This window comes from Emydura macquarii, unplaced genomic scaffold (assembly GCF_026122565.2).
Source record: "Emydura macquarii macquarii isolate MOO-44397 ecotype Brisbane River unplaced genomic scaffold, CSIRO-AGI_Emac_v2 contig_1483, whole genome shotgun sequence".
NCBI lineage: Eukaryota > Metazoa > Chordata > Testudines > Chelidae > Emydura > Emydura macquarii.
The window spans coordinates 4,752,394-4,804,772 of NW_027131620.1; the positions used below are offsets into that span (position 1 = coordinate 4,752,394).

Here is a 52,379-nt window from a genome sequence, read left to right on the forward strand (position 1 = left end):
TCATCCTCTGAGTACGCTACATTTCTAAGTATCTGTCCTCTTTCTGGCACTTCTGTTATGCTCATACTTGGGGTGAAAGCTTTTTCATTGCAAGCACGGTTCATATTTCACTATGCCCCAATTCCATAGGAGGAGAAGTCACACAATGTGCCGTTCAAAGTTTCGCTGCTAACAATAAAATATAAATAAATGTGTTGTTCTGGTTAAAATGTAGATTCTTTACTGGACCGTTAAGTAAGCAGGTCAGGGGATCCCTAGGAAGTTGGCATTTTGTCGTAAGATGAGTCTCTTTAAATAATTTTCTCCCAAAATCATCCAATTCTTGGATACCACCACTGTATGTGCATGTATGTTCTCTTTTCTTTGCAACCCCTCCCATGGAACAACTCCCTAGTAGTCAAACCCCTCCCTATAGCCAAAATATGGATCTTAACAAGAATCAAATGCCATCTCTAGAGTAATTTATACAAATTTTCTATATGAGCTACATACATTGAATATGTATATCCTCTTTCCCATATAAAAACCCACTCATCTAAGCTAGTTTCTTTCTCTATATCCTTTTACCATCTTTTCCTCTGGGCTGTTTTCTTATCAACAGCTTTTTCAATCGAAATTGTATATATCTTAGAAATTCAACCTGCTGTTCCAACTTGCTCCTGGATCAACTCATGAAATGTGGTTAAAGATCTAGAGGTCTTGCAGATAGAGGCCTAAAGACATTAAAAAAACTGGCCCAAGAGCATTCCTGTGATAAGAAGAATTGAATATTTATACTGTCTCCACCCTACTGTTCAGCACCAATAAACGTAGAGGAACAGTTTGATAATGGAAGGAGGGGGAAGAGTTTCCAGAAGAGCTGCTTCATGACATGAATGAAACCACATTGGGTCATAAACCTGCATGAGACCTGCACTGCACCTTGACTATTGTCTCTGCTGGAGGAATCACACACTGTGCTTTATTCAGGTGTATCCTCTTTCTGAAACAGAGATGCCATTACCCTTGCGCTCTTTGCTTTATTGGTGACTGGCCTGCATGCCTCCCAGGAGCAATGAATGGGGTGGGGAGTAGCTCATGGGGCGCAATAGCACCCAATCTATGCATTTGGTATAACAGCAGTACCTCTGCATTGAACAGAGATGGCATGTGCTGAAGTGCACATGAGTTAAAGCAACCTACGTAAATGACAATGTAACTGCTGGGGAAGAAGAGCTGACATTGGATATAGGGTCCAGTTGGCTGGGTTGCTGGAGTGTTTCAAGATCTTGTTTTCACGTCAGAAGTTTATTTTTAAATTCTTGGCTCCAGTTTGATGGTATCAACAGCGTGCAATAATTTCAGCCATTCAGAATATTCCATAATTCTCTCCTCCTTTTCCCCCCCTTCTCTGTTTGCCCCTCATTTCAACCCCCCCCCCCTTTCCCCCTCCAATACTGAAACACATGTACAAACAGAAATGGTTTGGCAGACTTGGACTGGCCTCTTGAAGCACTTTATGAAACCTCCAGCTGTTTGGTATGGATTGCAAAGCCCCCCATCCATTTAACCACACAGCACTATTGCCATTTGCTGGATAATTGATGATTATTAATTTAGTTTAATATATTTATTATTTACTACTTGTTCAGTGCTATACAAGACCCAAAATAAAGGCAGAGAGACACAAAGAGGTAATAGTCTAAAAGACAGACACATAGAAGGATGTCCACTGGGAAATCAAGAGGGGGTAACAGAGATCATCCTCATCATTATGACAATTAATTATAAATTAACTTCCTGTGGCATCATCGAAGGCACTCTTGTTCTATTCCAGGGCCTGTCAGTGTTCTAGTGGAGAGGAATCTGCAGGATGTTTTGGAATTCGTCTGGCTCCATGAGCTTCTAAAGGTGGTCCATTATGGTTGCTGCTTCTTGCCTGGAGACCAGGCTGGCACTGAGCTGAGCCGGGAGGGGTTGCTGAGTCCAGGATAGGTTCTGGGTTGGTGTTGGGTGTGCGTATTCCTCATAACCACATCCTTTCCAGTAATTAGGCCCAGGGCTAGATGTGCTCTGTATGCGACCAATAGCCATGCTGAATATTGGGTTGAGGTGCATCATGCAATTTCCGTATATGTTCTATCCCTCACCAGCAATATTTTACGGTTATCACCCTCAAAACCAGACCCTTATTATAATTTATCTAGAGGGGCTATACTGCAACAAGAAGACAAAGGCCCTTTAGCATCATGGGTGACTATGCCACTTTGGGGCTGTCTAGACCAGGGGTGTCAAACTCGCTAATGGTGACGGGCCAAATTCTCATAAACTGCACTTCACAGGGGCCATGCAATACCCTCCGCCAAAAAATTCAGGCCATCTTCCCCTTTAACTGTGTTTTTACAAAATCACTTTTCATAGAATCATAGAACTGTAGGGCTCGCAGGGACCTTGGGAGGTCGTCTGCTCCATCCCCCTATACTAAGGCAGAAACAAGTACACCTGGGCCATCTCTTACACGTGTTTGTCTTACATGTTTATAAAAACCTCCAATGACAGCAATTCTACAACCTCCCTTGGAAGAATATTCCAGAGCTTAACTGTCCTTATAGTTAGGAAAAACTTTCTAATATCTAACCTATGTCTCCCTTGCTTCAGAATAGGCTGATTGCTTTTTGTTCTACTTTCAGTAGACATGGAGAACAATTGATCACCGTTCTCTTTATAACAGCCCTTAGCATATTTGAAGACTGTACTCAGTTCCCCTCTCAGTATTCTTGTCTCAGGGCTAAACATCCTACTCAATTCTTTTAATGTTTTCTCACAGGACAGGTTTTCTAAATCTTTTATTATTTTTGTTGGTCTCCTCTGGATTCTCTCCAGTTTGTCCCCATCTTTCTTAAAGTGTAGTGCCCAAAACTGGACACAATACTCCCACTGAGACCTCACCAGTGCCGAGTAGAGCAGGACAATTAACTCCCATGTCTGACATTCGACATTTCTGTTAATACACCCCAGAATGATATTAGCCTTTTTTGCAACTGCGCCACATTGTTAGCTCATAATCAATTTGTGATCCACTATACCTCACATATCCTATTCAGCGGCGCTTACTGCCTAGCCAGTTATTCCCCATTTTGTAGCTGTGCATTTGATTTTTCCTTCCTAAGTGTAGTATTTTGCACTTGTCTTCACTGAATTTCATCTTCATGGCTCTTGATCCCAAAGCTTTTACTCAAAAGCTGTGCAAAACCAGTCTCACTCTGGTGTGAAAATAGCCACAGTAAAGGAGCCCGTGATAATCTAGGCAAATGAACCTGTTCAGTCTGAATCATCATCTTTTGGATTCAAAAAGAATTCTAGATTCTGCTGCACATTATCAGACAGCTACCACTTTAAATCTTTCAGCAGCTGCGCACAACACGGTTAACCGAGCCCAGATTAGCCAGGTCTGAGAACAGTGACTCCTTTTGGTATTCTGTGCTATTTATAGCCTGAGGGACTGTCAGAATGGGTTTCATTGTTAAAATAAGATGCGTGCTACCCACCAGTTTCTGCCCTGTCTTACACCCACATGGTTCCAGCATAAATGGGGGAGCATGGATGTAATGGAGAGCAGAATTTGGTGATACAAACAACATATTAAAATTCAGACAACATTTGCAGTGGAATATGAGCAAATCCCCTCGTGACTCTCCTGCTGAACACGGCTGTGAGGGGACTGAATGATTATGTGTCACATTATTTTAAATACAGTTTCTAATATGCATGGTACTTTACCCTTCTTCCCTGACTGTTGTAGTCCTGAAGGTGAGGAGGGGCAAACATGGAATTTAGCCTAACCTTGCTGGAGAAAGCGAACGATAAAATGAAGGTTGTTATCTGCTCTCCATTCCTATCTGCCCTCAGGAGTGGCCTTGTATTGAGCCCGGACATTGGACCCACTCACCAGAGAAGTTACATGACTTGCCCAAGGTCACACAGCTAATCAGTAGCAGAGACTGGGATGAATCCAAGAGTCCTAACTCCCAGTCCCCTGCTTTAAATACTAGATACACTAACATTTGGTGAATCCAAAACTTTATCCATGCTGCCTGATCAAGTTACCTAGTCTAGGCCTCTCTGTGCCTCAGTTCCCCATCTGTACAATGGGGATAATAGCACTTCCCTATCTCACAAGGGTGTTGTGAGGCTAAATACACTACAAGACTGTGAATTGCTTTGAGATCGACTGATGAAAAGCGCTACATAAAAGAGCTAAGTATTATTATTACTTATAAGCCATGGTGAAACTCTGTTCTGCAAATCTAGAAGGAACCCTTTTCTTTCCACTTCCAACAGGCCAGGCAGACCTGAACATGCCTTTCCCTCTGTGAACATGCATCACAGTTCTGAATGCCCCTCCATGGTTATAGTTACAATGCTGGCTTTCTCCCCCTCTGAAGTATTCCATTGTCAAAGTCTGCCTATCTTGTACCTTTTCTCTGCATGTATTTGCTGTCCCTCCCCTGGTCCTTTCTCACTAACAAAATGTGGAGTGGTAGCTTTTAAGCCTACATCCTAGCCAATGAGGTGAATTTGCAATCTAATCGGGCCAGGCCAGCCTTGGTAGCTTCTGAAAAGTAATGGATGGGCTAAAATGCATTGGGAGAGAGACTGAATTGATAGCCTTGTGATTACTGCCAGAATTCAATTTGCAATGGCCATGGCGTCTCCTAGGTGGTGAATATCAATCACAGCTAATGCTTAAGTAGGCCTTCCGCTCTCACACAGGCAGCTTGCTACGTTCTGCAGGCCTTGGGGGGAAATGCGGCCACACTAAAAGGCCCCACTGTTTCAGCAATACAGCCTGCAGCTGTACTGGGGTCGGACAAGTGATGCCACCCAAGAGCAAACCTTCTCTTGCATTTGTGAATTTAAGGCTTGCAAAGGGAGTCACGTTCAGAGCTGGAGAACAGGTCCAGCACAGGCCCTGGAGGCGGAAGCTTCTTTACTTTGTGCCCACATTACCAACTGCTAACTGGGGCCAGCCACCTCCAGGCTGGTGGGAGGTTCTCTCTCCACGGCCCACCCAGCCCTCGGCCTCGCTGGCGGCTGTCCTCATGGCTGGTTTCCGGGCTTGTCCCCGACCACGTTCGGAGCCCACCAGCTTGTATCACCCCAGATAACCCGCCAGGCACACCTGACCTCAGCCCGCGGCCTTCTGCTGAAGGCGTCTTTCTGTCTCTCTGCGCTGCCCTACGGGTGAGCAGCCTGCCTTCTCCCTGGGCCGGCACACAGCGCCAACACCTCGGCCTGGCCTGACGCTGCCCGGCCTGGATAGGACCTCAAGCCTCTCCTCCCTCCCACATCCCTCTGCTGCCCCGTGGCAGCCGCTCTCCCTTGGGAACCCCAGCCCTTCCTCTGACCCCCACTTCTCCTGCCAGCCCCACTCCATCTCCGTCTCCCCTCCCCCCTCAACTCATTCCCCATCCATCCCTCTACCTCCTCCTATTCCCCCGTCTCCCTCCCGTCTCCTCTGCATCCCCCATCTCCTCTCTTCTCCCCATTCCCCTTTTGTCCCCTTTCCCCTCCCCCTCTGGTCCCCATTCCCATCTCCTCTTCTCCCTCTCTATTTCCCCCTCCCACATCTAGTCCCCATTCCCCTCCCCCTCTGGTCCCCATTCCCATCTCCCCTTCCCCCTCTCTATCTCACCCTTCCCCTCCCCATATATTCCCCATCTTCCCTTCCCATCTCCCATCTCTATCTCCCCCCTCTCTGGTCCCCATTCCCATCATCTCCCCCTTCCCCTATATCCCCCATCTCTCCTCCCCATCTCCCTCTTCCCCTCCCCATCTCCCCATCTCCCCCTCTCTATTTTTCTCTTCCTCTCCCCCCTCCCCTTCTCTATTCCCAGGCAGGCAGGCGCCCTCCCCCTCCGCCCGGCTCCGCCCCGCCCCGCCCCGCCCGGTACCGCATTGCTGTAGCGCTGGGGGGGTCACTGCATTGCGCCGGCACCGGCAATAGGGGGACCCCCTGCCAGGGAGATAAAGCCGCCGGAGCCGGAGCCGCCAGCCTCTCTGCCGTCTGAGCCCGGCGCCGCCCGCCACCGGTAAGAGACGAGCGCCCGGCCGGCCGGCCGGCTCGAACCCGTGGCCCCTCGGTGCAGAGCTCGGGGGGTGTACCGGGGGGTCCCGGGGCTGCAGCCGCCGCCGAGCCGGGGGTGGGAGGAGGCGATGCTGGCGCAGCGCACGCTCGGGTTCCCAGGCTGCTGCAGAATAAAACAGGGGTGCAGCTGGATCCCCGAGCAGGAGCTGGGCGATGCGGGGGCTTGGGGGGGGGCAGAGGTTTGTGGGGTTTCATTCTGGGAGGTGGGGGAAGAGAAGGAAATAGCAGCTGCCGTGTGTGACCTTGCTGTGATCCTTTTCGCGTCCCCCCCCCCCCCAGCCCGAGACGAGGTGGGGAAATGCAGACGTTCGGGATGTGCAGATGGGTCGGCAAACGTCTCTGGATTTGTATTTTGGGGGTAGGATCTGCAGCACACGCTGGGTGCTAGGAAAGGCGTAAGAATTGGGCTGTTCGTCAGTAAGTGGTTTGATGGAGCCGAGTCGGGGGCAGCCGGGATTTAAAAATAACCCCGAGGGGAGGGGCAGAGCAGGGGAGGTTGTGTCACCAAAATCCATCAGGTACTGCATGTTGGGGGGTTGGACCCTTCGCTGAGATTGTAAATAACTAGATTGGGCTGCCCAAGATGTCTGACCCTCCTACCCCCTTGTAAATAAAGGCAGTTAGCATCTTTAACCCTGGAAAAAAAAAATACTGTCTGGAGGTTTCGGAAACCATCAGTGGTTGCTTATCATCTTGAGGGCATAGCAGCTGGAGTGTGGGAGGCGCACACTTGAAAGAGCTGCATTCCTTTTTGTTTGGTTATGATGCACATTGGCACAACTGATTTAATTTACCAGCTGATAGGAGGCAGGTCCATGAAGGGTAAAGAAGGGTGGAGGGGTTTGCTCCTGTCCTGGAAGGCTGCTCTCAGGGGATATAATGGAGTTGCATGATGGAATCGGTATTGCACCAGCAAACTTTCCCTGACCTCTTTTATCTTTAAAGGCGGACGCATGAGATTGGATTTTATTAGGTATCAAACTAGACTCTTATTCTACGCGGTTAATGTAGCAGCTGCAGAGCCTGTGGGAGATGGCGGGATGAATTGCTTTTATACTTTCTTTTTATACCTCTTCCTCAATATTATTGTGATGGGTGGAAGAAAATTCCCCACTGTGTGCTCTGATGGCATTGCTGAGTTGTCTGCACGCTCCCAGGCTGCTTCCAGTATGGCTTCAGGGAGAGAGGGCTGAGCATGGGTTATTTTTTTCCTTTCCCTTTTGTGGGCACCATATTGTCATCCCAATCGTGAGCTCCTCAGGAGATTTCAGTCCATGGGGCAGCCAGAAAGGAATTGAATATCTTCTAGGACCTCAGTTGAGACAAGCCTAGGCAAGAATGGATGCCTGAGAGGTGCTCTTGAAAGGAGAGCCGTGCATGAAATAGAGGCAATGCCTAGTAATCACTGGAATTTTTTACACCGAAGCACCAAGAATAAATCGGTCACAGCCTCCTGTACGTATATTATCCTATCACATGTCACTTTGAACAGGCAGTCTCCAGGGGGGATTGCCACACCTATCTTTGGCTTGTTTGCAAAGGCTAAAAAGATGGTGGCCTGCATGGGGCCGGGAAGGGTTTACGCAGCCTACAGAAATAGGAAATGAATGGGGTTAGCGTCAGCCACAGTAATGCCAGAGGCAGGCGGGCTCCTTCCATCAGTGCTGCAAAAAAAGAAGGCGGACAGACAGACCTGACTATGTCTGGCCTACATCGAGTTTGCAGGGGAGAGTGTGTCTTAATTCAGGAGGCAGAGGGTAAAATATGTCCGAATATCTCAACATTGGCCTGACTGTGTCAGTCAGACTCCAAACCTCGGTGAAGCTGCTGGGAAGGTCTGGTTGCTCTGGGTCTTGTTGCTGCCAGAGACTCTTTTGATGTTCTTGTTTGTCCCTCCCCAGCCTCCACAAAAACGGAGCTTTGCTTCCGGTGCTTTGCTAGCGTCGGACCTTCCAACATAACCCGAGAGGATGGGGAAGGAGAAGACACATATCAACATCGTCGTCATTGGCCATGTGGACTCTGGGAAATCCACCACCACTGGGCACCTCATCTACAAATGCGGGGGCATTGACAAAAGGACCATTGAGAAATTTGAGAAGGAAGCTGCTGAGGTGAGGCCTCTAACCCTTACCGTGCCTACCCCTTTGTCCCCTCCAGAGCAAATGAATGATGGACAAGACCTGTAGATCATCCAATCCGTCCCTGCCAGTGCAGGATTATTCCCTACAATATATTTCCTCCCTTCTTCCTCTGCTCCGCCCCTACCTTCCCTCTACTCTTCTGCCCTACTTTGTTCCTATTCTCTCTGTATCCCCTTGCCTCTGAGCCTTTCCAACTCTTCTGGCCTTGGAAAAAGCGGACATGTTGGGATTGGCACCCTTTTCTCAGGGTTTTCCAGTTGACCTGTGGAACTCATTGCCACATTATATCAACGAGACTAAGAGTTTAGCATGATGTGAAAGATGTATTGGAGATTTGCAGGGCTAACAAATTATAATGGTGAAGGTTAAAGCTTCTGGAAGTGAGATACATGCTTGTGCTTTAGGGCATAAACCAACATCTAAATAGTGGAGGCTAGAAGGAAGTTTTCCCTTGGAAGAGATTATCCCATTGCTGCCTGCTGTAGGATTTCTTGAATTGTACTTTGGCTCAGCTGGTACTGGCCATTGTTGGGGACGAGATAATGGTCTGATCCAGTCTGGTAAAACGTTCTTGGGTTTGGGATCTTGTGTGTGGTTTTGACAGTAGCTGTTAAGGTAGAAAACCTGGTCTGAAATACGTGCACTTCATTTAATTTTATTATTTGTCTTTGATAAAGACAACCATAATAGCAGTATAATAATAAATGCACTTACCTGGCTTTCACCATAGCACATAGCCGAAGCATATAACAAAGGCAAATACGTAGAGTAAAAGAGAAGAAATACCATTGCATAATGACTTTTTTTTTTTTTTTTTAATTAAAAGAACTCAGAACATGGCAATGGTAAATTCTACTGAAATGAATCTTTAGGAGCCTTGATGCATTGGTTTAAAAGGGTCTGTGGCCATCATAAATGTGTGTCTTTGATGCATATATACTTTGATTTTTCTTTATAAAATGTGTGATACATGTATAACATACACACACAAAAAAGGCAGCATTTTTAGAGCTGCCAGTCTTGAACAGACAGTTTATTGACTGTCTTAACCCATTGCATTTACGGAATAACAGCCATGATAAACCAGCTTTTTCTCTACCTTGCCAACAAATCCATCAGTTCTCTCAGCAAGAGCTGCATCCTGTGTTTAAACCCCGTTTTAAAACGGACTCTGCTGTTTTCATAGATATTTTTGTCCTGTACCAATGAGTGACATGCAGTATAATTAGGTTGTTCTAGATGTGACTGCAGCCACTTTAATTGAACCGACACTTTCACTGACTTGCCAGAATATGCAGGGGCTAGAAGCTGCTATTAATAGACTATTGACTGAGCTTCCAGACTCCATTTTCTGATGCAGGGCTGTGGAGGGGTTTTTCTTTCACTAAGTTGCATTAGGAGGAAATGGAGGCCTGCATGAATAAAAAAACAAAACAAAACAACAACCACCACCATGACCGGGCCCCCTCCTTCTTCCCCAGTTACTATTTTTTTTAAAGGAAAAAAGATAAAAGGAAAGAATTCTTTGGCTACAGCACAGAGGTTGTAGCTGGGAAGGTTGTTTTTATTCATTATTTTTGATCTCAGAACATAACTGTCCTTGCTGCTTAGCTTAATCAAGACATATCAGGCGATTTCTGGTATTTAACAGTGGAGTTATTGTGCAAAGCTAGATAATGCAGGTTTTTTTCTACACCAGCTCTGGGTAATAGAATATATCCAGTGAAAGGAACGTGGAGGGGGAGATCTGTTTGTTAAATAAAGGCTCACATTTGTCCTCAAGCTATGAATGACATTGCAAGTTTTAGTGTGATGTAGCACTTATCTGGAAGGACCAGCCCCTTTTTTCTCTCTCTCTCTCTTTGGATAAGCAAATAACCCTCTCTCTCTGATAATTTTCAATCATCTGTTTTTCTGAGTGAGGAGGAACTTTGTGAGGTATCAAATAAGAAGGTACAGTTTTATCTTGAAGGTATGGTATATAGAGATGCAGGTCAGAACCATCCCAAATACGTTCAGACTAGATTCAAATCCTCATCTTTTAGCCACAAAAGACAGTGATGATCCCTGCTGCTCTTCTGGGAGGATACAGTCTGTTAAGGAAGCAGGGCGGTGATCTGTGAGCCTGGAGCCCTGGGTTCTCTTCTCAGCTCTACCTGTGAACTTTCCTCTTGCTATGTCTGTTTGTTCATCTGTAAAGTGGGGCTGATGATACTTCCCATCTCTTACAAAGCACTTTGAGATCTGTGTATTATTAATAAATTCCACTAGCTAAGGCAGTTTCTCTGTTACTTGTCTCTGACATAGCCACACTATTTCGAACAGTCATTATTTGCTTTAATTACCCCCTTTCCTTTTCCATTTGTGATAATGAGCTAGACAAATAAGTATGCAGGCTCAGAAGGGGTTAAACTCTTAGCACTTGCTCAGATCACGATTATAATCTGAATTCCTTGTAGATTAGCTGTAAGGACAGAGGGACTGCTCTGGATCTTTATTTGTATAGCCTTTTCCAGTGCTACCAACCGTAGCTAAGACAGCGTGAAGAAGCACCTTTATGAATGCATGGAAGCTCATTCCTACCTAATCAGATGTAGGCTTCCTGTTTGCACGACATGGCTGTTTATTTCCATGTAGCAAGGAGTAGGGTTTTCAGCCATTTTAGGACTATGCCCATCAGCCCTCAGCAACAGGATGCAAAGTCATTCCTGATTATAAATTTGTTGTGTAAGCAATCTGCACTTTGGTAATAAATTATACTTTGCAAATCATGCCCATGGGAATCATGTCACCACCTGGAGAGTGGAACATAGCAGTTGTGTAAGGGCTTGATGGACCTAACAGAACACAGTAGCAGAACATCCACAGTTATGTTAGAGAGGATAAACTTTTATGTGTTGATATTAATTCTCATTATTCGGGACATAAGCCAACCCCTAACTCCCTTTGGTTAGGAAGAAACTACCACTGTGGGCTGATCATCCATAATTTCCCATTATGAAGTTTCTTGCACCTTCCTTTGAAGCATCTAGTACTGATCGGTGTTGAAGACAGGATATTGGACTAGATGAATCTGCTATGGCATTTGCTATGTTCTTGAGAACTACGGAGGAGGTGGAGAAGCATGCCATAGCAAATGACTTAGTTCTCTAGATAAGGTCTGTCTTTCCAATTTATGGTATTTCAAGGGTTTTTAAAAACCGGAATATCCATGAGCACTAACCCCTTTATTTCTGCAGGATACACCTGAAGCACTGTCAGGCAGCACCAGAGTAACTACAGTGCATCTCAGTCAGAGAGCCGGCTGCAGGATAATTTTCTCCCTCTCTGTTTCCGAGACTTCATTTTCATTGGTAGAAGGGTCTCACTTTTGGAGGGATGCGCAGAACTCCAATCCAGGAGGGGAAAGACAAGCTCCCCCTACTGGTGTGATTTCAGAAGGCTCTGGTTAAGATTTGGCATCAGAAAGTGGGCCAGAGGGAGAAAATGGAGAAGGACCCAACATGTGACAAAACCTAATTTGGTGGCTTCCCCAACTATATGAATAAATGTAGATTGAGACATAAGAGGCAGACACCAGTAGTGTCACAGCATTATATGTGGGTATAATGCTAAATTGACAAGCAATGCAACAAAGAGAACATGATTTTACCCCTTAGCTAGAAAATCACACCATGATTTTAGCTATGAGCAAACCCTGTCACACCATGGTAGTATTTACTTTGACCTGCCCCACACAGCATGGTTTTATGCGTTCGCTACCTCCGGCCATGGTTTTGTGCATTAATCAGCAATATCACAGCATCGTTTTGCCCATGAATTCATCCGCTGCTTAGCAACATCACGCTGCTCTTTTACCCATCAGCCAACAGTATCCCAGCATCATCTCACTGATTCAATCCATTAGGCAGTACACTGTGGTGGCATTCATTTACACTATTCGCTGGCTACATTGACTCCTGGATTTATGCATTGAGAAACAGTGTTTTCCGTTAGCCAGCAGTGTTGCACATTGTCACCTAGTAGCCAGCAATATTGGGTCAGGGATTTTTTCAGTATTGCCCCATAATGTTTTACCATCAGGTCACGAAGTGGACTGTTTGCCAGAAAGAGAGAAGCATATTTCCTTCAGTACAGATTAAGGACCTGGGCTGGCTGCCATAGAATTCACTGGGGTTTTGTCTTTAATGTTTGCAAGCCGGCTCCCTACTTCCTTGGGTATCTGAGCTTGTGGAGCCAGGTTACTGAGATGCTTCATCACCAGCTGGCCATGTTTCTGGGGCTCAGGTTTCTCATCAGGCACTCTCCTCTTGCTTTCTTTTTTTAATCACCTGCTAGATGGGGAAAGGCTCCTTTAAATACGCCTGGGTGCTGGACAAGCTGAAGGCTGAGCGGGAGCGCGGTATCACCATTGACATCTCCCTGTGGAAGTTTGAGACCACCAAGTACTACATCACCATCATAGATGCCCCTGGCCACAGAGACTTCATCAAGAACATGATCACTGGGACCTCACAGGTGAGAACAACAAGCAGAGGAGCAGAAGGATTGTAGGACTTAAAAGTGGAAATGTGCCATTCTGGCGGGTGACACGCAGGGGGAACACCCTGGGGTGAAGAGTAGAAGGGTGGTGCCCATGCTTACTTTTGAAACCCTACCAAGGGGTTTTCTATCTACCAGACTTCACTTCAGAATCCAGCAGATCCGGATTGAAACAAACCGGAAGCTCTTTCATCTGCACACCATGCTGCATCATTTTTGAAAATCCAGAAATGCCGCACCCACAACCTCCTCCTCTATTTGTAATGTTGCAGCGCAGCAATGGCTGTGCAACTCCAGCTGCAACTTAATGTTTCCTAGAGTTTAAGGTCAGAGGGACCATTAGATCTGACCTCCTCTATATCACAGGCCACTGGATTTCACCCAGCTACCCCTGTATTGAGCCCAGTGTCTTCCTTCCCATGGAGGCAGTACAGTGTGCTGTGGAAACATCCGCTGGTAACCAATGTGCCTGGGGCCTTTCTGTGTCTCTGTGTGGGCAAGGCCCACCCATTAATTTCAGAGCCCTTCTCCCCTTTGATTTCCCCTCAGTTGGAGTGAACCGTCCCTGCTTGGCCAATGGCTGTTCCAGAACTCTGTGCAGCCAGAGCGTGGGAAGGGGCAAGAATAGGGGGAATCCCAGTGTAATAATTAAGGTCTGTAAAGTGCTTTAAAACCCTGGGGTGGAGTCCTAGCGAAATGCAAAGTGTTATTCATTAACGAACCCGCCCAGCGCTGTGGAGCGACACATGCTGTCATTAGCCTCCTTTCAGAGGTGGATAAGCTGGTAACACAGAGCAAGGTCAGCAACTGAGCCTAGGGCAGAACCCAGGAGTCCTGGCTCCCAGTTCCCCCCGCGAGTCACCCCCTCTATAATCAAGTGGCCGGTGGTGTTGGAGAAGATAGCGTGGTCCTGGTGCGATCTCCCCCTGGGGCTGGGCTCCAGCATGGTAGCAGGAGCAGCTTGTAAAGCAGGACGGGCACGGTTGTCCTGGGGTTCTCAGTTCCTCCGGCTGCCCAAGTGTAAGGCAGCAATTCCTTCATCCTGGCTCCCCTCACTTGGAAGCGGACGGGGTCGCGTGTAGCCTTTGTTAGGGGTGGGAAAGGTGGGATGAAGTTTTGGGCTCCCAGGCATTTGGGTGAGGGCTTTTCCTTGCCCTGCCTGGCCTCAGCCCATTCGTAAGCCAGAAAGCTCCTGCCATCCCACAGGCTCTGATCGCTTGACTGGCCGAGTGAGGGCCATGGGACTTTCCTCCTTCCCTTCACTCAAGGCTTGCACTGTTTGCCTTCCAGGCACATCATGTTGCCCCAGCTACCAGGAGGGACCTGACCGGATAGCTGAGAAGGCTGGAGGTCTCCTTTGAGCCTTCTAGCAGCAGCTCCCCCATTGGGAGGGGGGTTCTCTAGATCAGTGCAGGATGGCTCTCCTCACTTGCCCTCCTGGAGGTTGGTGGTAACTTCCCCCTTATTGCATCGCCACCAGCTGCTGCCAGGACAGAGGTATGAAAGCAAGGGGACCCCTTTGAATCGGGGTCCTGCCGTTCATCAGTGCGTTGTGCTAGCCCCGGAAGGGTCCGTCAGACCACGCGGCACCCCTGCAAAACACCATGACGCTGAAACCCTGGCCTGCTGGTGGCCTCGCATGACGAATGCCCCATGATGACGTGGACAGCAGGCATCGCACTGAGATACAGGAGCCCCTGCTGAATACAAGCCAGCTGCAGTTCTTTCTAGGGATGCTGCTGGTACACTGTCTGAGCTGTGCGAGTGCAGACAGCGCAAGTTGTTCAGGGACGGCAGCAGAGAGCTCGGGTTTAGGTGGAATTAGGGACGGGACTATACCCAGTGTTTAGCCGAGCCCAAGAAGGGTGAATATCCCATGCAGCCTAGCGCTCAGAGCAAGCGGCGCACCGTGAGCAAAACTGGGCCACCGTGCACTGGGAATGACGGCCGTGGCCCCCACCACCTTGCAGTCCTGACTGCGGGCCTGATTCTCAGAGGTGCTGAGCAGCTGCAAACTGCTGCCGTGGTTAGCAGCTCTCCAGTTCAGGCCCTACCGCTACTTCACTAGATTGCTGTGACAAAACAGAGCAATGGTCGGGGGTGCCCCTGCCAGTGGGAAATGTTGGTTGTCCACACTTGCTTACGTGGCACTAAATGCATGGCCTCTGTTGGACTGAATGGGGATAGCCAGGTCAGCTTTCTGTGTGGCTTTATGGTCTGACATAGGGACCCACTGCAGCTGGGAAGATGAATTCTGCCTTGGTCCCTAACACTTTGAGATGTGCCCTGGCTACCCCCCTTCTGCAGCTCAGAGTCCAGAACACATCCAGGGCCCAGTTTAGACAACAGGCATCTCTCCATGGTTTGAGTGGGAGTTGGGTTAGCCCTAAAGGACAAGGTGCCGTTGGATAACCCGTCTCCTGTGACATTAATAGTGTGATGCTCAGCTGGGGCCACATACCACCCTCTCATGCTTGCAGGCAGCTTCCTTGTAGTTCCAGGGGAGCTATGAGCCCGTAGCCGAGGAGGGAATGTGGTCCTGAGAACTCCAGCTTGGGAGAGAGGATAGATAAGGGCATGCTGGGTTGGTGCCCTTGGGATTTGATCCAAAGTCCATGGAGGTGAGTTGGAGGGCTTCCACTGACTTCAGTGGGTTTTAGATCAGGCCCTTGCTGGGCATGTCTGAATGGCTGAGCTGAGACCCTGGTGGGTTCACTGGTGATTTCAAAGTTGGATAGTCTCGTCCTGATCCCCAGCCCACATCACGAAACCAAGCGCACCTGGCAGTCTGGAGCCGCACAGTTAGCACGCCAGAGGTGTGTGGGTTGGAGTTTCAATAGCGCCTACGCAGACTGTGCCTGTCTCTAGGTAGAACTCATTTGGGGCCTGTTAAACCAGTGCAGAACTTGCACCGATGTCCTTAGGAGCAGTATTGCAGAGAGAAGTGTTGGGTAGGCGCAGACTCACCCTATTCCAGTGAGCGTTGGGCAGCCCCCGCAAGGACCATAACCTAGAAGTCCCAGGTACCAGGCTATGGGCTTAAGACCTTCCTCTCTCCCTCAGACAATCGCAAATAATTCCTAACAGGGCTGAGCTGGCTTGGCAGAGTGGGAAAGGGGACACTTGCTTTCAAGATTAGGGTGCTGTTTTATTGATCGTGTAGGCTAGTGGGAGTAGCGAGGTCAGAGAGGGAACATGCACAGAGAGGTATTCTGAACCACCTCACTCACGAGGAACCAAGGACAAAGCAGCAGAGGACAGCTCTCCTTGTGGCTGGCAGCAGCCCCTCATCTGCTGTCTCTCTTTCTTGTGCCTAGGCTGACTGTGCGGTCTTGATTGTGGCCGCCGGCGTGGGGGAGTTCGAAGCTGGCATCTCCAAGAACGGGCAGACCCGTGAGCACGCCCTCCTGGCCTACACGCTGGGGGTCAAGCAGCTCATTGTGGGCATCAACAAGATGGATTCCACAGAGCCGCCGTACAGCGAGAAGCGCTACGACGAGATCGTCAAGGAGGTCAGCGCGTACATCAAGAAGATCGGTTACAACCCTGCCACGGTCCCCTTCGTGCCCATCTCTGGGTGGCACGGGGACAACATGCTGGAGCCATCTCCCAATGTAAGTGTACGGGGGGGTGTGGTACTAGACTTGTCTGCTCTAAGCTGCTCGAGTCCAGGGGGAGGATGACCTTTATGCCGTGCAAATTGCGTGCACCCGGGATGCAGGACGACTTGTGTGGCAAAAATAGATTTTTGTCTCACGAGCCGAACAAATGTAAATGGGCCGGGTTATCCTCCTGCATTGGACTGATTCCCTGGCAGATAAGCGTAAACATCTGCAGGAGTCGATTCTCTTTGGGGGTTTAATTTGAAGGCTTCTGGATCCTAGCAACCAGATCCATCCAAAGCTGTTGTCAAACCCAGTGGGAGCCTAACATGTTTGTGTGCAATGTTCGTTCTGTGAAATAACACAAACTAGGTCATGGCCTTGGACAGGCTCCCTTTATTCAGTCTAATTTCTGCCTATCAGGCATTGGGAAATTCTCTCCTAGAAGGGTCTATGTCAATACAGCAGCCACACATTGATTCACCTCTGCGCATGAACGTGTAGGGACTCTCCAGGAAGTTAGCAATGGAAATGATGGTCCATGAGTTCACCCAGGATTGTTTGCTACAGGACATTACCTGGGATTTTGCCCATTATAGTTTTAAATGACCCAAGCAGTGGGGCTTCACCACTTACAGACCAACTGAGGAGGAGTTTCCTGATGTTTATTCTTAATGTCCCCTTCTGTCTAAATTTGTTCTCATTCCTCCTAGCTCTATGCCATGTACCATGCTAGAGAATCCCTCTCCTTTCTCAGCACGTATATCCTGGGCTTACTGCTACATTGTTCTCCTATTCCCACCTTCATCCCCGCTTCACCAAGCTGTGCATATTTAGCTCATTCACTTTCTTCCTAAATCAGTCCCTCCATCCCACTGATCTCCTCCGACCGCCTTTGTCCATGCCTTTCTGATGATGTGGCTCGGAGACTGGAATGAGCTATTTCAGGGGGCGGTGTGTCGTACCAACAGCAGCTCCTTCCCCTAGAAGGCATGTGACCTCGCGGTGAGCCAGTTCTGTCCCCTGCCACACAGCAGGGCCACGTCTTGGTTTCACCAGACACACATCATGGTGTGTCTTGGGGGGGGTCGGTGGGCCTTTTTTTGGCCTGGCAGAAATCAGACGATGAAAATTAACTTCCCTTCTCCCTCTGCTCAGCCAGAGCCGGGAGGAGAAGAGAAGTTGCCATTCACCATGGAGACCGTGGTGAAGAAGAGCACCTGAACTCTTAATCTTGCTGCAGCTGCTTGCCATGGGGTGTGACAGCAGGGCTTTCCAGAGGCTCCCTGCAGTTGTCAGGATTCCTTTGCCAGACAGGCTGGTTCCTATGATGGTGACACTTTGTACAGTGAAGTTTTTTGGTGAAAAAACTAACCACGCCCCAAGAGGAGGAAAGCTCCAGTGGTGAGGCTGTTGGCCTGGTACTGGAAAGACCCCGGTTCAATTCCCCTGTCTGGCTAGACTTCCTGGGTGACCTTGTGTATGTCACGTAGCCTCTTTGCCTCTGTTCCCTCTCTTTTAAAAAGGTGGCTAAAAGCCCTGCCTTTCCAAACAGACTGCTGTGAGAATGAAGGTGGGAGGTGCTCAGACACGTTGTCATAAGTACTTTCATGAAAGGAGGGCTCTGATGTAATTACATCGATAGCAGTGAAACCTTATTCAAATGTCACTGAACTTCCAGGGGGAAAACTGGTCACATGCGGCCAAGGTTTAATCCAGAAGAGAATATTTTTGCCCCTTGGATTTTAGAGATTCTTTTCCTCTGCTGAGTGTCTTGTGGCGCTGGGGTTCAAAGTCAGTCTTGCTCACTGCAAGGAAAGTACCAGGAGTTCTTGACTAGTCTCAAGTGAGACAGGCTTCCAAATGTCACCAGTTGCTGGGTTGGGAAGATGATACCGACCGACCCTCCTATTAATAGGCCAGGCGGCGGAGGTGCGGAGTGGGGCTGTGGTGTGCAGGGATTTTTTTTTTTTTTTTTTGGAACTTACTTGAGAGCAATCTGGCCCCATGCATCCAAATAGCCCTTGGAGCGTTTTCTAAACGCTGCTTATTGGTTGTGCAAAGTGCATGTGCAGAAATCGCTTTCCCAAGCCAAACACAGGGAGCTCTCTCCGGGGTGGGCTGCTGGCAGCTGTTTGGACAGCACGTTAGAATGCCACGGTCAATTGACATCGCAGCCGGAGCCTGAGTTCATAGAATGCCAACACTCTTACTCTCGTGAACGCCTCATGAGACCCTTAGCGTGGGCTGTTCCTAGGAGCTGAGCACTACTTTGGCCCTGACCTAGCAAAGCACTGGCGCCCATATTTAATTTTAAGCGTCTGAATAATGCCGTTGACTTCAGTCTTGCTTGCTTGGAGGGACTGGGGCTGGCGACCACAGCGCTTTGCAGGATCAGGCTCTGCAAGTGCCAAGGGCCTCCGTCTTATGTCTTACCTGAAAGGGACTCACACCCTCCTTACTGCTACACTGGGACATCAGTTCAGGACTGATCCACCACTTCTCTGAGGAGGGGTAAAGGGAGAAGCAGCATCTGGGTTCCCCTCCACTTACACAGTAAGCTCTTAGCTTTTCCTACCCACGTTTTCTGGCTGGGGTTCCAAGGTAGTCACATGACTGCTCTGGTTTTCGCGTCACACGCTCAGAGCGTGCAGCTGCTGGGGGATTACACTCTATGAAACATGGCCTCTTCGGTCTCCTCCAGGCCTCATCCACATAAAGCAGGGCACAGCTTGAATACAGGAGACTTTTCTGAGACAGTCATTGTGGACCAGTCCACCCTTCCTCTTTTGGAAGCAGAGAGGCTATCGAAAGTAACATACTCGGGCAGGCAGGAGATGCCGTGCTATTCTCTCAGCCGCCTTGGCATCCCACCGCTGCCACACAGACGCTGGTGGACCGTGCCAGTGGATTGCTTGATTTAGCATGTGCCCAGGAGCTTAAAGGTTAAACATAACGCATTCCACCAAAGCACCGGTTCTGCTTGCCGGCAAGGCCTATGTTGGTTATATACGATGGCGGCCGATCGACAGCGCACTGAAGTTAGTAGAGAAACTCCTGTGGATTTCAGTGGGCTCTGGGATCAGCACCACCCACACTTTCTAAAGCAGGGGGAGCTGCAGGTTCTCAGCCTAGACTAGGTTCCTGCTTGTCTCGGACTGTGAATCAGTGTTCGAGGCCCAGCCCAATTCAGGTTCGATTCTCAGAAGGCTCTTTACTTTTCATCAGGATTCTCTGATGCTCAAAGGCAGAATGTAAAACGGTATCAACTCAGGGAAACCCTGACTATGAAAGCTTTTTTAAGGGCATGTGAACTTGGCTGTTTCCTTTCCCTTGCAGATTTCTGTCACTTAAAGCCATTCCTGTTTTAGGGAAGGTGACTCGAGCAGAAGGCTTTTACACGTGTGGTTGGCAATCCAGCGTAAGCTGATGAGCGACCAGCCCTGTTACCGATAACCCCTTCAGGGCTGTATCAGGGAACCTAAGAAGCTGAGTCCCCTTAGAGGAGAATCAATCTCACTTGATTTCTGTGACCCTTCAAGTGAGGGTGTAAGATCAGAGAGAGCCCCTGTAAATGTTTAGGAGTCAATAGACCATGGGAGAATTGCAGTGTGACTCTGACACATCAGAGCAGAGAGGAAGCTGACGCCTGCTTTATTGGCAGCCTCCTAGCGGTTAAATCCTGCCAGCGTCTCCATGCTCCCCCATCCACCCCAGGGTCCCCTCCTTTAGAAACACCCGCCAAGCCACTCTGCAGAGTGATCCGCTAAAGGATCTGGGGATTCTTCCCTGTATTTCTGGGTGGGAGTCAGGAAGGCCTGTGATGACACTGAGTCCTGCGACCAGCGAGTCGAGGCTGGAGCATGGACAAAGGCGTGAAACTCTATCTGGAATCTGATGCCTGTCCTCTCTTGCACCGGCTGGAGGAGGAGGCAGGTGCAGGGCTGGCTGCCAGCCCAGCCACTGCTGTTTCGCGCTTTCCTGCCACGTGGGAGGAGAGGCTGTCCATGCACGGTCACTCGCTGGAGCAGATGGGGCTTGGGAGTGGTGTCATTTCTCGGAGAGGCTGAGCCATTTTAACCAAAAGTCGCTGCCCTCTCTGCCTTTTCCTTTGTGGTGGTTGTACCCAGAGCCACAAGCCCCTGCAACCAGGAGGTCAGGCTACCTGGCCCTATAGACCCAGGCCCCAAGGAGAAATGCAGCTCAGCTGGGCTTGGGTTCAGTCCTCACTCCAGCCTCTGCTTAGTCTCCACTTAGCAGCTTCACATCTGCAGAGGCTCGAGCCACCACGCATAGTTTTTAACCTTTCCCTGCCCGCAATGTGCACCACCAAGAGTGGATGCCATTCTCACAAGCCAACCTGGGCACTCAAATTAGGTCAAGTAAAAATGCGTTGTTTTGTTTTGTTTTTTAAATAAATCGAGGGCTTGACTGCACTTGGCGGGTGCACTGGGGAAGGGAGATGGAGCTATGCTTGGTCCTCGTGGAGAGCAGTCACTGCTCCCTGCCTGTACCTCCGTGGGGTCAGGTACCTGGAAGCAAGCAAAGGGGCCTGGTGGAGCAGTGAGAAGCCCTCCAAGTGGAGATGGCAGGAGTCCTTGTGCTGCATCCTTGACAAGGCAGCGGAGGACTCGCTATAGTGTGGACTTCCCAGGAAGAATTCTGCCTGGGTCACCCAGAATTCCTCCCCCTGTATATCTCCTCCCATCCCATGGCTCCACCCTACCTGAACACACCTGCCCATGGCCCCACAGTGAGCCCACTACAGGCTGTTCTAAGGAGAACAGGGTTAGCAGACTTCAGAGCCGGGCCTGGATGGTGAGTGCTGCCCTGCCTGACGGCACCGGGTGGGAAGCCAGGTGGGAGCCAGTTTCTCTGCTCCCTTGCACGTGTGTTGCCTTTGACACCGGTGCAAAGCGGGTGTGAAATATCTGTAAGGAGAAGTGGACGTGGGCGAAGCATTTTAATAAGATTGGGGAAATGAGGAGAGGTTTCTAAGTCTGTCTCTACTGGAGAAAGGGGCATATTGCTTGCTGATGGGTTCCCAGGAGCCCCTACCGAATCGATGGTTTATGACCCACATTCTGAATTGCCCTCTGAATGCAGGAACTGGTGTGGGCAGGAAAGTCCGGAGGAGCCAGCGATGAGGGATCCAGGCAGCAGCATCCCTATAGACAGTTCTGTGCTTTCTGGTGTCCCTGTCTGAGAGGATGCATATAGAGCGGCTGCAGAAGGAATGGCAGCGAAAGAGACTGTCCACCAGATGACGCTGGTGCCTCACGCAGTCTGAGCCAAAGGTTTCTTTTAGCCTGGGAGGAGCAAAGTCCTGTGGGTTGCTTTGATAAGGACGAAGGTTCCTTCGTGTATAGGCACCGCTTTGGTTTCCCCCACAGCCCCGAGGTGCTGAACGGGCAGCGGATCTGCCGAGGAGAACCTCCCCGCCTCCAGCAAGGCGTACCTTAGCAAGGCACAGAGGCAGTGTTGCCAGGCCGAGGAGTGCAAAACTCAGCAGGCAGCCCCTGCAACTCTGAGCAAAACGTTACGTGGCAGTACCCTGCGGTCAGTGTCTTCCAGCTGAGTCTGGCCGAGATCCCCGCAAAGCCGGCATCTGGCAGCACTGCCTGGTTTGCAAGCGGCTCCCTGCCCTAGTCCTGGTTCTGGCCTTTGGGCTGAACTGGGGGGGCCTGCCCCGCACCCTTGGCACTACAAGCCCCAGCCGCCTCTCCCCAGGGTTCGCCCTGCTCAGTGCACTGCTCGCCGCGTCCCAGAGGCAGCACGTGGCAGGGAGTTGGCGCCAGCCGGCTGCCAGCGCCCCTCCCTCCCGTGCGCTCCCAGAGGTGCTGGCAGGATCCAGAGAGTGCAGCCACGGGCAAAGCTCGGGCTGTGTCGGCGCAGAGGCTGTGGCCCTTTAAAACGCTCTGGCTCCCACTCCAGTGCCAGGCCGGGCTTTGGCTGCCACCTTCAGTTCCTTGCAGCATCAGCAGCTCCCTGCAGCAGCTTTCTTTGGGTGTGTGAAAACAGCTTTCCCCCTCCAGTGAGGTGGGATGGGAGCGGGTAAAACCGCACCCTTGGCTTACAGGAAACAGCACAGACCCCGAGCTGTTTCTGCTCTGTAAGATGCAATACAGGCACAATATAGTATTTTCTTTCTTCCCTCCTCTTCCCCCCACTGCTGCCTGATTGCTTAATTCTGTTTCATATGGTGTTTGGTTGACTGGTCAGTTCAGAACTCTGGTGTTCGTATCTTTGAGGTTCTACAGTAATTCATTTGGGGCCCTTTTTTATTTGCTTCTTCGTTTGGAGCCTGGAGGCGTTTTCAGGATTTTCTGTGCAACCAAAAGGGCTGGAAATATACTTAACAAAAAACGCCCCCAAAACAACCCTGCTGAGAGTCCCATGGAATCACCTGACTCCAGGCGTTGGGGCTTTACAAAAACCACCAGATATGGGACACTGGCAACACTCCAGGAATCCTGGTTCTTCTCTCCCTTACCCCAGTTTAAATCAAGAGGAACACGAGGGAAAACTGGAGTAGCAGAGATGAATCAGCCCAAGATAGTGTGAAATAGACAACTTAATGCTTCGATACAGCACTTTCTTATTTATTATTTGACTCGGTGCTGTACAAAGACAGAACAAAGAGACCGAAGAGCTACCTCCTCAAAGCACTTTACAGACCTAAGACCCTTGGGAGGTAGGGATGCCTTCTTACGGATGGGGAACCTTTGACACAGAAGGTGCATCAACGTCAGAACTTGGGGTGCTTGTAAGACATCACCAGTATAAGTGGGCTAGTGCATAGCCACTAGCATATGAAGCAGAGCGCTGTCTACACTAGGGCCTACGCTGTTGCTACCATTGGTGGGGCTGCCTCTCTGATGGGCATTGCTATAACCCACTGGTCCGAATTTTCGTAGTGTAGAGCAGGCCAGAGAAGTTAACCTAGTTTTCAGCATTCATGAGCACGTATCGTTCCAGTTGAAGTCGATGGGGACTAGAGGAACTCCGGGCATCTGGGAATCGGGCCCTATGTGGCATGCCCAAGTCAGGGCAGAGGGAGTTGAATTTGGGAGCTCTGGATGCCACTCTTGGTTGCCGTCCACTACAGCATCCTAGTTTTGTTTTACTAAGAGACCCTAGGATGTGGCAGGGCTGAGCTCGGAGCAGCGTGCTGGGGTGGAAGGAAGGAAGGTACCTCTCTGCTACCTTTGTACACCCCAGATTCCGGAGCTGCCGGGAGACTGGCCAGCCCCCAGTGTGAGCAACAGCAGCTCAGGAATGGCTCCCGTTTACACCTTCTCTCCCTCCCTCCCCTGGGCTGTGCGGTGGGGAGCAGTGGAGCACTAGTTCACCAGCCCGAAGCCATCGGAGAAGAGAGTTGGAAGTTCCCACAGAGCTCCCAAGTGACAGGAGAAGCGGGCTGGGGCTGGGGCACACACAGGGGTCCGTGTGTTCAGCACCCACCCAGCGTGGCCATGGGCTCTGAATCGGCAGCCTGCCCATCTCCAGGTGGAAGTCTGGCTTGGATGAAGGGACCCTAAGGTGGATAGAGAGCTGGCTAGATCATCGGGCTCAACAGGTAGTGATCAACGGCTTGGTGTCTAGTTGGCAGCTGGTCACAAGCGGAGTGCCCCAGGGGTCGGTGCTGGGGTTGGTTTTGTTCAACATCTTCATTAATGATCTGGAGGATGGGGATGAGGATTGCACCCTCAGCAAGTTTGCTGCTGACACTAAGCTGGGGGAGTGGTAGATACCCTGGAGGGCAGGGATAGGCTACAGAGTGACCTAGCCAAATTGGGGGATTGGGCCAAAAGAAATCTGATGAGGTTCAACAAGGACAAGTGCACTTAGGACAGAAGAATCCCATGCACTGCTATGGATTGGGGACTGACGGGCTAGGCAGCAGTTCTGCAGAAAAGGACCTGGGGGTTACAGTGGACGAGAAGCTGGATATGAGTCAGCAGTGTGCCATTATTGCCAAGAAGGCTAACGGCAGATTGGGCTGCATTAGTAGGAGCATTGCCAGCAGATCAAGGGAAGTGATTATTCCCTTCTATTCGGCATTGGTGAGGCCTTATTTGGAGTACTGTGTCCAGTTTTGGGCCTCCCCCCCCCCCCACTACAGGAAGGATGTGGACAAATTGGAGAGAATCCAGTGGAGGGGAACAAATGATTAGGGGGCTGGAGCCCATGACTTATGAGGAGAAGCTGAGGGAACTGGGCTTGTTTAGTCTGCAGAAGAGAAGAATGGGGGGGATTTGATAGCAGCCTTCAACTACCTGAAAGGGGGTTCTAGGGAGGATGGAGCTAGGCTGTTCTCAGTGGTGGCAGATGACAGAACAAGGAGCAATGGGCTCAAGTTGCAGTGGGGGAGGTCTAGGCTGGATATTAGAAGCTTTTTCCCTAGGAGGGTGGTGAATCACTGGAATGGGTTACGTAGGGAGCTGGTGGAATCTCCATCCTTAGAGGTTTTTAAGGCCCGGCTTGACAAAGCCCTGGCTGGGACGGTTTCATTGGGGTTGGTCCTGCTCTGAGCAGGGGGTTGGAATAGATGACCTCCTGAGGTCCCTCCCAACCCTCATCTTCTATGAGTCTGTGGAGCTGGATGAGGTGCTGCTAACTCAGCTCTGTGACTCCTTGTCTCCTACCTCTCTTCTTTGTGACTCCCAGCTGACGCCGTGGCCTATTGCAGAGGACACTGGGCTCAGAGTCAGCAGGCCTGGGGTCCATTCCTGGCTCTGCTACTGAGCTGCTGCATGACCTTGGGCAGATCACTTCCCCTCACCGTGCCTCTGTTTCTACTCCTGTCCTTGTAAGCTGTTCGGGGCAGGGGCTGCCTCTCACGGTGTTTGTACAGCACCTGGCACTGTGGGACTGACCTTGTTTGCGCCTGTAATGCAAACAATAAAAGAACAGCCCTCTGCTTGCTACACTAAAAAGTCCACTCCATGGACTCTGTTCCTGAGGTCACCAGTGGCAGAGGCAGGAAGTCCTGCACTCAGAATGCCCTGGGAGCTCTGCCAGAGGTCCATGCAGGGGACCTGGGTTCCCCTCACTGGGTTTTCCCGACTAAGCCTGACCTTGGGGTTAAAGGAACTAATGCTGTGTGGCCCGGTGTCACCCCTGTGTATTGCCTGGACTGTCTCAGACCTGTGCAAAGGTTCAGCTCCCTCTGCTGGCTGAACTAAGGCGCTGCTGCTGCAGCTCGCCCTGCAGAGTTTTCTTTTCTGCAGCTGAAGGTTGGGAATTCTGTCCTGCCCGGTCGGCGGGGAGCCGTGCTGTCTCTCTGTCCATGGGCAGAGAGCCCCAATGCAAAGGGAAACAGGGAACATGCTGCTGGAAGCCAGCCACAGTCTCTTTGCATGGAACGGATTGCTAGGATTTGGGACGAGAACGGCATTCGGGGCTGGCGGGGGTGGTTCGCTGCAATGCACAGCACAAGCTGCCAGTTAAATCAGGCCGTTAAACAGTCAGACACTGCTGCTTTGAGTGGACCCACATGCTTTAGAGACAGGCAGGAGCTGAGAGCATCCTGCACGTTCGCCCCAGAATCAGCACTCCCTGCCCTGCCAGGAGATCCCCTCTCTCTTGTTTCCTCCTCTCCGTAGCACTCCTTTCCACCCCTCTTTGTTTCTCCCTCCCCTTTAGAAACCTTCCTCTCCATTGCCCATCCCCATTTTCACCATCTTCTCCGTCTGCACTCCCCTCTCTGGCCCTGTCTACACACTGGAGTTGCATGAGTTTAATTTACTTTTAAACCAGTTCAGTGAAACTGAGCAAAGCCCGTGTGGATGCCCTTCTTTTGGCTTAGGAGTGGCTTAGCTTAGGTTTAGCTGAACCCTGTTCCTGATCAACCTACACCAGGTTTATATCTGTTTCGGAGGATCTACGCAGCCTTTTGCCCCTGTTAACGATGTTGATTTTAAATTGCACCGTTAGTTTAAGCCAGTGCAGCTCTTCATGTATATGAGCCCGCTGGGTTTGTCACAAAATAGGGGACATCCCCTCCCTAGAACATCCAGTGGTCTGCTGGCTTGGATTTACCCATATCTGAGGTTCAGTGAGGGATCGGAGCAAAAGTGAGTGGGGATAGATTTGGGGGAAACAGTTTGTCCATGCGTATCCTAGCATGCAAAGAGAATTAAAAGAACAACACGCCCACTGTCCCTCCCTCCCAGCAGTCTGCATGTCATTGTGTTACTTGTGCTAACAAACACTGTGTGCGGTTCCTAATGAGAGAAGAGAATGGAGGCTGGGCTGCTTTTCTGGAACAGATGGTGTGTTCAGACAGGCAAATCTAGATTAACGCACAGGGGATGATATAGCAGAAGGATTGCTCCTTGCTAAATAAATCAAGCCAGATTAAGACTGAGTGAACAGGTCAGCAAATAAGTGCAGCCCTGGCTCATACAAATTGCTTTCTGTTCTCCTGGAGAGAAATGAGCCTCTCTGAAGCCGGGGTTCAGATTCAATGGCTGAGTAGCTGTCTCAGCATCAACATGGCCAGGGGGCTCCTAGCCTGCTCATCTCCTGCTGGAACATTTTTATGGCACTTTGGGTCTGAAGGGTTCTGCTGCAGAGGACTGGCCCGCTCAGTGCATGCTTCTGCCCTTTTGTTCTGCAGATGCCTTGGTTCAAAGGCTGGAAGGTGGAGCGTAAGGAAGGAAATGCGAGTGGCGTGTCGCTGCTGGAAGCTCTGGATACCATCCTGCCTCCCACCCGCCCAACAGATAAACCCCTGCGTCTGCCCCTTCAGGACGTCTACAAGATTGGAGGTGAACAAAGCCAATGCTGGCTTCTCTCCCTAACCACAGCACCCTCTGGCGGTTTGACCGGAGATTTTTTCCCCATAATTATTGTCAGCATTTTCTGGGTATAATTAGGCTGAGTTAGTTACTGGCCTGCAAACTCCACGTGAGATCAAACCTCTAGCGGTTGGAGGAAGCTACAGAGAGCATTGAGTTAGGACCGTTGCAAAGAGACCCCATTAGTGGCTAGGCTGACAAGGCTCGGGATGAAGGGGGGCATCTGCAGAATGTCTCTTTTGGGGGTGCAGCCTGCACCCAGAATTAATTTTGGGAGCATGACTTTTTGTGGGTGCAAGATTGTGCCTGCAACCAGGGGTCTGCTGAAAGCGGGTCTGAGGCCCAAAAGGAAATGCCCGTGAATGATTCCTCCCGAGGAACACGTGTCTGCCTCCTAAAACGGCCGTCAGTCTATGCTCCACCGGCGCTCCTGGCCAGAATGGCAGGGGGCCCCGCATGCCTGGTAGGAGGGCCACTTGCAAAACTGGGCTAGAAGCCAGGATCGGGACACCCAGGAGCCCAGCGTGCCAGCACTGAGGTAGGTGCCCTGGCTGGGCTCTCTCGGAGGAGGAAGGTTGCTCAGGAGGCAGCCTGTGCTGTTTGCCACAAGCGCTAAAATTGGCTGAAGGAAAAAGTCATGTCAGCAAGGCAGTGCTGGAGAGAGGCTTTGCTGCCCCCCTCCCAGAATTAGGTGCCTTCCAGTTGCCTGTGTCAATCAGCAACGCCTCGCTAGCCAGCCCACACGGCAAGCTGTGTACGGGATATTTAAGCCAGACAGTCTCCTTTGCCTTGGGGGAGTGTCTCAATGGATATAAATACCGAGCAGAAACTCCCTCCTGCTTAGGGCAACAGGCCGGGTCTGCTGAATCTCTCAGGCTGGCTGGGTGAGTCACGCACCATCAATATGTAGCCCCTCTCCTCACCCCAGCCAGGGCTTTCTCAGTGTGGAAGTCAGACGGGGATCGAGTTGTGCTCCCCTAAAGTGCATTGCTGCTACCTGGGTTTCCAGTCGTTAGCCTGTCACGGCAGATGGCATGGCCATTAGTTAGTGGGGCCCAGGCACCGCTAAGCCAAGTAGCGTGAGCAACAGATACAGGTCGTTTTACCCTGTGGTTTGAAGGAAGACGATACTGTGGGGGTACAAGAGCTCACTCGAAGAAGGGGTGGATCCAGCTAGGTTTCCTGCAGTGCGTACCGAAGGGAGGCCATGCCCCCAGGTGCTGGTCTGGGGCGGGGGCGCCGGCTGGGTCTTCCTCCTTGGAGCCACTCCCTCAGAGGATGCTGGGCTTTGACCTCCCCACCGGCCGCACCGACCCCAGAACAGGCCTGCCGGTGGCCGAGGGCGCCCTCTGAGGGGGGAGCAAGCGAGACGGCCCCTCCGCCCCCGCGCTGGGCGCAAGGAGGGAGCCATGGAGACCCTGGCCACGCAGGGGCCAGGCAGCCAAAGGCGGGGCACCAGGACAGAGCCCATCACGCTGCCCCACTCCCCACTGTCACCAGGTGGCCCAGGGGCATCTGCCTGTTATTTCGGCTCCCCACTGCACCCACCGCCCCCCACAGGGAATGGAGGATAACGAGAAATAGGTATCATTTACCAGGCACAGAACGAGGCATTGCTGGCGGCCAAGGTAGCCCTGGGTTCTAGGCTAGGCCATAAATAAGCAGATAGCCCCACATCTTCCACTGGTGTAAACTGACACAGCTCCACTGACTTCACTGCTCCCGCCGGCTGACGGTCTGGCCCCCAGTCTCTGGGAATGGGATAAGGTGATTGCTTTCTGCTCTGCTGTCTTCATGCCGTCTCATCTCTCCTTCCCCGCAGGTATTGGTACCGTCCCCGTGGGCCGCGTCGAGACGGGCATCCTCCGGCCTGGCATGGTGGTGACTTTTGCCCCGGTCAACATCACCACGGAGGTGAAGTCGGTGGAGATGCACCACGAAGCTCTGAGCGAGGCCCTGCCGGGAGACAACGTTGGCTTCAACGTGAAGAACGTGTCCGTCAAAGACATCCGCCGTGGGAACGTCTGTGGGGACAGCAAGTCGGACCCGCCCCAGGAGGCAGCGCAGTTCACTTCTCAGGTCAGCAGAACTGAAAAGGGACCAGGTAATGGGAGTCCCACCCACCAGCGAGAGTCTAAAGGTGACCAGGTAACTGGGTCTGTGAGTGTCTCAGCCACATGTGGACGAGATGATCACTTTCTGGTCACAGGTACTGACCAAACCCATGACCTGCCTCTGGGTGCAGCAGGTCGCCAGGACGGGATAAGATCATCCCAAGAAGTACTGCCCCAGGCAGCAACACATCTGAGTGAGTGGTAGGGAAGGTCTCAGCCAGCTAGAGGTGAAAGCTGTATAATTTTGGAGCACCTTTCTCCAAGAAAGATCCCAAAGCTCTTAACTAACGGGGTTCCAAGCTGTGTACATCGGATATAAGAATCGCTTCCCTCACTGCTGAAATGCAACCACCTCTGGGGTGGAACGCAGCAGTGGATTGAACAGCGCACAGCAACATTACACAGCACTTTAGGACAGCAAGCATAGTGGATTGTAGCCTAGTGGATTTCATGTAAGCAGCTGAACCCGCAGGGGATTTTTATGTACTTGCTTGTAGCAGCCTTTCAGTTCATTTACACCACTTTTTCTACTGGGCATGGTTGGCATTTTGTGGACCCAAGTCCCCACTGCTTCATGTTAGAACTGTCATATTTCCCCCGTCAGCCTTTTCCCGTCGTGGCGGGGGAGCAGAGGCGAGGTTCACTGCCGTTCCATGGGCAGGGGGAGGGCTTGTCACAAATTGATGTTCTCCAGCGATAACACAGTTCCCAGGCGAGTCTCTCTCCCATGCAACGCAGGGAGCGGGGACTAGAAGGCTGGTCCATTAGCTCCCAAAATACGGGCCTCCTAACGCTTAAGCTAAGGGAGAACTCTGAGCGCCGGGTGTGGAAGTCGATGTCTTATTTGCACTGCCAGCCACTAGAGGGCGGTATCTTTTTCACTTCCACAACATACTGCATTCCTGAGCTGTGTGAGAGTGGCGTGGGATTTCTCTCGCTGTTTTTGCCTCAGTTTACCCTGGCGAGCTCCTTTTTTTTTTTGTTCTGTGCTGCAGGTGATCATTCTGAACCACCCCGGCCAGATCAGCGCGGGCTACTCCCCCGTCATCGACTGCCACACGGCACACATTGCTTGCAAGTTTGCGGAGCTGAAGGAGAAGATCGACCGGCGCTCCGGCAAGAAGCTGGAAGACAACCCCAAATCCTTGAAATCCGGAGATGCCGCCATTGTGGAGATGATCCCCGGGAAGCCGATGTGTGTGGAGAGCTTCTCCCAGTACCCACCCCTTGGTGAGGCGACGGGTTCATTGTTTACCTCCCATTCCTACTACAGACACCCTTAAAAGGGGGCTAGATGCTGGCCAGTTGTTACCTCTCGGAAGCCACAGCTGTCACGTCAGGCCCTGATCTGAAAGGCCCGTGAGCTACTAACAGAACCTCTCTTGAGTATGATGAGGTGGCATTTATGACGCAGATGGCGAATTGGCTGGGTTCTCTGGTCTAGATCCAATCCTGGAAGGTAACAAAGCAGGTCCTCCACGAGCAGGATATGCCACCCAGCAGGATGTATCTTCTCGGTGCAAAGAGTCCCAGTTCCTCCAAAGGTGGATGCGTTAATGCCGATCCTTTTGGCTGATGTGGTGCACCAGGATGGACCTGTGGGGTCCTGCTTTATCTTACACAGCACAAATATCTAATAGCCCTTTAATAACGGGGCGATTATGGAAGCGTCACTGTACGGAGCCGCAGCGCGAAGGCTAGCTTGATAATGAAAATCAGTTCCGATTACTGAGCCCAGCAACAATTTTCATATAACCTTCTTTTGCTGCTCAGAGGAGAGAAGGACCAATCCTAGGGTAATAACTGTTCACTGATGTGGTATTTAGGCACCGAAGTCACCAACCTTTTCCCAGTTGAGAGCCCGATTGGCAGCTCGGTAGCAGCTTGCGGGCCTTGCTTATTTGCACAGAACAGAGGCTAGTGCACCTGCAGCAAAGAGCCAGGCTCCATCTGCGGACCCCTCACGCAGCAGCACTGGCGTGTGGAGGGAGACTTGCGTGCTGGGATCTGTAGTCTCAGCCAGCTCTGAGGGGGGAGCAGCCAGAGGGTTGCATTGCAGAGCTCATGTGGCCCAGGTGCACGGGGGGCCGGAGAGCTGGCTGCAGAATGGTCAGAAACGTTAACCGGTTTTCTCCATTCCGTTGACGTTTGTCTGGACAGTTCTCAGTCAGCTGCACTAAACCCTAATGAAACAGGCTTACAGGGACTGTGTGAGGTCTGGGATAGGCACCTGCTCTTCTTGACTTTCCCTCTATTGGCTCAGGAGATGCCGTAAGGATTAGTTCAGTCTTGAAGGGGCTGGAACCGCCAAACTGGGGGACTGACAGACAACCTCCCCCAGTGGTCCCTTGCCCGAGCGAGAGGGAGGAGCCGGCAAACGAACCCCAGAGCACATTCCGGAGTAGCACCAGGCTGCTTTGGGGTGCAGGGCTCGGAATGAGGTGTTAGCCGGGAGCTGCCACCCATAAATATCAGGCTCCCTTCATAGCTGCAGCACCTCCCCCAGGGGCAGAGTGCAGCACGCCCAGCTCCTGCGGGTTGGTGCAACAAGATGCTTCCCACTGTCCCTCCTTGTTGCAGGCCTGTTTGTCTTAGGGACTTATCTGGCCTGGCCCCTATTACTGTGTATCTGAGCATCTCAGACTTTGTAACGTCCGTGCTCCCTGTGAGGTAAGGCAGGGCTATTATCCCCGTTTTACAGAGAGAAACAGACGCCTGGAGAGGTTAAGTGACTGAATCATACGTGAAAGCCATGCCGGAGCAGGAACTTGAACACAGGTCTCCCATGTCCTGGGCCATCCATCCTTCCTCCTCACTTCTAGTTTGGCCACCATCTGTTTGCCTGCTAAAGTTCTGTTGTCTGCTCTGGGCCTGGACTGGTCAGGAAGGATTTCTAGGCCTAGTCTGAAATGGGGAGGCTATAATGTTAAGCAGACAGCAACATGCTCTCACTGTTCTCACGCCACTTCCATCCTCTCCATTCTCCTCCCCCCCCACCCCCCTGCAGGACGCTTTGCCGTGCGTGACATGCGGCAGACCGTGGCTGTGGGCGTCATCAAGAACGTGGAGAAGAAGAGCGGTGGCGCCGGCAAGGTCACCAAGTCGGCCCAGAAGGCCCAGAAGGCTGGCAAATGAATCGTAGGCTCCCAGTGCATCGCGCAGAAACCATCCCCCTCACCAGGAGGCCGCCACCTTCTCCCCGAGGCGCATGTGTGCACGTCAGCTTGTAAGAGTTTATATGTCAACGACTGGATGCTAACCATTAAGGTCCAGTGGAAATTCTTTAAAAGGAAAAGCATGTCCCAGCGTTTGTGAGGCTTCATGTTAATTTTACCAATAAACTGGTGCAACATCCACAGTGACAGTGTGTGTGCGTGTGTGTCTGTTATCTCCACTGCACAGCTGGCACACAGAGATCCCATCCCCAGATCCTAACGCCCATTGGTTTCAGATGATTGATTTTTGACTTGCCCAGGATCAATCTGTAGCAGAACAGGGACTTGACGGGCTGCCACGGTCTAAGAAAGTCTCCTAATCGCTAGACAACCCTTCCTTTCCAGCTGAATGCAGCAGCAGCTGTGACACTGGCAGTTCAGTACCCCAGTGTGACGAGCCCTGACCAGCTCCCAGTCTGCTTTAAAAAGCAGAAGCACTTTTATTATTTAAAACAGTCAGGGCTGCATTTTCGAAGGAGCTGCCGGACTGCTGGTTGCATGCACGCAACCCTGCACTAGTGCATGCAGATAGGAAATTGCTCATGGAAAGTGGCTGGCTGCACCAAAGTAACTCCAAATCATAGAAATGTAGGGTCGGAAGAGGCCTTGGGAGGCCGCCATGTCCATCTCCCCGCACTGAGGCAGGACCAAGTAAACTTAGACCATCCTGGACAGGTGTGTCCAACCTGTTCTTAAAAACCTCCAGTGATGGAGATTCCGCAACTTCACAGGGAAGCCTGGTCCAGAGCTTAACCCCCCCGGCTTATAAATTGAAAATGTTTCCTGAAAAATTAAATTGACAAGCTGCTGCCGAAATTGACGGATCAGTGCTAATTTTTGGCGGAGGGTAAGGTAAATGCGGCTCTTTGTCTCTGACTGGTTGGCCACCCCTGACCTACCCCATTATTCCCCATTTTGTAGTTGTGCATTTGATTTTTCCTTCCTAAGTGAAGTACATTCACTTGTCTTTACTGAATTTCATCTTGCTGATTTCAGACCAATTCTCCAATTTGTCAAGGTCATTTTGAATTCTAAACTTCTCTTCCAAAGTGGCTGCAACGCCTCCCAGTTTTGTGTCAACCACACATTTTATAAGCATAATCTCCCCTCCATTATCAAAGTCATTCATGAAAATATTGACTAGTATTGGACCAAGGAGTGGCCCCTGCAGGACCCTACTAGATATGCTCATTGATAATTACTTTCTGAGGACAGTCTTTCAACCAGTTGAGCAGCTACCTTATAGTAATTTCATCTCGACCACATTTCCGTGGTTTGCTTATGAGAGTGTCATGTGGGACTGTGTCAAAAGTCTTACTAAAATCAAGATATAGCATGTCTACTTCCCCGCAGCCACTAGGTCAGTAACACTGGCAAAGACCCAAATTAGGTTGGTTTTGTCACAATTTGTTCTTGACAAATCCACACTGGCTATTCCATATAACCCAGTTATCCTCTAGGTGCTTACTAACTGATTGCTTAATCTGTTGTTCCAGTATTTTTCCAGATATTGGAGTTAGACTGACTGGTCTATAATTCCCTGTGTCCCCTTTTGAAAGAGAAGTCCTATGTTTGCCCTTCTTCCGTCCTCTGGGATGTCATCTCATACGCCCTCTGTGTGTTCTCGAAGATAATTGCTAAGGTAAATCCTTCTTGGGTGTGGCTATGCAGACTCACAGTCCTACATACAAATGGGGTCATTTAGGAGGCATCTTTGCAAATCTGTCCCACTTTAAGACAAGCCAAATTTTCATGGACTGAATCGGGCTAAAATCGTTCATGGGAGTAGCTCCGTTGATTTATGGACCATGTCTGGTTGCAGTGAGACGTCACTGATTCCCCACTCAGGGAAGGAGAGCAGGGTTGGGTCCAGTGAGAGTTTTTTCCTGAGTCAAATTCCCCCACCACTTGGTCCATATTACCTACTTATGGCCCAGACCCCCCTGGTGCTTGGCTCTGTACAAACACAACAAAAAGACAGTCCCCGTTGTTATGATTTGATTATACGGGACTAATGCAGAAGCTGGCTTACGCTCTGCAGCATTTCAATGCCCTACCTAGCACGTTAGCAGTCAAGTCCTGCATCGTGACATTTCATATTCAAACTAAATCATTTTTTAAATGTTTCATTTGCCGAGAGAAAGGAAGAGCTTGCCACATGCTGCCATAAGGGCCCAGCAGCCCCGGAAGGCCCTTAATAATAACCATGCAACACTCTGGCGAAGCGGCCACCATGTGTCTCGTCTGTGTGCGTGAGGCGCTTATTTGCAGACTGTCTAGCATGGGGAAGAATACCGGGACACTCAAAATGCCAGCCCTTTCCAATGGCATCACGGGGAGGATGGGAATCAGCTGCGGAGTTCAGACCTGGAGGCTGGGTCCGTTCGCTCCCAAATTCAGCGCGTTTTAAGCTGGGCTGTTGGTTTGGCCCATTTGCAAAATTCAGATCTGGAATCAGATTTTTTGAAACCTCCTCAAGCCTCCTAAAGGACACGGGATGCTGGAAGCCAGGAGGCTAGTTACGGCCAAGTCCCTACATCGATCCTGGCTCGACAGGCATGTCTAGTGCAGGGGGACTTGGTATAGCAAGAACATTGGGAGCACACGGGTAGCACATATATAGATGAGATACAGCGTCTCTGAAGGACTGAAATAAAAGGGAGCCATTCTGGTGCCAGCCTATAGGACTGGCTGGTGCTCTCCTGCACACAGCATGAATCAGAAATGTTCTGAGTCCTTTTATGAAACCTCTAGAGAGAAGCAGTTGGCAGGGAAATGCTAGATCCGAAATAGCCGGGCGCACATCAGATTGACACCAACAAATGGGCCCTTTTGGCCTGCCAGGGCTGATGATCGTCTCAGGCGCATGAAGCAGGAGGAGTGCCAGATAAACAGACTCGCAGCAAGGATTCGGGGAATCCAGGATTCCAGGGCAGAACAGGCTGGGAGCTGAATTCATCATGGGATGTAAAATAGCCCGGCTGCACGCAGGGAGGGCACAGGTGCAGCGCTCGTGAAAGGGCAGGACTGAGCGCTCTGGCTGAAGGCATTAGATTGGTAGGTGATTTGTGAGCTTCCCCCACTGCTTTGCCAGTGCACCTCCACTCTGATCTGCAACCCCCCCTCTGCTGTATTCCTGGAGGTTTCATTGCATGACATCATCTTTCATTTAAGATGAATCTTTAATTCCTGGACGCGCCAGGACAAATCCTGAAGGGTTGGCAACCCTACTCCAATCCCTGTTTCTTAAAAGGCAGGATAATCTCATCTCTGATTGGCTGGAATGTGCAATGAGCCAGATTTCTAAATGGCCTTTAAAACAACACCCTTAATATTAGCAGGCGAATCCATGAATATGCACGCAAACCTGTATTTGTGGATGCAGGATGGGCACTTTGACAGAAGGATGCACTTATAAGCAACTGCTGAGGATGCATTTTCAGATGCTTTGAAAATATAGGCCAAATAGTACAGTCAGACTATAGCTATGCCATAACGATGCCACATTGTGCCCCTCTATCATACAGCATTTGTCGTCTCTCTCAGTACATCTGCCATCTGATCGATCAGAAATCAAGCCACCATAGCAGAACGTCCCAGGATCAGGCCCTCCTGGCTTTAAACAGAAACATCTGGTTTTAACCTATTCCACTGCTATTAGCTCTGACGTTACAGCGAGAAAGGGACTGAGCCAGCAAAAAGCGACGGCCCGTGTACCCCGGTGGTTTGCTCAGCAATGCTAGTGCAGCAAACATCTCTCTCCAGAGCTTGATTGTGCTACCGCACCAAATGTCCTCTGGGGAAATCGCACTAGATGGATTTTATTCTTGTTATCCAGGCCCCATCAGCTATGTTTTAATGAGCAAGAGTGTTGCTTTGTTTCCAAGTGTCGCGCTGAAAAGCAATTCCCACTGGAAACCAAAGTGTGAGTAAGCGTGTGTGACTCACGAGATGTCCTGATTGTCTAGGGCACAATAGTCTGGGCTTTGTCTTACACAGGTGTCTAGTACCCCCCTCCCTATTCCCAGCCGCTGTCCCGATTGTTCACACTTGCTGTCTGGTCATCCTAGTGATGCCGCATGAGTAAAGGTTGCAGAAGTGGGGGCCTAAGGATGACAGCATATGTGAGACACGCAGCAATGTGTGGACGAAGCAGAATGTCAGCCCGGCCTGTGGCATCAAACCCGCCAGCACCAGAAGCAAACAGAAGCTTGCTTCCATTAGCCCAGCCGCTGCTGTAGTGACTGGGTTTGGGCACAATGCCACCGTGGGAGGCGTGTTCCAAGAGCCGCTCCGGACTCCGACCACCGCTGAGAGCTGGGAGCAGCGGACGGAAGCAAGGCCTCCGTTTTCCGTGGTTTAGCCCCTCCCCAGCAAGCACGAGTGAGGGAGCCACGTCTGGCACTCGGCTGCTGCCTCTGGATCCTGCAAGGGCCAGTCCCTGATGCGCTGACTCAGTTTTCACTCAGGCAAAATCCTCGTCAGCATCATGCCTGGAGGGAGGACTTTCAGGAGCATCACCCCACTGAACAGCTGCTCAGCGGCAGACAGGTGGCCACGCTCCAGCTTGTGGCCATGGAGCCGTTCCTTAAACTGAACTGACAGCTCTGTGTTAAACGCCAGCGTTTCTAGTGAGGGACTCCTTTGCGTTGCTGCCATTTTAAGGCCAGCAGGGTGAGAGTCACCGGGTCAGATCCTAGGAGTTCACGAAGAATGAAAACAGTGGCCACGCCCCCGCCCAGCCACAAGAAATTCTGCCTGAGTGATACGTGTCACTAAGCGGCGTTACAATCACGGGTTCATACACGGCCCCTGAGCGAGCCCATGCAATGGCTTGTGCTGTAGCTATGCTCACATCCCCAGCGCCAGCACAATCTTGGGTGGATCTCTCAACGGGCTGTCATTGCTCGGGGTCTGATGTTTCCTGCTGGGGTCGTCCTGCCCCATCCAGACACAAGAACCCTTTTTAACCTGTGTCATGACCATCTCGACCACCTTATCCATGGGCATGAGGGTTCCAACCCCCTTTTTTCCTTATCTGTATTTCCACACCCCATAAATGTTGGGGTGCCCCTGCTTTTCATAGGTTGGCCTCTTCGTTCCCTTTATTCTCATTAGCAGCTATGTAAACATGTTCCCATGGCAACCTGCGACGAAAGCAACACTTTCCATGGTGTTACAGTAAGGTGTCTAGACGGGGACACTGAGGCAGATTTTTCCAAACCTCACCTATTGGCACATTCTTTCCAGTAATCTTGTAACTTTACTGGTACAGGTCTTGAATTACAGACTTACCTGCTTCTGTACCTAAACCACACTCATCTCTCATGAATACTTGTCAGTCTTATACTCCTGTGACCCTGTCCTGCTGAGAGCTATTCCTATACCTACAGCTTAAATCTATTCATCACCCGTTGATTACATATGAAAGAACACGAGTTAGCCACAACAACGCAATTAAATGATTCAAGTGAACTAATTGACTACAGCTGGAAGGGGGGACTGCTGTTTGCTGTCTGATAACAAGGCATCAGACGCCAGAGAAATTTCCGTGCATAGTTCTCTTATCTCGGCAATAAACAGGCAGTGGCTATCGGGACGTTTCTGTTGCTTTGAATGTGTTCGTTCAGAGGCCTGGAGCTCAAGGCTAAGCACCATAATCGCCCCAAGTGTGCGGTGTCTACAGAGAAAACAAGCCCAGCCCGTCCACCGGTGAGAGTGCCCCACACCGCTCTAGAGTGCCTCCTCTGGCAGAGTCAGGTGCAGCACCCCTGAAGTCCCATCCAGCCTCTCTTGGCTAAGGAATGTCGCTGGGACATGAGACCTGGGGAGAGGAAAAGAGGATGTTCACCCCATGTTCCCAGCTCATATGTTAGCCCGGCCTCACTTGCTGATGTGCAAGGCTAATCCAAAGGAGGGACATGTGTGTGCGTGCCAAAGCCCTTCTTGGACACACGTACCAGGACTGCACAAGCTGGGCCTGGGCAAAAGGAGTTCCTGCACACTTCAGATATGGGCCCAGAAGGTTATTTTTTGTGCACATTTCTTGGGGGATGGAGCAGATCTGGACAGCATCTTCTACCACCAGCCACACAGCTCTGGGCTAGAGAGGCATTTCCTGGTTAAAGACAGATCGCACAGCCAATGGGAATAGCTTTCCTGATTGATATTTTGGTGCTGATAACCCACTGACTCAAAGAATATGACCCCCAAAGCTGATGTGCAGAGAAGCTTGTGTCCTCTGGATTTCATCTGAACAGATGATCAGGACTGTTTGAATCCTCCAAGAGAGACGGAGACAGATAATATCGTTATTTGTATACGAGGCACTCCTAACCGGCTCTGAGCCCCAGTGTGCTAAGTGCTATCCATACACACACAATCCCTGCCCCTAAGCGCTTACAATAAGCTTAATTATAGTAAGAGACATTATTACCCTTTACACCTGCCTTTTTCCTCCTTCACACCAGATATAGTTGCTTACTTACAAGAAGAGTCATTCTCTGGCCCCAAGCACCATCTAAACAAACAATACAGTCCGAAAACCACACAGGAATAAAACTGACTCCCAGTCTAGTTCCCTGACCATTAGACCACACTGCCTCCCATGCAATGCATAAACAGCCGGGACAATATGACAGGTTACTGCACACAGCAGCTTGTGAAGTAAAGACACAGCAGGATGCTCCACCTCTAGATATGAAAATTCCACAGCTCAGCTTTTTTTTTGTTGCCTTCTAGTTTTTAATTGGTGAGCGTGCTGTGGATAACAAAGCTGCACTCCCATCCGGGGTCTTAAGTGATTTTATAAATCACAAGAGCCTCGAGATGGAATGAATACCTCAGTTTATGTTCATTTTCCGCTTCACACGGAACTTGAAATGTTATTTCCCCACCTGGATGTTTCTCTTATCCCCTCATTCTTCCATTTCTCTCCCATTGTGTGTGTTTATTGTCCTCCTGCCACTTTTCTGCTTCCCCTCCCCAGCCTGGCATTTCATCTCCAAAGTCCTGTACATCCTCAAACCCTGCAGAAGAACATTCTCACTGTGTATCTGCCAGGCGTCCCTGCCTCACCATGAACATCAGTCACTGAACAGTAATGGGAACCGGAAAATAATCAATGAATTTTTCATAACCCTACCACAAGCTTTGCGCTCCTCGTTGATGGAGGCACCAAAATTCCCTCTGTGCAATTACAGCTGCACCATGGACAAGTGGGAGAGTGTTATTTCAGCTATTGTGATGATTAAAAGCCATCATAAGATAGGGAAGATACATAACAAAGTTAATCAGCCCCAGAGGCATGGACGCTCTTCAGGTTAAGAGAATTGCACAGAATGATAAGCCAGGAGCCTTAAAACAAGCAAATAATGGCATCTGCGGATCCTCCCAGTGCTTTTTGATGATGGGGGGAGCACTACTATCCCCATTTTACAGCTGGGAAAATGGAGGCACACAGTGTTTAAAGGCCTGATTTTCAAAGCGTCTGAACGTTCACAACTCCCAAGATCGCACAGCAACTCAGTGGCTTGGCTGGAAATAGAAGTCCAGGACTTCAGACTCCCAGGATTGGTGCTCCATTTTGTTTTGCATTGTAAATAAGACAGCCCCTTGCCCAGTTCCGTTCTAGCTACTAGTCAACGCTGTCTCCCACGGAATTCCGATTTTTAGCCCCATAGCTCAAGCCCTGTGAGCCCAAGGCAGTTAACCAGGCTCTGAGACTTGCTGCTGCTTTTTTTTTTTTTGGCCGTGTAGACGTAAATAAGTGCAGGCTTTCAAGGTTGCTAATTCACTTCTGAGCAGCTCATTGGAAACTATCCAAGGGCCAAATTCTGCTCTGAGATGTACATGGGAACAGAACACAAAGCAGGACAATCTTTGCAAACCAGGTCCTCACTCTTGCAAACTCTGTACATTAAATGAGGCCTGGATCGGAACCCAGAACCAGAACCCAACCCAAGAGCCCTCTTAGCTTCTCTCAGCATCCCTGCACTGAAGCAATAGGGTGTTGGGGGAGAACAGAAACAAACAGAGAAGGGAGAATACCAGCTGATACAGACGTACATCTTAAACAATGTATCTGACCACTTCAAGGGGCTTTGACTCTGCCTCCAATTTTCCTGCAACAATTAAGTAACTAGATGCATTTACCACAATTATTGGTGCCCATAAACTACTTGGAAACCTGGAAGCTGTTTAAAAGCCAGACCCATTATATTCCAGACAAACATAAATGAAAGCATCCCTTCATGGTACAGTTCTCAGAGCTTCAGCTTAACTCTTGTGGTGTGCAAGATCCATGAGCACCTCTGGATGGAATTACAGCTCTTTCGATGAGCACGAAATTTGCGCACCGTTTCCAAATGAGAGAAAAAGCCGCACCGGCCCACAGCTGAGATTGAAGGTGGTTGAATGTGCAAAGCTGGCAGACTTTATTGTGTGCATCTCTTCTTCGGTCGCTTACATTCGCATTTAGTAACCTGTTGCATCAAGGGATTTATCACCATATTGGAGTGCATCCAGAGCCATGCATCCAAGTCCAGAATTTTGCCCTTGCTTTTGAATGGTTAGTTTCCATTTTCTTCCCACTAAGTGACTTGAGAAGATGGGGAAAATATGTTTATGGCCCTATTTTGTTTCTTTATGACGATTAAAGAATGTTTAAAAGTGATGACTGTTTTTTCAATCAATCTTTTTCTGCTTTACAGAAATTTACAGTTGAGATTCAGGACTTGTTTGCCCCGTTTTTCTTGGAAGACTCTTTGGGCGACTCTACCACCTAGTAGGTGTTTGATATCACAGGTACCGAGGAAGTGAAATTGGAGGAGTTGAACGAGGAAAAGGATTTTTGGTAGACAGTTGTTTTGTTTTGTTTTTTGGTTAATAACACCCATTTAACTCAAATGCTGAATAAACAGTTGAGAGAAAAATAATGATTTAATTAGAAGCTGAGAAGGCTCCAACACCACTGTTACTCCAAAGAGAACTCCAGCAAAATCAAGGAAAAATCAAAAGGTTTTCTTAAAAAAAAAACCAGTCTTTCAGACCTTCTTTATAGATTACAAAGAAACAAGACAAGGTACAACCTCAGCACTCCCTTTGAAGGTCACTGTTTCCAAAGAAACCTGCCAGAGGAGCCGCAGATGATGCATTGGCAGCATTCTACACGTGGTGTAGTAATGTAGTTTCAGAGAAAAAGAAATTAAAAACTCTGAGGATTTGATTCAGAAGTACCCATGACTCATAGCTGGTTCTATTTACACAACATGATTCTAATGCAATTTGTGCCTCTAATAACACACAGATTTAGAATTCGAGATGGAGCCTATATGGTGATTTTTTGATCTGGTATCAGAACTTCCTCGAAGTTCAAGGGTTCTGCTTTGGCCAAGCACAGGGACACGACAAGTGAAGAAATTCAGATCTGGATCCACTTGGGATTCACATCCCATTAGTGTTGGGTTTGTCATTCTGAATGAATTTCTTATGAAGTTCTTCATTCTGTTTTCAGCGCAAACTCCGTTTCATAGGGTTTCACTTCAAAATCACATGAAAGCATGAACTGTTCTCAAACCAGAACCCAGGCTCTGAACATCCTGAAATATAGTTCTGGCCCAAATAGTGAGGTGTCTAAATCCAGATTTGGATCCACATTTTATGGCTTAGACCCATTTCTAGCTTCCTGCAAAACCACCAACAGAGCCAAGATCACTCCAAACTGGGTCAGAGTTTGTTGTAAACCTTTCGGTGAACTTGGGCCTAGCGGATAACCGGGGGACAGATTGTGCAAAGCGGGTCGGTGCGCTGTGGCTTGCGAAGCTGGGGCAAACATTTCCCTTGGCTCTGCTGATCACAGACGAGGACCCACACATTTTTTAAATTCCCACCTCTCTGCAGAATTCTCGCCTCGCAGTGAAAGCGTGCTCTGGAGTCACGGCTTTCATTTTTAATTTTTTTTAAATTATGTTTCGACCCCTCCCGCTACACAGTTTAGATGCAGCTTCCCAAATGACACGCAGGGTCTTGATTATATAGTGGGGTTGCTTTGATTCTGAAGGATGGAGTTTAATATTAGCGTCAGTGGGCTGGGTTGAGTTGAGCCACTGAGAAAAGGGAATATGCTCTCACTGCACGATTGAACCTCCACCGTGGCATGGGGCATTCCTAAGGCAGAAATACATTTCTGGGACAGCACAACCAAGTTCTCACTGATCTTGTTTCCAGGGTGGCAGGGCTATTCAGGAGGGATGAGGCTGCGTGTCTCCTGCGGTCCCTTTGCCTATGCAGGGCATATGTGTATGTTTCCAGTTTTAAATGCAAGCGCAGTCACTACAGCCATTCTCAACGTTAGTCTCAAGGTTGCCACCTGGAACTCACTTGCTGCCCACAGCCTAGCGAAGGGTATTCTAGATCAGCGGTTCTCAAACCTTTTTTGCTGGGATCCCCTTTGCAAATATTTCAGCCTGTGACAACCCCTCGGCCCCCAAAAGTGATGACCTCCCCGAAGCCATGCCACCCTTACCGGCATGCGTGAGGGCTGACAGCTCGCGACATCCCCATAATAACCTCGCGACCCCCTGAGGGATCACGACCCCCCCGTTTGAGAACCCCTGTTCTAGATGAATGTACAACAAAGTGCAGCCGCTCTCGCCAGTTGGCGTGGCAGGCACGGACGGCAGCTGCTCTGCATCTAGGCCTGTAGAGAAGTGATTTCAAGGAAAGTTATGCTGCTGCTTCTTACTCTGCTAGTCAGGGATGCTGGACATGACTCCTCCTCAACTCCGCCATCTCTGGAGTTCTTCTTTCATGAGCCTGGACAAACGAACCACAGATTATTTGAAACTCCAGAGCTGTCTACATTCTAGGATCCCAAAACAAAACCTGGGCTGCGTGCCACCAGATCCGTAACTGCTGTGCCTGGCTCTGGGCCGTCAGCAAGGGCAAAAAGTGAATTAAATTCAAATATACCCAACTGTGTGACCGGAGCAGTGGTAGGAAGAACGAGGCGTAGGATGTAGTTCCAAAAGCATGCAAAGTGCTTATTATATTTTCTTGGGAGACTTAATAGTTTAAATTATGGGGAGCACAGTTTGCAAATGGGAATATGTTGCATGAAATCCAAGGCTCTGAAAATTTTTTAGAGGCTTCTGAAAAGACAAAGCAGCACCAGCTCCGGTCATCCCTGCTTCTAAATAAGGGACTGAGAGTTCGGAATCTGTCAGCTCAGCCTAAGATATGAGGGCGAGAAAGAGAGAAACGCCAGCTGGCAGCATCTGAATTCTGAGCTCCTGATCGATCGATCGACCTACCTACCTATTTATCTAATCTATCTAATCTATCTATGCTTAATGAGCTATTTTGGATAGGAGAAGGGTGGTGTACAGACAAGGCATACTGACCAGCATATAAAATGCAGGCTGTTATTAAATATAATGACCAGATTTTCTTATCAGTTTGCCTGTTATTGCCAGAGATATTGATTTACCGACACAATGTGGTCAAACTGAAACTTCAACCCAGCTGTGACAAGGACTACACGGAGACAGAGAGAGGCTTTGATGTTTTCAGCGACAGCCAATCCGCTCGTCCAAAGGCCCCAGCTTTTAAAAAGGCTAACTGTTGACTCCAGTAAGTGCATGTGCTGCCAAGATATTGTGGACAGCTTCCCCAAACTTCCCGGGCTCGTGTGCGTGCGTTTGTGGGTGTCCTCGGTTGTATCTTATGGTCATTGCACACCATAAGGAGTTAGAGGAAATGCACCCAGCTGCTTTCTCAGCCATTCTATTTAATCAGATTGACTCTGAGTTTAATACTCATTATGAACTCTCGGTAATAAATCAGAGAATGGCCCAAACCAACCACTCAGCTCCAAGCACTTATTATTATTATTTATTATTATTATTGTTATTGTTTGTATCACTGGAGCAATCAGGATCCTATTGTGTGCCAATCCTACTGGGCACGGTACAAACCCAGGACAAAAGACAGTTCGTGCCCCAAAGAGTTTACAATTGAAGTATAAGACCAGAGACAACAGATGGATACAGCCAGATGGGAGGGTTTAAGGAAGCAATCAGACCACACTGGTCAGCATGACAGACTTCTGATGGGCTGAGACCACAGTCTAACAGCTGCCAAGCTCTCCCTTCTTAGCCTTCCAAGAATCTAGGGTCTGGCTCTCCATCTGAACCTCAGGTCTGCTTCTATGATCCCGAGGTGCTGTGCATTCGCACGGGCTCTCTCCCGCAGTCGTTAGTCGGGGGAAACTCCCCATAGGCTTCAATAGCAGGTGTGCCGGAGCATCTACCGCAGGATTTGGCCAGGAGAAGGGGGCACAGCAAAGCCAGGCTAAGTGGGAGGTGGCAGGGCAGTGGATCCTTCCTACCCCTTATCCTGCAACCTGTGGATGGAGAGAAAAGCAGTCACATGACTGTGACTCTAAAGACGCTCTGGGAGTCAGGAATCTGGGGGCCCTTCTGTTGCCCAGGCCCTTGGCCGGGGGATCAAGGAATTGGCTTTAGTATGCGGCAATTAAAATAAACGAACTAAATATTTACACACGACGTGTATCTCGTTCTTCTGAACAGGCCCTGAGCACTCAAGTTATAAGATAGTAATTAACCTTGGGATTTACTGGCTCGCCTTCCAATGATCACCTAACTCCTGGGGACTGGTGTTTACATCGGACTTGCCCTGGTTCATGTGCTCTCTTCTTTAACATGAACTATTTAGAGCCAAGGTGACCGCACACTGCGGATGTGAACAAGGATGTCACACGGTCAGCTTATGTGGAAATGTCCCCTGGTCTGCTGACACGCCCCCGCACTCCACCTCTCTGCACCATCATTTCTCACTGTACCAAGTTAGGAATCTACTCTGAGACCAGCTGGGCTGAGACCATGAATAGCCCAGGTGCCTGGGACAGGGTGGCTGTTTACCAAAGCACCAGGAGCAAGTCAAGATGAACAAATTCCGAATGCACACTACCAAGAGGATGGCAGCTCTGGTGAAGAAGGGCAAAGCCTGACTGTCAGGTGCCAGGAGATTTCCTGGAGGGTATGCAGCAGGAGGCAGGTGATGCTTGCTAAAGGACACGACAGTGCGAGTGAAACAAACAGCACAAAATTCGATCTGTGTCAATCGCTCCAGCTAGACAGCGATGGAGTGGGAGTGCATAGACAGACGGACGGAGGGATAATATGGAAATGCAGAGATCAGTAGGTTGATAATAATAACAACACCACTTAGCTCTCCTACAGTGTTTTGGAGCCATAGATCTCAAAGCGCTTTACAAAGAAAGTCAGTATCATTACCCCCTTTTTACAGATAGATGAGTCTCTGGCCCAGCTCATTGTTCTGCCTAGTGCATGCACTGGATAACATGAGACTGGTGCAGTCTTTCAAGGTTCTACCCAGCAAGACAAATGAACAGGTGCCAAGCTGTAAGCAGGAGGGTTGGTCATTCCCCTAATGCATTAGGTAATCTCGTCCTGGAAAGCTCTCTGACCTGGGCCCCGATCCATAGCAATGTCTTCTGCATTGGGCACTCGGCATTTGAATTCTTTCCGTTAAATAGAGGAAATTAGCAACCCCCGCTCTCCACCCCTCCTAATGCTTGGCTGTGCTTCAATAATTTAAAGTCAGTTTCATTAACCCACAGCAGCTGATTGGCAGACTCAGCAGGCACTCTAAAAAATTCATAAGGGCGTTTGAAAGGCTGCGACTGGTATCCGTGCTACAAATGCTGAGTTGGGTAAATCCGATCCACCCACTGCCCTTCCATGGCTGGAGGCCGGTATGAGCAGCGAAATCCCCATCCGACGCCAGTCCGTCTCGGCAGAAGGCAGCCACGAAACCCGCTGCAGCTCTTCGCTCTGAAGGAGGTTGGTTACAATCCCAGGCTGACCGTTTCTCCGGGTAAAGGTCAAGTGGTGGCTCTGAAGGGCTGGAAAGAGGAACTGCCTCCATGTAAGACAAGGGCTGCAGGAAGGCTGCCACAGGGTGAGACTCTGTGGCCTAGTTCCAGCAATGACCTCGGTCCGGCCGGGGAAAGCCCGATGTGCTGGATGCTGTGGGGCTGCGGTTGGAGATGAAGGTGCTCTGGGAAGGGTGAGAATTGTAAACTCTTCAGGGCAGAAACTGTCTGCTGCGCTGTACAGTGCCTGGCCCGGTGGGGCCCCGTTCTTGGTAGGCCCCGAGGCTCTACCGTAATAAGCATGACGAATAATAACAATAGTGCCTCTGCAGGACATGGTTCTTATGAGTCGCTAGCAGGTCCCGCCTCCACTGACTCATGGAGCTTCCCATTGAACCACTCATGGCAGCTATCTTGCAAAGAAGCGAGTGATAGAGACCTCTGACGGGGGCAGAGGGGCCTCGCAGCCCAAGATCTTGGTCTTCTAGGCTGTGCTTCTTGATTGCCTTCCCTGGGTACGTCGACACTGCCCAGGTCTGCAGACTCGGGTTCATGGGGCTCACGCTAGTGCTGTGAAAACGGCTGTGCAGACAGCTGCGCTTGGATGTCGCACCTGGGGCGGGAGCTCAGACCCCCTTGCTGGAGCCCGATGTCTAACACAGCTGCTTTGGGTGCAGTAGCATGAGTCAGAGTCTGCGGACCCGGGCTGGGAGGCCCTCTGATGATGTGAGAGCACACAGCACATAGTGCCTAACAAAGCATTGACGCTGGCTGGCTGTTTTCCAGATGGCCCACATTATGGACATGATAGTCTGCGATTACGCAGCCTGCCGAGCTGATGACACACCAGCGATCTGTCGACACACTTCGTGAGAATTTAACAAATGACGCCGAGCTAGGACAGGGGCTGAAAGTGAATCAGCTGGTCTGGCCCCAGCGTGAGGGAGGCAGATACCCTGGGTATCTCACTGCAGTGGGGGTGGGCTCCATTGTGAGCTGGTAGACGCGGGACTGGGTGACCCTACACAGGCTGCCTGCCTCGTGGGTTCCTCGTGAGGACGAGTGGTGATGGTGAAGCTCCTATCACCGTGCCCATGCAAATGGGCGGGGACTAGGGTGGGCGGAGCTCGTGCTGCCCCGCCCCCAGAGGCGCTGGCCTGCACAAGTGAGCTGGAGTGTGGTGGAGAGTACACTGCCTGAGGAAAGGGTTGGTGACGAAGAACCACCACCAGGGGAAGGGAAGCGGGTTCCTGCTGTGTTGCAGAGCCAGCGCCACTATGCACTGCCCCGTCCTCAGAGCAGATGGCAAATGCCCGTCTAGCCCTTAGCCTGGAAGCTCTTTGGGATCGGGGCCCTGGTCTGGTCACCTCCATTGCTTGTGCAGCGCCTAGCACTCTGGGATCCCGCTCCTGATAATAATACTTCGTTTGCAGTATGGTTGTGACTGTGTTGATCGCAGGATGTGAGAGCAGCAAGGTGGGGGTTGGGGGCCTCTTTGATTGGACCAACTTCTGGTGGTGAAAGGGAAAAACGTTCGAGTGACACAGAGCTCTCCCTCAGGGCTGGGGAAGGGAAGCGGGGTGTCAGTGCTAAATACAAGGTGAGCCAGATTATGAAGCATAAAAGTTCTCATGCGCTGTAGGCGACCCCTTACAATGCCCCCTTTGTTTTAAGTGGTCTCCGACAGCACGTGGGAACCCCTTATGCTTAACCATCTGTCCCATCTTGTGTTTAGCTCACACACCTGGGTACCTTCCCCAGGCCTGAAGAAGAGCTCTGTGCCGCTCAAAAGCTTGTCGCTTCCATTGACAGACACTGGTCGAATAAAACACCTCCCCTCAGCTACCGAGTCTCAGTGATGTTTAGAGCTTTTCAGAAATCTGGTGTCCAGTCCCACGCTGCAGAAGCAGAACCCAGCGGTTTGCTCCTTTCAGCCTTAGTGACTGGTGTTTTTTCAAGGAAAGGCAAGCCCCCACATTTCAATGCTAACTCCTCCGAGACCCTAAGGATGGCTTTGCCTCATTGAGCAGATTACAGGAAGGAAAAAAGCAGAGGGATAGAGGGAGACAGAAAGAAATCCAGCCAGAGCCTGTTGAGTCGGCCGAGACACGCTCTGTCCCCCTTTTGCCTTTGTTACAGCCCTTTAACAAAGTGCATCTCCCACACTTGACTGGAGGATGCCATCTTAAGCCGGCATCAGTATCATCACAGCCGTGGTGTTATCCCCGCCAGGATTAGAAGCCATCTGCTGGGGATTGTTTGCCTTCCCCAGTCTCATACAGTTTAGACTAACATTATACACTGCAATGTTTCATAATGCGTTTAGGAGAGCCAAACTCGGCAGATTAGCAAAATGTGTGCATTAGATCCGTTACTGTGGCAGGATTAAACCAATGAGCTAGCCAGCTACTTTCTAGCTAATTTCCTTCTTTTAATTTCTGCATTTTTTTGAGGGAATCTGATGAATGTCAGTGATTCTGAAAGTAAAGAGCTAGTGGCACTGACCACTGATGAACTAGTGCCACTGATGAACTGCCTTCTCCTTCTGGTGTTTAACGCTGGTGCTGTATTATTCGGACATTTGGGGATATTGTTTGTATGAAAGAGAGAATAGAATTGTATGGTATTATGCCATGGCTATGAGCTAGCTTAGCTTCCAAGTACACTCTCCTCTGAACACCCGTCGGTCCTCACCTTGAACGCCAGAAGGTCTCTAATACTCTGGTACGCTTCTCTGGTCAGGTAGCCACAGGCCAGCGGGTGGCACGTCCCACGCTATGCCGAGCTGGTCAGACAAGGATCAGTGAGGGGAGCAGGGCTTTTGGAAATGAAGGGTTAAATGCCAAGCCAGAGTACATGAGCCTGGAGGCGGCTTCTGGTGCACCTGGAAGGTCGGGAAGACACAGGCACAGGGAATTCTGGCACTGGAGTTGAGCCCAGGTACCCATGCTTTTGCTACCATCACAGTGTGTCACAGCTCAGCCCACACAGCCCAGGTGAGCACACGGGCTACTCACCAATGGCCAGGTCCATGGAGTATTTTGAAAAATGTGACTGCAGTTACCTAGTGCATGCTCCTTATTTCTGATAGGAATTATTTGTAGACTGGAGTCGCTTTGGGGCAGGGGACTGCATTTAGGGTGATGTTCCCTGCTGGGCCCAGATCGCTGCCAGGATCCCACGAATAGAGCAAATATAATAATGACACGGGAGAGACAAATTACCTATGGTGTTCATGGCGTTTCAAGGACACGTGACATTTTCTCACGGGTCTGATCACTGGGAAGAATGGGAGTATCCAGTGCAGTGGAGTAGGAGGTAGTAATGATCGACGGACTTTAGACAGCGGGTCGGCACTCAAAATAGCGCCCCATTGTAGCCGCTGCTACAGAAAACAGAGCCATTGCTATGCATTACGTACATAGCACTTTACCCTCCTAGGACATATCCTGTTGATGTAAGTCTGCGTGTGGACCATAAAAAAGAAATGTGGGGAGGCGGGGCATGACACAAAAGAGGGGGCAGACTCTGCATGCACACTGGAAGAGGTAGCAGCACCCGCAAACCACACCTTGGACAGCATGTAGAGGGTAACAGAGCCAGTATTTGTTTGAGCAATCACTTGTTTTGTGTGTCCAAAACGCAGCTTTTGAATGCTCGGGGATGGAGATTTCAACACCCACCTCCCCTTTTGTACCCATGATCCGCAGACCCGCACGATTTGCAGATGCTCTTTATATCGGTTAGATATCCAACTGCCTGCTACGCAGGCCCAATCCTAACATCAAGATGCCTAAAGAATAGAAGTTGCTCCTGTAGTCGTCTGTGCTGGCAAAATTACAGAGCGAAAAGGGAGCTGGGGCAAAAGGGGGGCTGAAAATCAGGGCCATCCCGCAAGCAAAATTACATTCCGCAAAAGCAGCGCCAGCCCCGTTGGTTGAGAATTGAACCTGTGGGCCTAATTCTGCAAGGTGTAGAAAAGCAGCGTAGCAGGCGAGTGCACTCAGCACCTCTCAGAAGTACTTAGCACCGAGCAGGGGAATTGCTGTTCCCCGTGAATATAGAATAATACAGGCACTAGAGCAGGGCGTTACTGGAGCTGGTCAGGCAGCATTATCCCCTGCAGGAGGCCAGAGTCAGTTAGTAAAGAAAGTCATTGCAATTCCCTGCTTCTTCATGCTCACTGACCCAGAGAGAATATTTCCTGAGTGTCCAAAGAGGGGAAGGGCTGAAACAGACCTGTAGGAAAACCCACTAAAGGAAGAAAACACAAATTGGCATCAAATTGCAGGTAATTCCTCCAAAAACCCGACTTCCCCATGTGACAAATGGATAAGTCACTTGAACAGACATTCACGGAATATGGCAACAACCATCTTTCAGAGACCACTCAGAGTACCTCTATTACTCCATATTGGTGAGGCTAGATACGAAGGGGTGTAAATTGGCATGCATTGTAATAAATGGAACCAATGGACATGAGCTCTGGATCTGCCCTTTTGCCACATCCCTGCCTTTGTATTATTGATATATTTGATATATTTGTATGGTTTTGTTCCCCACAGGAACCCTGCACCCATCTCTACCAGCCTTCCCACTATTCCAGCAGTGTGTCAGTCAGCCAGTGACAGCTCTCTGCCAGATTCCTGCCCTGTCCCTTCTAACTGTAACAGGATCCCCCCCAAACCTAGCATCAGACCCTGTCTCTGCCTCAGTTTCCCCACACTCATTTGAACTAGTCAGCTGACTCACCAGTCGGCCGCATCAGTAACGCCCCCATCAGTGTCAGTATTGCCATCCATTCCCCCAGGGATGCATTTATTGTTCAAACGCAAACACCGTTCATCATCAGTCAAAACAGGTGAAGTAGGTCCTGCACCTGGTCCTTGCAAAGACCTTAGCTTCTGTCTACGTAGCAGGATCCCCAACCAGGTCTTTCACTTAGATGGCATGGCAAGACCTCTTCCAGGACCATTCCTTGACCCAGGGCCTCCTGCAGGAACTTCCCTTGGCTCTGCAGCTCTGCCCCTTAAGAGAGCTACTTGTTGGCCAATTCCCTCAAAGGGCCATCCCAGCCTGTGATGCTGCTGGGAACATGCTGCTTTCCATGCGGGGTGACAGAACAAACACAAGAAACCCAGTGTATCACTGCATGATTCTTTATGGGGTGGGGGCGGCAGAGCTGGTGGATATTTAAATAGGGACATTTCCTTTTGTTTCCCCATTATGATGACCTCTAGTCCCAAACTGATCATCCAGATCTCACTGAAGTGCCCAGTTTGGCTCCCAGGGAAGTCAGCGTGGGTGATTTGCCACTGACTTCCTTGGGAGCAGGATCCGGTCGTAAGATGGACCCAAGCCTTGAGGGGCATGGAGCGGTTAGATCAGAGGCCCAACAAAAGAAGATTTGATCCGCTACTGTAAAGCCATCCATCTACAGAGATAGGAACCAGTGCAAACAAACCGGAGGGGGCAACTAACTGGAAGTCGTGAGGTCCAGGGCAGACCACGAGGCAATTAACTAAGGCGATGGCTGGGAAAAACAACCACCCAGAATTCTTTTCAAGGGTGTCATGTGAAAGTGCAGAGATAATATGCTGATCTGAATCCACGCATGGGCCGCTTTCGTCCCCATGGATGTCGAAACACAAGAAGGTCAATGGAAACGATGCGAATGTTGTGAGGTAGGACACAAAGAGTGACTCAAAGGAAGCTAAATTTATAGAGTCTGGGAAAAGGAAGACTCAGGGGCAACATGGTCACAGTCTAAAAATACCTTCAAGGTAACAATATAAATGAAGGAGAGCAATTGTTCATGGTCTCAGAGGAAAGTAGGACAAGGAGCAATAGCTGGAAGCTAAAGAAGGACAAGTTTAGGCTAGAGATGAGGACAAAAAGTCCTTAACTGTGGG

At 50.1% G+C, this 52,379-nt stretch overlaps 1 protein-coding gene across 1 annotated transcript; it reads left to right on the plus strand.

The window, feature by feature from the left end:
* Positions 1-5,925: 5,925 nt before the first annotated feature.
* EEF1A2 (eukaryotic translation elongation factor 1 alpha 2) lies at positions 5,926-32,696 on the plus strand. The gene is made up of 8 exons (XM_067554088.1): positions 5,926-6,071; positions 8,029-8,241; positions 12,610-12,789; positions 16,131-16,427; positions 27,040-27,190; positions 29,043-29,299; positions 30,330-30,564; positions 32,342-32,696. Exons 2-8 carry the CDS (start codon positions 8,098-8,100, stop codon positions 32,467-32,469), a joined length of 1,392 nt encoding a protein of 463 aa, XP_067410189.1. The 5' UTR covers positions 5,926-6,071; positions 8,029-8,097; the 3' UTR covers positions 32,470-32,696.
* Positions 32,697-52,379: the final 19,683 nt, after the last annotated feature.

Excerpts from the sequence above, each read along its gene's own strand:
- EEF1A2 (XM_067554088.1), top strand. The coding sequence starts at position 8,098 with ATGGGGAAGGAGAAGACACATATCAACATCGTCGTCATTGGCCATGTG. Across the intron at positions 29,300-30,329 it reads CAGCGCAGTTCACTTCTCAG|GTGATCATTCTGAACCACCC; the intron begins GTCAGCAGAACT and ends TCTGTGCTGCAG. Across the intron at positions 30,565-32,341 it reads CTCCCAGTACCCACCCCTTG|GACGCTTTGCCGTGCGTGAC; the intron begins GTGAGGCGACGG and ends ACCCCCCTGCAG.